The 60,948-nt window shown below is 54.9% G+C and overlaps 4 protein-coding genes across 4 annotated transcripts; 3 read left to right on the top strand and 1 right to left on the bottom strand.

Moving 5' to 3' along the window:
• Positions 1–1,684: 1,684 nt before the first annotated feature.
• Positions 1,685–15,545, top strand: Dnai2 (dynein axonemal intermediate chain 2). Its single transcript, XM_042670905.1, has 11 exons — positions 1,685–1,881; positions 2,709–2,870; positions 3,587–3,708; positions 5,290–5,432; positions 6,274–6,387; positions 8,869–9,008; positions 10,401–10,523; positions 11,613–11,836; positions 13,733–13,868; positions 14,268–14,414; positions 15,303–15,545. Exons 1-11 carry the CDS (start codon positions 1,699–1,701, stop codon positions 15,543–15,545), a joined length of 1,737 nt encoding a protein of 578 aa, XP_042526839.1. The 5' UTR covers positions 1,685–1,698.
• Positions 15,546–22,043: 6,498 nt separating this feature from the next.
• On the top strand, positions 22,044–47,306 carry Kif19 (kinesin family member 19). Its single transcript, XM_042673622.1, has 20 exons — positions 22,044–22,082; positions 23,617–23,697; positions 33,823–33,933; positions 34,666–34,753; positions 35,051–35,187; positions 35,928–36,053; positions 36,355–36,549; positions 38,335–38,481; positions 39,780–39,902; positions 41,147–41,312; positions 41,995–42,169; positions 42,307–42,505; positions 43,588–43,858; positions 43,959–44,080; positions 44,779–44,912; positions 45,125–45,230; positions 45,365–45,449; positions 46,241–46,638; positions 46,842–47,001; positions 47,182–47,306. Exons 1-20 carry the CDS (start codon positions 22,044–22,046, stop codon positions 47,304–47,306), a joined length of 2,988 nt encoding a protein of 995 aa, XP_042529556.1.
• Positions 47,307–48,297: 991 nt separating this feature from the next.
• Btbd17 (BTB domain containing 17) lies at positions 48,298–52,619 on the bottom strand. The gene is made up of 3 exons (XM_042673623.1): positions 52,493–52,619; positions 50,617–50,893; positions 48,298–49,379 (listed from the first exon to the last, which is right to left on the bottom strand). Exons 1-3 carry the CDS (start codon positions 52,575–52,577, stop codon positions 48,305–48,307), a joined length of 1,437 nt encoding a protein of 478 aa, XP_042529557.1. The 5' UTR covers positions 52,578–52,619; the 3' UTR covers positions 48,298–48,304.
• A 3,845-nt stretch (positions 52,620–56,464) lies between these two features.
• On the top strand, positions 56,465–59,746 carry Gpr142 (G protein-coupled receptor 142). Its single transcript, XM_042670904.1, has 3 exons — positions 56,465–56,504; positions 57,252–57,410; positions 58,815–59,746. Exons 1-3 carry the CDS (start codon positions 56,480–56,482, stop codon positions 59,744–59,746), a joined length of 1,116 nt encoding a protein of 371 aa, XP_042526838.1. The 5' UTR covers positions 56,465–56,479.
• Positions 59,747–60,948: the final 1,202 nt, after the last annotated feature.

Here is a 60,948-nt window from a genome sequence, read left to right as displayed (position 1 = left end):
GAGTTCAAACTCCAGTACTGGTGCATGCACACATGCACACACCCACACACCCACATACCCAACCCCCACACACACCTATACACACACAATGCTTTATCAGTGAATATAGTCTTTCTTGCAGCCCAAGATGATTGCAAAACTGACTGCAGTAGAGAATAGCTCTGATCTAAGGGCAAAAAGTTGGGGAGCTTTTAGTTAATTCGTAGGAGCTAGCAAAAGCATCTTTTAGGTCGGCTTAGACTCCCAAGGGCAGAGATTACAGGCACGCACCTCCACACCCACTGTGAATTTTATTTCGATAGTGAGTAAAGGTTCCAGTCTGACTCCCGGCCGGTAGCTCATCTGAGTGCTGTGCAGCCCTGTAGGCCTCCAGTTTCCCACAGAGGTCAGGCACCCTCTGAAAAGCCAGGCAGCAGTCAACACAACTGCTGCCCCTCTTTCCAGGCCTTCTGTTCAGCCCCTGCTGAACAGTATGGGGACATCTGCCTCATACTAATTGTCTCCCAAGAAAGGGGAGCCTCCCCTTCCACCCGCTTGGCTGACCTCTCTCACTATTCATCTTCATGCCTTGCTGGCGCTGGGGCGGTCTCCCATATTGGGGCCAGCCTCTGTCTGCCTCCAACCAAAACAAAGCCAGTGTTCTCCCTCAGGACTCCGCCTTGGGAGAGCAAAACTGTTAAAAATCTGATGGGGATGAAGAGGCTATTTTTGTCTTCCTGGAGTTTCCTCCTTCTCCCAAGCCTCTTTGTTGAAAGAGGGAGGAAAGAGGAGACAGGCAGACACACCGACAGACAAGGAAAAGACAGAGACAGCGAGGGAAAGAGGCTGAAGCAATGCTAGGTCCTGCAACCTTCCCTGGGAGGCACAGGGGAAGAATTTAATTAACTTTGCATGCTTTTTCCCCAAAGTCCTATCTTAGCGTAAAAGAAAGATATCAGGAACCAGGCACTGGTGGCTCAGACTTGTAATCCTAGCTACTCAGGAGGCTGAGATTTGAAGATCGCTGCTCTAAGCCAGCCTGGGCAGGAGAGCCCATAAGACTCTTATTTCCAATTAACCACCAGAAAACCAGAAGTGGTGCTGTGGCTGAAAGTGGTAGAGCTCTTAACCTTGAGCAAAAAGGCTCAGGGACTGCACCCAGGACTCGAGTTCAAGCCCCACAACTGACAAGAAAAAGACCTGAGGGCCCCCTGCTGCTGTGGGCGCCTCCCCTCACCCCTCTGTCACTGCTTCCACCCAGGAGAGAAGCTGCTAGAGTCTGACTCAAGTTGGTGCTAGAAGCAGTTTGCCATTATGCTGGGTTGGTTGGTTGGTTGGCTTTTGTTTTGTGCTGTGCCAGTACTGGGACTTGAATTCAGAGACTGGCACTTTTTTTTTTACTTGAGCCACACCTCCTCTTGCAGTTTTTTGCTGGTTGGAGATAAGAGTCTCACAGACTTAAGTTGGTTTCAAACCATGATCCTCACTTCTTTGCCTTCTGAGTAGCTAGGATTATAGGTGTGAGCCACCAGCACTGCAGCTCAGATGGGGTTTTAAAATACAAAGGTAGCTTCTGGGGGGGGGGGGGATCTCCCGTAGGGTCTCTGCCACCCTTTGGAAGCCAGATCACACCACTGGAGCTGCCCCAGGAGTAGGGGCAGGGGCAGGTGCAGCCCCATAGCCCTGTCTCCCCCTCTCCCCCCTGCAGCAGCTGTTGCCATGGAGATTGTGTACGTGTATCTCAAGAAGCGCAGTGAGTTTGGGAAGCAATGCAACTTCTCAGACCGCCAGGCCGAGCTCAACATCGACATCACGCCCAACCCGGACCTGGCCTTGCAGTTCGTGGAGCGCAACCCAGTGGACAAGGGCATCCAGTGCTCCGCCAGCATGTCAGAGCACGAGGTGGGTCCCGCTTCCCATGCCCCGGGCTGGGGGCCAGAGCAACCAGGTGTCCTGGCCCCCTGGGAGCCGGTGACAATAGCCTTGTACAGGTGCTAGAAGTGGGGAAGGCCAGCCTTGAGTCACTTTGGGCATTGGGTGTGGGGGAGGAATTCAGGGGATTCAGAGGAAAGAGAACCCATCTCTTAGGAGTAGGCCACAGGAAGTTCCAGCCAGGGTGCGTGGGGTTCTAGATGCTCTGGGGAGACCCAGAGAAGTCCCGCCCATGAACCAGGGGGCTAGGTCAGTAGCTGCTGAGAGAAAATTGGGCAGAATGAGATCACCCACTTTATCATGTCCCTAAACACCTGTGTGACAGCCATGCTCAACTGGACCAAAACACCTTCCATTTGGGTGTGGCTGGTCCCAGTGTAATTAGTTTAGATGAGCCTGGCACCCTTGGTTCATGCCTGTAATCCTAGCTACTCTGGAGGCTGAGATTTGAGGATCATGGTTCAAAGGCAGTCCAGGCAGGAAAGTCTATGAGACTCTTATCTCCAATAAACCACCAGAAAATGGAAGTGGCACTGTGGCTCAAGTGGTAGAGTGTTGGCCTTGAGCTGAAGAGCTGAGGGACAGAGCCCAAGCCCAGTGTTCAAGCCCCACGCAAAACAAAATAAGTAGCAACCCAAACCAGGCACAAATTAGAAAGTTCTCGCTAAGCAGCTTTAGCGAGGGCCCTTGGTAGTCCATCCTTGGTTGCTCAGGGTCCTGCAAGCCCAGGGTCATGGTTTGTAGAGGTGGCCAGTGTCTTCTCTCCTGTGGCGCTCACCTATTGGCTCTCTGTTCAGGCCAATACAGAGCGCTTCGAGATGGAGACCCGGGGGGTTAATCACGTCGAGGGGGGCTGGCCCAAGGACGTGAACCCCCTGGAGCTGGAGCAGACCATCCGATTCCGCAAGAAAGTGGAGAAGGATGAGAACTACATCAACGCCATCATGCAGCTGGGCTGCGTAAGCCTTCCCCCAGCTCCAGCCACGGGCCTCACCCCAACTTCAGTGTCCACCGGGCCTGCCATACCCCTGCCGTTCCTGACCTTCGTGGGCTTCTGTGTCTATCGAGGGGAGGGAGAATGACAATCCTTATACCGCTTTGCCCTCAAACATCCATCAATAAATACTGCCCCCGTCCATCCAAAATGCACAAACTGAGTCAGCCACTGGTGGCTCACACCTGTGATCACAGCTCTTCAGGAGGCTGAGAGCTATTTAAAGCCAACCCAGGGAGACAAAGTTCACTAGACTCTAGCTCCAAAAAATTACCAACAAAAAGCAGGTCTGGAGGTGGTGTGGCTCGAGTAGTAGCATGACAGCTGTGACCAAGCAAGGTGGGCAAGCAGGAGGTTCTGAATTCAAGTCTTGGTACACACACAAAAAAAGTGCCTCGTGCCAGTGGTACACGCCTGTAATCCTAGCTACTCAGGAGGCTGAGATCTGAGGATAGAAGTTCAAAGCCAACCCGGACAGGAAAGTCTGTGAGACTCTTTATCTCCAATAAACCACTAGAAAACTGGAAGTGGTGCTGTGACTCAAGTGGTAGAGCGCTCGCCTTGAGCTGAAGAGCTGAGGGACAGCGCTCAGGCCCAGAGTTCAAGTCCCACGACCGACCAAAAAAAAGCAGCAGCACAGAGAGAAGGATGGGCAAAGGACTCCCGGTATGTTCCCCCCAGATCATGGAGCACTGCATCAAGCAGAACAATGCCATCAACATTTACGAGGAGTATTTCGATGACGAGGAAGCTGTGGAGGTGACGGAGGAGGCCCCTTCAGCCAAAACACTCAATGTCTTCAGGTAGTTCCCCTGGAAGCAGGCTCTGGGCCACTGCCAGTCCCCCGGGTGGGCGCTCCATGCCCTGGGCATTATTCACTTCACCAGGGGCAGAGTGACAGGTGCCCAACAGAGATGTGCCTCGTGCCCCCTCCCCCACCCCACCCCCAGTGGGGAAGAGCATCAAGGATGTGCAGGCTGTGTACAGGTGGGGTTAGTTCCTGCCCTGGAGTCAGCCAGAAGCGCTGGACCTCACAGCATGGAGGGCAGAGAGGTCACTCGTCCTACGTTCCTGGGTGTCAACTCCAAGGACAGCAGTTTGACCACAGGTCTTAATCGGTGTTATGCGTGTGAAATCCCTGCATATAGGAATTCCTTGCAGCAGGAATGTGTGTGTGTGTGTGTGTGTGTGTGTGTGTGTGTGTGTGTGTGTATGTGTGTGTGTGTGTTGGCCAGAGCTGGAACAAGCTAAGTCCATCAGTACAGGCTGCCCAGCAACTCTGGTACACCTAGGGAATACTATGCAGCTGGTAAAACGAATGGGATCAACAGCCAGAGTCCATAGTTTATTGTTTTATTTTCTTTGGGGGGGGGTGTCTGATATTGGGGTTTGAACTCAGAGAGCTTCATTTTTAATCCATATAATTGCTTGGCTGGTGCTCTACCTCCTGAGCCACACTTCCATCCTGACATTACCATTAAGCGTAATTGGAGATAGATTCTCATGGACTTTTCTGACTGGGCTGCCTTTGAACTGTGATCCTCCAGATCTCAGCCTCCTGAATAGCTAGAATTACAGAAGTGATATTCTGGGATTCCTTGGGATTGGTCACATTCTGTGGGTTGTGACAAATGTCGAATGAGTGATGTTTCTACCATGACAGTATGCTACAGAATGGTTTCACTGTCCAGGGGAGTCCTCTAGCCGAAGGCTGCCCTGCCTGCCTCCTCCAACCCCTGGTCTTTTCATTATCTCTTGGTTTGGCGCTTTCCAGAATGTCATGTAGTTGAGTGGTGAACAATGTGGCCTTTCTTTTTTTCTGTCAGTCATGGGGGTTGAACTCAAGGCCTGGGTGCTGTCCCTGAGCTCTTTTGTTCAAGGCAAGCACTCTACCACTTTGAACCACAGCGCCACTTCCAGTTTTCTAGTGGTTCATTGGAGATAAGAGTCTCCCTGGGGCTGGGAAGGTGGCTCAGTGGTAGAGCGCTTGCCTTGCATGCATGAGGCCCTGGGTTCGATTCCTCAGCACCACATAAGAAAAAAGAAAAAAGCCGGAAGTGGCACTGTGGCTCGAGTGGTAGAGCACTAGCCTTGAGCTGAATCGCTGAGGGACAGAGCCCAGGCCCAGAGTTCAGGCCCCACGACCAGACCCCCCCCCCCCAAAAAAAAAAAGAGTGTCCCAGACTTGTCTGCCCAGGCTGGCTTGGATGGTTTTTCCATTTATGGGAGTTTTGACAACTTTATTTGTAAAATCAGTTGTATCTGAGTGAAGGAGATTTTGAAGGATATATTGGAGCTTTGTAAGGAAAAACAAATCTACTCAGTAAGGAATTGAGGGAGCCCCACCTTTCAGTCTTCTGCCCTCCTTGCTCCCCCCTCTGAAGGGACCCTCAAGAAATCAAGCGGACAGCCACGCACCTCTCCTGGCACCCAGATGGCAACAGGAAGTTGGCAGTGGCGTACTCGTGCCTGGATTTCCAGCGAGTGCCTGAGGACATGAGCTATGAATCCTATATCTGGGACCTGGGTGAGGAGAAGAGGGGGTTCCACCGGGAGGCCCCAGGGAGGACTAGGGAACCAGTCCAGAGGCTAGAAAGAGAGTCAAAGATACAGGCCTGAGGGAAGGCACTCTTCCGGTCCTGTTGTGTCCACTTCCTTTCCTGCCTGGGCTCAGGTGCTGTCCAGTCAGGAGCAGGAAATCCCTCTCAATTCCTGACTTTTTTGTGTCAATTTTTTTCTTCCAGTGCTAGAGATTGAACCTAGGCCCCTGCCTAGGCTCCATAGGTGCTCTACCTGGTGCCGGTGGCTCACACCTGTCCTTGAAGTTCCTCACGAGGCTGAGATCTGAGCTCAGTTTGAAGCCAGCCCAGGCAGGAAAGTCCTTGAGATTCTTTTTTTTATTTATTTTTGTCAATCATGAGACCTGAACTCTGGGCCTGGGCGCTGTTCCTCAGCAATTTAGCTCAAGGCGAGTGCTCTACCACTTGAGCCACAGCGCCCCTTCCAGTTTTTACTGCTTATGTGATACTGAGGAATCAAACCCAGGGCCTCATGCATGCAAGGCAAGCACTCTACCACTTGAGCCACCTTCCCAGCCCATCCTTGAGACTCTTATCTTCAGCAAAGAACCAGATCTAGAGCTGTGGCTCAAATGGTAGAGCACCAGCCTTGAGCCTGAGGCCCTGAGTTCAAGTCCTACTACAGGTAACCCCCCCTTGCCAAAAAGAGAGGGTAGGGGAGAGCCAAGAAGGTAGAAGAGGGGCATCCTGGCTCCTTTGCCACCCCCACCTGTAGAAGAGGTTAAACCAGTTGACCCTGTCTTTTCTGTTCCAGCCTGATGTGACTTTTTTTTTCTTCCCATTCTATAGAAAACCCCAATAGGCCTGAGATTGCCTTGAAGCCCTCCTCTCCGCTCGTCACCTTGGAGTACAACCCCAAAGACACCCACGTGCTCCTGGGGGGCTGTTACAATGGGCAGATAGGTAAGGAGGGACCCCGGCTCTCAGCCAATAATTAGCCATGGTGTGATCACTCTAAGTAAGTCTAATATTAGCACAAAATAAAAAGGCTTTTAACAACTATCAAGACTGGGTACTGAGCCTCAGGTCTATAATCCTAGCTGTTCGGAAGATGGGAGATGAGGAGGATCGAGGTTAGAGGCCATCCCAAGCCCCCGTCTCCACAGAAAAAGCTCAGAGTAACTTAATGAGGCTTGCCCTCCCTGCTACTTGGGGAGGGGGAGGGATGAGGGGGGATGGGGGGGGGGAAATGAGACTCTTATCTCAAACATAATCAGAGCTAGGGAAGGAAGGAGTGACGTTGTCCAAAAAGAAATGCACTCCTTACCTGACTTACAAAATAGTACATTTCTGTGCATCAATTTTGTAATAACCATGTAAAATAATAATAGTAATCAGAGCTGACGAGTGTGGTGCTGCACACCTGGAATCCTAGCTACTCAGAAGGCTGAGGTGCAGAGGATCATACTTCAAAGCCAATTCAGGCAGAAAAGCCTGCTAGACTCCATCTCCTAAAGAACCAGCAAAAAGCCAGGCTGGAGACATGGCTCAGGTGGTAGAGCACCAGTTGAGCAAACAAGTTGAACAAGTGCAAAGTTCAAATCCCCAGCGCAAAGAAAGAGTTGAGAAGGACATGACTCAAGCAGTAGAGTCCCTGCCCAGCTAGAATAAGGCCCTGAGTTCAAACCCCAGGAACATTTTTCTTCCCCAAATATACTAGGGACCAAGTCTAAGGGATAGTGGGAGCACTATGGAACCCCATCTTGGGAGATGCATGGGGAGACCTGGATGGTTTTGGACGTCAGAGAGGAGGGGAGGAGAGGAGCATATGCTCTGGGCCAGGCTGGGCAGGTCTTCTAAGGCCCTTGGCCTCCGCCTCAGAGCTGCAGCCTCCTCTCTGAGAAGCAGAGGCCGTGGATCAGACCAGGGCTCCTGTCAGTTTCCCTGCCAAATTATCTGGGTGCCGGAACTCCAGAAAGACCAGAGCAGAGCAGCGCTGCCATGATTTATTCAGGAGCCTGGCCTTACTCATTATTCATGTCCCACTCAGTGCTCAGTGCAGCCTAGGCTCTGGAGCTGTGCTGCTGGAGGAAGGGGCTGGGAGGGTATCTGAGGGCACAGGACCCCAAGGGGCTGCCATGCCCAAGCATGCCAAGCAAGAAAGCACAGGCCAGACCTGTGTGTGTGTGTGTGTGTGTGTGTGTGTGTGTGTGCTGGTCTTAGGGCTTGAACTCATGGTCTTGGCACTGTTCCTGAGCTTTATATGCTCAAGGCTGGCAATTTGCCCATTGAACCACAGCTCCGCCTCCAGCTTTTTGCTAGTTAGAGATAAGAGTCTCACAGACTTTCCTGCCCAGGCTGGCTTCGAACCTCCATCCTCAGATCTCAACCTCCTGAGTAGCTCGGATTACAGGAGTAAGCCACTGGTGCCTGACTAAGGCTTCTATCTTAAGGGCTCTTAAGTCAAAGTTTCTGATGCTTTTGATCTTCTGCAAAAGCAGAATGGGCAGAGTAAGAGGGCAGGTCCTGGGTGCACGCACACCCGTGTGCATGCGCAGGGAAATGAAAACCGAATCCATCCACGAGGACAGAAAGCAGACAGGCCTCGGCTTTGTGGGCAAAGCACCCTGCACAGTCACAGTAGAGACAGAGTTGCTCTCTGGAGGCAGCAAAGAAAGGTCTAGAAGCTCATATCAATTGTATTCTATTTGCCCACATCTTCTGACCAGGGCTTCTTGGTGTGCTTTTAGCCTAAGTAGAGCCTGTCTTTACTCCTCTACCTGGCCTGTTCCGCCGCAGGCCCGCCCTCCATCTTAGCTCCCTGTCAGTTCATGCCCAAGGCCTGCCGGAGCACCCTGTCCATTTCTTTCTACGGTAGCCATCAAGGTCTGGGCATCATGCAAGTCCCCTTCCACCTCCCCTGGGACTGGCCAGTCTATTCCCAGAGGCTTCCCCACCGTGGCAGGCCACACTCAGCACACAGTAGGGACACAGCACTCTGAGTAAGGCTTGCACTCCATGGATCTCTTCCAGAGATTCAGAAAACTCAAAGCTGATTGGAACTTAGCCTCTATTATGCCGGTATCTGGGGCTTGAACTCAAGGGCTCTCGATCTCCCTTAGTTTTTCCACTCAAGGCTGGTGCTACAACCACTTAAGCCACACCTTTACTTCCAGCTTTTTGCTGGTGAATTGGAAATAAGAATCTCACAGATTTTACTGCCAAGGCTGGCTTTGAACTATAATCTTCAGATCTCAGCCTCCTGAGTAGCTAGGATTACAAGTGTGAGCCACTAGCATCCAGCAGGACCTAGCTTTGGTTTGGGGGGGGGGGGGAAATCCACATACTTGCCAAAACTAGAGAGGCCAGCCATGCAGCCCTGCTCTCCCCCTGAGGGAGGGAAGCCTGCATCTCCCTCACCTCCGCTTGCTTCCCTCTCACCAGCCTTCTGGGACACACGCAAGGGCAGCCTGGTGGCAGAGCTGTCCACCATCGAGTTTAGCCACCGAGATCCTGTGTACGGCAGTATCTGGCTGCAGTCGAAGACAGGCACTGAATGTTTCTCGGCTTCCACAGATGGGCAGGTACCAGCCGGCCAGGCCCGGGGAAGAGGGCAGGGCTCACACACATGGTTCCCTGCTGTCCCTCAGAATCACCCAGGGGCCTGGGGATGTAAGCACTGGCCTAGCATGTGCAAGGCCCTGGGTTCAGTCTTCAGCACTGAGCACTGTGCAAGGCCCTGAGTTCAATCTTCAGCACTGAGCATGTGCAAGGCTCAGCACTGTGCACGTGCAAGGTTCTGGGTTCAATCTTTAGCACTGAGCACTGTGCATGTGCAAGGTCCTGGGTTCAAGCCTCAGCACTGAGCATGTGCATGGCCCTGGGTTCAATCTTCAGCACTGAGCATGTGCAAGGCTCAACACTGTGCACGTGCAAGGCCCTGGGTTCAATCTTCAGCACTGAGCACTGTGCATGTGCAAGGCCCTGGGTTCAATCTTCAGCACTGAGCATGTGCATGGCCCTGGGTTCAATCCTCAGCAGTGCATTAAAAAGAAATAATCCATCCAGGCATCAGAGGCTAGTGCCTGTAATCTAGCTACTCAGGAGGCCGAGATCTGAAGATACTGGTTTAGAGCCAGCCAGGGCAAGAAAGTCCATGAGACTTACTTCCAATTATACACAGAGACACACATACAGACACAGACAGACAGACAGACAGACAGACACACACACACACACACACACACACACACACACATCATCCAGAGGATGTTTCTTTGTATCTTATTTTATTTTGCAGTTCTGGAAATCAAACTTAAGGCTTCAATCATGCTAGGCAAGCACTCCTACCTCTGAGCTATACCAACTTCCTCCAGCCCTTTAGCCTAATAGCATAATAATGTGCACACAAACCAAACCTCAAACAGACAAAAAGACAGTCCAGGAAATCCTGCTCCCGTCTTGTGTCCACAACCCCCAGCCCCTCCCCAGGGCGCTAGTTTCCAGCTCTGCCTTTGGAGTTGGTCTCACACGTCATAAACCGCTGCCCCCTGCCTCCAGGGTCAGGAGGGTCCAGCTATCTCGTAATTTATTTAAGCGGATCTTACATTTTGTGGTTATGGGAAAATGCATAGCAGAAGAATATGTCGATAGCTGGAGTTTCGTACACAGGCGCAGATTTTTCTGCAGCATTCATTACCGAGTCACATCCTAAGTCTGCTTTTTGTCACGCTGCATGTGAGGAGCCCTGAAGAATGCAGATTCTTGGGCCCACACCTGGCAAGGCTGGGGTGAGGCCACGGCATCGGGATTTTTCTTTTTGCAGCTAGTCATTGTTACTGATGGTCTGGGACCTGTGGCCCACAGCAGCGGGTCTCAGAGGGTTGTTTGCTCATGGTACCCACATCCTTTGTGCCCTGGGAAGTCAGACAGGGGGCAAAGAGACCTCGAGGCCTCAGAGTTGGCCTCCTTGCCAGGTCATGTGGTGGGACATCCGAAAGATAAGTGAGCCCACCGAGGTTGTGATCATGGACATCACCAGAAAGGAGAATCTGGAAAATGCCTTGGGTGCCATCTCCCTGGAGTTCGAGTCTACGTTGGTGAGTGTTTCTTGTTCTGCCTTCCTCTATTCCCTTTGTCTGGATACCTGTTCCCCACCTACACTCTGCCTCAGCCAGGCCCTCAAAGGGCCTTCATGGCTGAGTCCCTCCTCTGTGGGCTTTATAACAACCTTCCAGTAGGGGGCAGCAGAGCTTCTTGAGGAAGGCCACCATTCTCCCAGTGGAACAGAGGATAGTCTTAAACTGAACAGGATCTATCTATCTATCTATCTATCTATCTATCTATCTATCTATCTATCTATCTATCTTTCAGTTGTGAGGCTTGAACTCAGGGCCTGAGTGCTCTCCCTGAGCTTTTTTGCTTTACCACTTTGAGCCACAGTGCTACTTCCCATTTTCTGGTGATTAATTGGTGACAGGAGTCTCTCTGACTTTCCTGGCCCGGATTGCTTGAACTGCGATCCTCAGATCTCAGCCTCCGGAGTCATTAGGACTACAGGTGCAAGCCACCAGCAACTGGCTCTATTAATTTGTGTGCCAATTCTAGGGCTTGAAGTCCTAGGGCCTGGGCACTGTCCCTTAACTTCTCTACTCACAGCTAGCACTCTACCACTTGAGCTATAACTCCACTTCTGGCTTTTTACTGGTTAATTGAAAATAAGAGTCCTATGGACTTTCCTAACAAGGCTGGCTTTGAATCTTGGTCCTCAGATCGGAATCTCCTGAATAGCTAGGATTATAGGCATGAGTCACCAGCACTTGGCTTCTGACTATCTCTGAGTGATCAGGGCCCCCCCCCCCCACCTCCCCCGCACTCCACTCTGGGCCTTCTTTCTTCTATCTGCACACATTCCAGGATCCTTCTGGCTAATTACTTAATGGACACTAGCTAGTCTCTGGGGACAGGAAGAGCCAGGGAGGGCTTCATTAAGCATAGGATCATCAAGCAGGTTCCCCAGAGGGAGATCTAAGGAGGCTGGGAAGGGCAGGGACAGCTTCTAGGAGCAGAACACCTGCCTGAGCAGACCTGAGACCCAGGGTCCTGGGAATAGTGGCAGAGCCCTGGTACCAGCCCCGCCCTGAGTTCATGTCTCATGGCACCTTCCATGTGCATCACCCTTTCCACAGCCAACCAAGTTCATGGTGGGCACTGAGCAGGGGATCGTCATTTCCTGCAACCGCAAGGCCAAGACCCCCGCGGAAAAGATTGTATGTACCTTCTCCGGCCACCATGGCCCCATCTACGCCCTCCAGAGGAACCCCTTCTACCCCAAGAACTTCCTGACCGTCGGTGACTGGACAGCCCGAATCTGGTCCGAAGATAGCCGGGAGTCATCCATTATGTGGACCAAGTGAGTAGGGGTGGGGTGCCAGGGACGGGATAGGGTGTAGTGAGGGGAGGGGACCAAGGGGCCACTTCAGAGACCTGTCTGCTGATAGCATTTAGCATATAAAGCCAGAAGCTGGTGGCTCACACCTGTAATCCTAACTACTCAGGCAACAGATCTGAGGATTGTGGTTCAAAGCCAGCCCTGGCAGGAAAGTCTGTGAGACTCTTATCTCCAATTAAATCACAGTAAAAGCTGGAAATGGCACTGTGACTCAAGTGGTAGAGTGCCTAGCCTTGCTCTGAGACAGTGCCCAGGACCAGAGTTCAAGGCTTGGGAAATAAAATGAGGAAATAAAAAAGACAGAAGCTGGGTGTTGGTGGCTCACACCTATAATCCTAACTACTCAGGAGGTTAGGATCTGAGAATCAGGGTTCAAAGCCAGTCCAGGCAGAAAAGTCTGTGAGCCTCTTATCTCCAATGAGCCACTAGAAAACTGGAAGTGGAGCTGTGACTCCAAATGGTAGGTAGCCTTGAGCAAAAGAGCTCAGAAACAGTGCCTAGGCCCTGAGTTCAAGCCCCAGGTCTGTCACAAAAATCCAACAAGCAACAACAAAACCAAACCAGAATTCCAGTGAGGTTTAAATGTCAGTAAAAACAATGAATCATTTTTTTTTTTAAAGTTTAAACATGTCCCCTGAAACATTTGGAATATATTTGCCCTCACAATTATTCATTGCAAGGGGCTGGGAAGGTGGCTCAGTGGTAGAGCGCTTGCCTTGCATGCATGAGGCCCTGGGTTCGATTCCTCAGCACCACATAAGCAAAAAGAAAAAAGCCGGGAGTGGCGCTGTGGCTCAAGTGGTAGAGCGCTAGCCTTGAGCTGAAGAGCTGAGGGACAGCGCCCAGGCCCAGAGTTCAGGCCCCACGACCGGACCCAAAAAAAAAAAAAAAAAAAAAAAAAAACAATTATTCATTGCTTGTCAGAAATCTCCAGTGTTTCTTTTATCCTGATCATTTTTAGCTGTAGCCTGGTTGTTTGCACACCACTGCACACATGGCTCGGAAATGAAGTCTCAGCCATGGTCAACACGACACAGCTGGAGTTGTAACACTGTGCAGGAAGGGAGAATGGGGTTGAGTGGAAGACTTGAACTCTACCGTGTGTGCACATATGTGTAAATATATGTACATGTGTGTATGTGGAGGATTTATTTTGTTTTAAAGTTTATTTTTGTTTTTACTTTGTGTGTATGTGTGTGTGCGTGTGTGCATGTGTGCCAATTCTAGGTCTTGAACTCAAGCCTGGTGCTATCCCTAAATTTTTTCACTCAAGGCTGGCTCTCTACCATTGAGACATACCTCTACTTGCAGCTTTTTGCTGGTTAATTGGACATAAGAATCTCATGGACTTTCCTGCCTGGGCTGAGCTTTGAACCATGATCCTCAGATCTTAGCCTCCTCAGTGTGAGCCACCAGCCCGGCTGGTTTTCTTTATTTAAGTTCTATGTTCACTAATAAGAGTTGAGGAAATCCAAAGCAAGTAGATAGGAAGTATAGCCTTCCTGGGATCTCAGAATTGTGACTTCCTTCCTGCCCTTTCTCTGACCACACCTATGTATGGCTCCATGACAGGGTTCAGGTACAGCTGTACAGATGTGCCTGTGGCCTTGTTATCTGAGAAGGATCCACACCTGACCATCCCCATAGCCCTGTCAGGAGCAGCCTGTGAGCTGTGGATTTGAAAGACTTTCATGCTACAAGTTAGACCCGAGGAAGAACTTCCAGCCCAGAAAAGACTCTGAGGCCTTGGAGCCCAAGAGGGCCTGGGGTGAAGGGAGCTGTATGTAGCTCCGAGTAGGCTCTCCATCCCTCCCCATGACAGACCCTGACTCATGGCACTATCTCCCCTTCCCCCAGATACCACATGGCTTACCTCACCGATGGAGCCTGGAGCCCTGTGAGGCCGGCAGTTTTTTTCACTACCAAGATGGATGGGACCCTGGACATCTGGGACATTGTGTTCAAGCAGTGTGACCCTGCCCTCAGCCTGAAGGTCATGTGCACACACCCCCCCCCCCCCATCCTTCTTGGATTTAATTCTTTTGCACTAGGCTGGTGCTCTCCCATTGGAGCCATGGCCCCGCTTCCTGATTTTTGGGGGTACTTCATTGGAGATAAGAGTCTCACAGGCTTTCCTGCCTGGACTGGCTTTGAACCCTGATCCTCAGATCTCAGCCTCCTGAGTAGCTAGGATTACAGGCGTGAGCCACCTGTGCCCAGCAGAGACCATAGATCTTGACAGTCTCCCAACAAATGTCACCGCATCAGGCAGTGGGGGTCACCATGGGTGCTGCGTGGAGTGGAAGGTGAAGCTCCCCGGAGCCAGGTAACCACGCAGAGGGGTTCGTGCTCCTCCTCCTCCTCTTCCTGACCCGCGCTGTCCTCCCAGCAGGTGTGTGACGAGGCCCTCTTCTGCCTCCGGGTGCAGGACAATGGGTGTCTCATTGCCTGTGGCTCCCAGCTGGGGACAACCACCCTTCTGGAAGTTTCCAGCGGACTCTCCACCCTCCAGAGGAATGAGAAGAACATAGCTTCCTCCGTAAGTGCCAGGCGCCCAGGTGAGGGCCCTGTGTGAGCAGTGCCCAGACCCGGCACCTAGAACAGCAATGAGGAAGATGTGTCCCCACCTCCCTCCTCCAGGGGGCAGCATGGGGTCCACCTGGCCTGCCTCAGCCCCTGTGTGGCTCTGGGGCCCAGGCCAAAGCCTTTGCCTCCCAGGGCCTCCATTTCCTGGTCGTAAATCAAAGTCCTTTTGACTGGGTCCATGTGGCTAATTCCAAACAATAGAAGGTTTTGACAGCAGGGCCATTCAATACAGAAGACAGATGGAAGTAACCTCAGGGACACTGCATCCATGACTGCTTCTCCCAACCCTGAGTGCACTCCCCAGCAGCAGGGATGCAGGCCTGGTCCTGGGAGAGCATCCTGGTTCTGCTGGAGACAGGGGTCTTACCACTGTGCTGGGTCTCCATAGGGCTCAGGGTCCAGAGGACGGTCTTTACCTTGTAACCTATGTACCCCATGCTCCCTGAAAGCGAATAACTATATCCCTGCTCCAGTCCTCCAGGACCAGTGTTTAGTCAGCCTCCTCTCCTCTCCTCTCCTCTGTCTGTCTGTCTGTCTGTCTGTCTGGGAGTATCAGGGCTTGAACTTAAGGTCTGGGCACTGTCCATTTGCCCTTTCCACCCAAGGCTAGTACTCTATCACTTGAGCCACAGCTCCACTTCAGGCTTTCCTGCCAAGGCTGGCTTGGAACCATGATCCTTAGACCTCATCCTCCTAAGTAGCTGAGGTTACAGGTGTGAGCCACCAGCACCCAACTAGCCCTGTGTCCTTGGCTTTAACCCTGTGTGCAGACATCTGGCCCTGAGCTGGCATTGCCAGCTGCCTACCCTTTCCTACCAGACTCTGTCCTTGTGTGTCCCAGATATTTGAGCGGGAGACCCGGCGAGAGAAGATTCTGGAAGCCAGGCAACGAGAGATGCGGCTGAAGGAGAAAGGCAAAGCCGAGAGCAAGGATGATGACCACAAGGATGAAGAGATGGGCATAAACTTGGATGAACTGGTCATCACGGCTGAAGAGGAGTTCCTCAGTGTCATCCAGTCAGAGATGAAGAGGAAGGAGGTGGAGGCCATGAAGAAGAAGGCAAGGGCTGGGAATTTGGCTTAGTGGTAGAGTGTTTGCCTAGCATGCATGAAGTCCTGGGTTTGACTCCTCAGTACCGCATAAACAGAAAAGGCTGGAAGTAGTGCTGAGGCTTAAGTGCTAGAGCACTAGCCTTGAGCACAAAGAGGCTCAAGGACAGTGTTCAGACCCTGAATTCAAGCCCCAGGACTATCCAAAGAAGAAGAAGAAGGCAAAGCTTGTAAGGGCCTCCACTAGGGCCTAGGTGGGGGAGGCAGGACCTGAGTCACGCCTGCTTGCTGTTCCTTCCTGATTGGACCTTCATTTGTCCATCGGACAAGTGGGAGGACTTCCCGCCTCCTGAGGAACAGTTTCTCCAATCAGACCAGGGCAGGAGCCTTGCTTTGTACCTCCTGGCCTACTCCCTCCCCACCATGGAGGATGCACCTTGAACATGGGTGCTGAGCTACCTAGGATCCATGAGTTATCCAAGGAGCTGGAGCCTTGAGTCCCGTGGAGGAAAGGGCTGCCATTCTTTCTTTCTTTTTTTTTTTTTTTTTGGTCGGTCGTGGGGCTTGAACTCTGGGCTTGGGCGCTGTCCCTGCACTCTTCAGCTCAAGGCGAGCGCTCTACCGCCTGAGCCACAGCACCACTTCCGGTTTTCTAGTGGTTTATTGGAGATAAGAATCTCACGGACTTTCCTGCCCAGGTTGGCTTTGAACCGCAATCCTTAGATCTCAGCCTCCTGAGTAGCTAGGTTATGGGCATGAGCCACCAGCGCCCAGCAAGGGCTGCCATTCTTATTGGGTGTGCTGGTCTGGTGTCAGAAGCTTGAATTGTGCCTTTGCCCTCTGCTCCAGCTCTAAAACACTTTTTTTTTTCCTCTGTTGCCTGAGCTAATTGCTTTACTTCCTGGTCCCTTAGTTTCCATCTGGGAAAATGAGGAGATTGAGCTGTAAAGATGGCATCTGGCTGGGCATCTAAGTACTCAGGAGGCTGAGAGCTGAGGATCAAGGTTCAAAACCAACCTGGGCAGGAAAGGCTGTGAGACTCTTATCTTAAGTAGAGCAGTGGCTCAAGTGGTAGAGCACTAGCCTTGAGCAAAAAGTAGCTCAGGGACAGTACCCAGGTCCTGAGTTCAAGCCCTAGGACCAGAGCACACACACACAGACACACACACACACACAGTTTCACACTTTTCCTGCTCAGGCTGGCTTTGAATCATGATCCTCAGCTCTCAGCCTCCTGAGTAGCTAGGATTACAGGCGTGAACCACTGGTGCCCAGCTTCCTCCTCTCTTGCTTAGTCTCAGCAGTTGGCTCAAAATTCTGAGGTCAGAGAGCGTCTCCCAGGACTGAGGCCTTGCTCTCTGTGCTGGCTTCTCACGCCCTGTGTCTGATGCTAGCCCAGGCCTTCAGGGTGCCAGGTCCACATTACAGATGATGGTGCCAAGGTACCCAGGAGGAACAGGCTCCAGACTGCTCAAGCTGTACATGACAGAAGGGAGCCTCCTGGCAGATTCTCCTGGCCCTGCCCACCTCCTCCACACCCCTTACAAGTTGGCTGCTTTTGACTCTTTCCAACTTTCCTCTGCTCTTTCCTCAGAAGCCACTAATCTTGGAGACAGAAGAAGAGGTGGTAGAGGAGGAAGCAGGGGAGGAAGTTAAGAGCAACGAAGAGTCCCCAGCCTAGGTAGCCACCGCAGCGCCGCCCGCAGGGTCCACTCCTCACCCCCTTCTTGGCATTTCCCTGGTCTTACAGTGGGGAGCTGAGCATCTCCCTTAAAGCATCATAGTGGGGGTGCACTGGGGCCCTGAACACCCCTTTGTAGGGAGGAAAGACACAGACCCACAGGGCTTGTTCCTAGGCCAGCTCTTCTGCCTCGGCCGCCCTAACGCTCACTCCATGTTAGGGTGCACAGCCTCAGGTCTGGTCCAAGGTATTTCCTTAGAGTCTGTTTCTCATCTGTTCCCCAACAATCATCTACCTTCAGAAGTGTGCAAGCTCCGATGGACTGGCACCAGCCATGGCCAGCTCTCAGAAACTCCTGCAGAGGGGGAAGAAGGGTTCCTCCTCCCTGCTTTCGATTCCCCTCCATCTACCTGCTGACCAGGAAAACTGCCCATGTCTATAGAGGCCTTTCTAAGCAACCCTCTCAGCATTTTGGCTCACCACCGTATCAGAGGTCCCCTGTGGAATGTGTGGGAGTAGGAGGGGCGGGGGCTGAACGACCTCATACACGCGCATGTTTTATTACCTTACTTCTTGTAAAAACTAAATCAATAATCACCATGTCAACAGTGCTGGTTACGTGTCCTGCCCTGAATGCTTTTTGAAGGTGCTCGTGTAATTCTTTCGAATCTTCTGGAAGGTTCTTGCTACAACTGTCTTTATTCTGCAGAGAAGAAAATGGGAGGCTGCAGGCGAGGTGCAGAGACTGGCCCTCAGCCACAGGGCTAGTGAGGAGCAGACTGGATGGGAGCCCAGGAGTTGACTCCCCACCCCGGGAGGCAGTTGCTCAGGGCTGCTGAGACTCCAGGTAGACAATGGGTGGACAGCCATGGGCATGCCCTCAAGCCACACTCAGTAGAGCAGTAGGTAGGGTGAAGGCATCTCAGAGTCAATATTGTGCCTGGTGAAGTCCCCGACTGTCATTAATTCTGTGGTGGTCAGCGGACCTTGGCAAAGATCCAGAGCACTCTTTAAAAATAGCTGTAATCTGGCCGGGAAGATGGCTCAGTGGCAGAGTGCTTGCCTTGCATGCATGAGGCCCTGGGTTCGATTCCTCAGCACCACATAAACAGAAAAAGCCAGAAGTGACGCTGTGGCTCAAGTGGTAGAGTGCTATCCTTGAGCTGAAGAGCTGAGAGACAGTGCCCAGACCCAGAGTTCAAGTCCCACAACCAACGAAAGAACGATAGAAAGAAAGAAAGAGAAAAAAGAAGAAAATAGCTGTAATTGGGCTGGGAATGTGGTTTAGTGGTAGAATGCTTGCTTAGCATATATAGAGCCTGGGTTCAGTTCCTCAGTACCACATACACAGAAAAAGCCAAAAGTAGAGCTGTGGTTCAAGTGGTAGAATGCTAGTCTTGAGCAAAAGAAGCTCAAGGACAGTGCCTAGGCCCTGAGTTCAGTCCCTAGGACTGGCAAAAATAAAAATAGCTATAACGGCTGAGCATCAGTGGCTCACGCCCGAAATCCTAGCTACTCAGGAGGCTGAGATCTGAGGATCCCAGTTTGAAGTCAGCTCGTGCAGCAAAGCTCAAGAGACTTATCATCAATTAACTACCAAAAATACTAGAAGTAGAGCTGTGGCTCAAGTAGTAGAGCCTTGAGCAAAAAATAGCAAAAGGACAATGCCTAGACCCTAAGTTCAAGCCCCAGGATTGGCACAAAAAATAAAAATAAAAATAGCTGTAATGGCCAGGCACCAGTGGCTCATGCCTATAACCATGTCTGTTCAGAAAGCTGAGATGTAAGGATTGAGGTTCAAAACCAGACTGGTCAGAATAATCTGTGAGATTCTTAACTCTAATTAACCACCAAAAAGCCAGAAGTGGAGCTTGTGGCTCAAGTGGTAGAGTACTAGCCTTGCACAAAAAAGCCAAGCAAAGGTGAGAATCTCTAAGTTCAAGCCCCAGTACCAGCACACACACACACACAGGCGCGTATGTGGTGGCACATGCCTGTAATCCTAGCATATCCTAGCATATATGGAACCAAGGCAGGGCTACACATAACAAGATCTTGTCTCAAGAAAAAAAGGTATTAGGAAGAACCCAGGCTATTATCCCTGGTGTCCTAAGAGTGGGGGACACATTGAGTTACTTTGACTAGACTTGCACGCAAGAGGGATCTCCAGGACAGAGCGGCAGGAACTTGCCTAAAGGACAGCTATGGCTGAGCCTGACCACAGCAGAGGTGGGGGATGGGAGGCTGGAAGGGGGACGGGGGGGGGGGGGGCATGATGAAGCAGGGGAGGTCCAGATGCTAGGTAAAGGGGAGACTCCATTTTGGAAGGCAATGGGGAGCCACCGTAGGATTTCCAGGGAGGTTACAGTAGTGCTGCCTTTAGAACAGAAAGGCTATGGCAAGTGATGGGAAGAGAGAAAAGGAGATAGAGAGGCCCAGCAAGCTGCTGGCGTCATTGAGAAGTGAGACTGAAGTCACAGCCTGAAGGCAGTGCAGTGGGGACAGAGAGGAGGGACAGAAGCAAAGGGGCAGGCTGAGTGAGCACATTCCAGAGCACGTGTGTGGGCAGCGTGTACCCAGCGCCCAGCGCTTGTGTGTCTCCCTCGGAAAGTGGATGGCCCTGGAAGAGTGTAAGCAGTTTTATGGAGGAGGAGAGGAGGGTCTGACATGGAGAATGGAAAGAAACGAGACAGAAGTAAGTTAGAGACAACAGGGAAGAAGGCTTCATGAAACCACCAAAAAAGCCAGAAGTGGAGCTGTGTATCTCAAGGGGTAGAGTGACAACCATGAGTGAAAAAGTTCAAGGACACTGCCCAGGCCTTGAGTTCAAGCCTCAGCACCAACACACACACACACACACACACACACACACACACACACATTCTCTCTCCCTCTCTCTCACATACACAATGATTAAAAATATACTACAAAAAGCTGTGGAGAAAGAGCAGCTCAAGTAATAAAACTCTAGCAATCTTTCCTTAAAAGCTGCTTATACTACCCATTAATCTTCCTAGCATATTCTGGGTAGGATTTATGCACATGGAGGAATTTTTTTTATAAAGGAAAATAAATATTACCAATAAAACCACTTGACCAGGGGCTTCCATGACTTATCCAAATAGAGTCAATTCAGGGATCTAGAACTGAAGCATGAGGCTGGCGATGGCAACTCACATCTATAATCTTACCTACTCAGGAGGCTCAGCTCTGAGGATCCTAATTAAAAACTAGCCTGGGCAGAACAATCTGTAACACTTTTATCTCCAATTAGCTACACACACACACACACACACAAACCCAAAAGCAAAAACAAAAGAACAGAAGTGGAGGTGTCAAGGGGCTCACAGAGTGCCAGCTTTCAGCAAAAAAGCCAAGTTAGAGCACAGACTGAGTTCACATGCCAGTACTGGCACCAAAAACAAAACACATAAAAGCATGGCACACTTGTAACTATACCTAGTTCCTGGGGTAGCATGCCCCTTTGAAATCTGCCAGCGCCAGACAGCAGCCTGAACCAGAGAATAGCAGAAAGTCTGGTGACTCCTGGTCCCCCAAGCAGGGTTCTGTTTCTACAGATCCTTTTAGTTGGTCTATGTATTTCTCAAACCTGAGGCCACCAGCTGCTTCCTGCTTCTGTTTATTAATAGCTATCCTAACACAGGTTCCTCAGGGGCAGCCCAGGAAGCCAGTCCCAGGGCCCAGGCTGGCACTACACTCTGCCTCTGGGTGCGAGCGGGGCATCTGAGACAGCCCCGAGGGATGTGATCGCTACCTTTCCCAGCTCTTTCTCTGGGAAATGACACCGTCCCCCAATCAAGACCTCCTCTCTGGTCTGTGCAGGGGCTTCTGGGCTCTGCTTCAGTGAGGGACAGATGACACCCAAGACCAACCACCAGTATCAGAGAACCCCCTCCCCCTGCCCGCCCCACCACATCATCTAGGAAATGGGCCAGGAGGCGGCAGGAAAGCAAAGCTCCCAGAGGCCGAGGGCTGGGGCTGCAATCCTGTTTTCCTGGGGCCTCCTGAGGCCAGGAAGCTTTTCCACTGTGCGCCCTGAGTGTGTGTCATCGTTGCCATTGTCACCAGGAATGGAGCACGCTGCGTCTGACTTCCTTGCCCGGGGTTGGACTCCTCCAGTAGGCAGGAAGCCAGGCGAGGGCCAGGTCCCGGCCTGTCCACCTAAGGCCTGAAGGCCTGGCCTCTGGGTGTGAGCCTGAGGCTTTGTGCCACAGTGGGGAGCACCGAGGGGCGGAGCCAGCGCTGCCCCCGTGGGCAGGGACAGCCCTTCGCCCGGCCTGCCCACCTCCCCTGCGCCTGGAGCGGGGCACGGGCCACCCCCGCGATGCCCGCGGCGCGCATGGAGACGGGAGGCGCCAGCCGCGCCCTGGAGGCAGCAAACAGCGGCCTGAGGGGCGGGGGCCGCGAGGTGGGCCCAAGGACGCCCAGGTGCTTAGCCCGGGGCCCGGGGAGCGTGAGCAGGAGCTCAGGGGCTAAGCAAACGGACGCCAGGAGGCGGATTCAATAGACTTGGGGCCCTGGGCCTGCGCACCACCAGGCTCAGCGAGCATTCGGGGCGGGGTCTCGCGGGTAGGGGACCGGGCTTTCGCTCACACAAGGGCGTGGCCTCGCTGGGTCCGGGGCGGGGTCTCGCCGCTCGGGGCGTGGCCTCGCGGGGCGCGGGGGCGGGGCCCCGCCTCCTGGTCAGCTCCCCGGGCCGCGGGCGCGTTGTTGGTTTCGGGTTGTCAGGCAGCAGCAGCAGCCGCCAAGAGCGACCCAGTCAGACCGAGGTGGGGGTACGGCTGGGCCATGCCCTCTGTCCCGGCCTGAGCCCCGCCACCCTCCGCAAGCATGAAGGACGGTGGGGACTCCAAGGACCAGCAACTCATGGTGAGACTCCCTTAATCTCGCTCCTCCTTACCTCCACCATCCCTGAACCCAGCCAGACCCCCACACATACAGGCAGTGTCCCCTAAGGGACGAGGGACAGGAGCTGGGACTGCGCAGGGCAACTTTGCCCAAGTCCTAGAGAACAGGTGTCTAGGAGGTTATGGTGTCCTCCTGAGTCTAGAAAGTCAGCCTGGCCTCCCTCCAACATTCCCCCTCGGTCTCCACTGGGGCAGACAGCTCCCCCATCCAAGACAGATCTGCCTCACTGCCTGAGAAGGGAAGCAGGGGTCTCCTGATGGGTCCGTCAGAAGGAATCCCAGCCTTGTGAGATCTGTTATCCGGGAGCCCAGGGTGTGCCCTGGGCTCTGGAGTGGGTTAATCCATGGCAGGCAAAGTCAGGACCAATACCTCAGAGTAGCACTGGATGCAACCTCCATGGCCCCCAGAGCCCAGGGAGCCTGGGAATTGAATGGGGAGGTGGGAGGGAGGGTGGACAGGTAGAGACTGAAGGCCAAGATTCCAGGTCATCAGGGATACCAGGATGGAAGGATGAGGGGGAGACCCCTCCACAAGATGTGGGTAGATATGGGAGTCTTTCTTTCCAAGCCCTATCCCCAGGCCTCATTTGCACCTACAGGCTAATGTTATCCCTGATACCCCACTTCTGCAGGGCAGCCTTAACTCCTGCAAAGGGAAGCTTTGGTGGGAGCCACAGGCAAGATCCAGGCTGTGAAGCATCCTCTCTAGCAGTGGAAAAGGGCTTGTTTGAAACAGCCCTGTGTACTGTGCACTGGCCAGGCACGGACCAGGGCCTTGCCCCCCTCCTCTCCCCTTCCCTCCTTTCCTTCTCCCTTTCTTTCCCCCTCCTCTCCCCATTGGAGTCCTCCCGGGAGGCTGATAAATATGATCTGCTAGGCAGTGCAGCTGCCTCTAAAGTGAGGAGAGGGCTCCTTAGTTCCACCCCCACGCCAGCAGCTGTTTCTCTTGGAGCAGCACAACCCCATCCCCCACGCCATTCTTTGGGAGACCCATGCACTTGATGAAGACCTATTGTCTTTTATTGGCTAGAGAGTAGAGATGGTGCCATTCCCCTTGGGAGCAATCAGGATGTGGTCACAGGTCATTGGCGTGAGGGGGAAGACCATCATGCTATCCTAATCCTAACCCCCGTCATCCCCAAGCATCCACAGAGGCGCCAGCAGCCTGGGAAGGCTCCAGGGTCAAGCCCAAGGGAGCTCCAGGTGTTTAATTCGGGTGTGTGACTGATGCAGCCTGGGCACAGTTCCCTCCCTCGAGGCTTTCCCTGCAACTTGGGCTCAGACACAGCCTGACATCTTGTGAACCTGCTGCCCTCTGACCTGGACAGTGAACTTGACTTTCAGAGTTTTCCTTGGGACATGTGGTCCCAAGGAGAACCCAGAGGCTTGCTTTGGGGAGAGAATCCTGAGGCCCGCTCACCCTTCCCTGTGTAGCCTAGTCTGGGACATCTATCTAACCCCAGGCCCCTGGTCTCTCCCCCCCCACCCATCCCCAGGTGGCTCTCAGGGTTCGACCCATCAGTGTGGCGGAGCTGGAGGAAGGAGCCACCCTCATTGCCCACAAGGTGGATGAGCAGGTATGCAGGGCTCACAGCCAGGACTGCAGGAGGGGAGACCTGCTCAGATGGTTGGTGCACCTGCTAGGGGCAGAAAGGGCTCTTGGCTCAGGGCACTGCCTCTCTCTGTTCCCTGAACTCTGGCTGGGCCATTGCGGGCAGTGTTGAGGAAGCCAAGGGCTCTTCTGCCTTTTTAGATTTCTTAGATTGGTCCAAGGAAGGCTGAGAGGAGTCCTGGCCTAGGTGCCAGGTACCCATGGCTTCTCTGCTGCTCCCTGGGCATACATTTCCTTATGATCAGAGCATCTTCAAGGTGTTTGTGTTTGCTTAAGCCCGCAATGGCTGTTTTCTCTGTCTCTCTCTGTCTCTCTGTCTCTCTCTGCCTCTTTGTCTCTCTGTGCCAGTCCTGGGGCTTGAACTCAGGGCCTGGACCTTGTCCCTGAACTTCTTTTGCTCACTTGCGCCACTGCACCACTTCAGGCTTTTTCTGTGTATGTGTTACAGAGGAATCAAACCCAGGGCCTCATGCATGCTAGGCAAGCACTCTACCACCAAGCCACATTCCCAGCCTATGATAGCTGTTCTCTTGCTCCTTATGTCACTGTGATGCAGGAAGGCACGGCACATGAGATCAGAAGTGTTTATCAAGGTGCTAGAAACTACTGTGAATAGGAATGAGCCTTCCCTCCCTCTGTTAGTGATAGTCCAGTGTGGGGCAATGAGGCACTCATCAAAGAATTGAAACAAGTGAGGGTTTGCAGCTGAGGGCAGCAAGAACAAAAATATGAAGTGCCAGGAAAGTAAGTGGGTGAGGTGACCTAGTCCTGGAGGCTGAGGAGGGCTCCCTTAAGACATGGTACTTGAATTGGGCATGGCGGTGCACATCTATAATCCCAGCACTCAGGAAACTGAGGCAGGAGGATTTTGAATTTGAGGCTAGTCTGGTCTACAGGTGTAATAGAAGAAACCTGCAGGTATAAAGACCCATGTGGAGCTGTGGTGAGAGGGATTATGTACAATTGCATAACAGGAAAGACCAGTGTGGCTCAAGCAGGAAAGGGGGGGAGGAGGAAGAGAAGAGAGGTAAGATGTTGATGCATGAGATGATAGCCAGGTGCCAGTGCTCACCCTTGTAGTCCTAGCAACTCAGGAGGCTGAGATCTGAGGGTTGTAATTTGAAGCCAGCCTGGGTAGGAAAGTCCAGAGACTCTTTTCTCCAATTAACCACCAAAAACCTGGAAGTAGAGCTGTGGCTCAAATGGAAGAGTGCCAGCCTTGAGTGAAAAAGCTAAGCGACAGTGCTCAGACCTTGAGTTCAAGTCCCAGTACTGACTGATACAAAATAAAAAAAAATTTTAAAGGTGTGAGTTGAAACTGGACGTGAGTTAGGTCTTACTGTGGAGACATGGCTGGGATGTTTTCTTGTGCAGACAGTTGAAGACTCAGGTGCTGTGGTGGTCACAGTGCGGGGGCAGCAGGTACAGGCTGGATGCCCTGGTGGCATAGGCCTGACAGTGGCCCCTTTTGGCACTGTGGCTGGCTTCTCCGGGAATGCCAGGGCGGTGGGTGGAGCTGGAGGATCCAAGGTTGAAATGGTATCCTATGATTCAGAGAAAGGTATGCACACACCTGAGGAACCTGGGCCAAGGTCCCTGGGGCTGGACTGTCATCCAAAGCACAGCCTCCTTGGGGTTCCCCAGCAGGTACCTTCCCCACCTCGTCTCTTCCTTCAGCTGAGATAGCTGATTTGTCCCCCTCTCTCCTTATTAATTTTTTATCCATCGTGGAGCTTGAGCTCTGGGCCTGCACACTGTCCCTCAGCTCTTCAACTCAAGGCAAGTGCTCTAGCTGGGTGCCAGTGGCTCATGCCTGTAATCCTAGCTACTCAGGAGGCTGGGATCTGAGGATTGCAGTTCAAAACCAGCCCAAGCAGGAAAGTCTGTGAGAGCCTTATCTCCAATCAACCAACACAAACTGGAAGTGGCACTGTGGCTCAACTGGTAGAGTGGTTGCCCTTTTTTTTTTTGTCAGTTGTGGGGCTTGAACTCTGTGCCTGGTGCTGTCCCTTAACTCTTCAGCTCAAAGTACCTGCTCTACCCCTTGAACCATAGAGCCACTTCCATTTTCTGGTGGTTGATTGGAGATAAAAGTCTCACAGATTTTCCTGCCTGGGCTGGCTTTGAACCGTGGTCCTCAGACCTCAGCCTCTTGAGTAGCTAGGATTACAGACATGAGCCACTGGTGCCTAGCCCCTCTCTCCTTCAAAGACCTCCAGATAAGAAGGGGTGTCTGGGGGAGATCCAGGCCAAGCCCAGCAGAGCAGTGTGTGCATGTGCAGTACAAAATGGGTTGTGCTTGGGCTAGGAAGGTGGCTCAGTGGTAGAGCGCTTGCCTTGCATGCCTGAAGCCCTGGGTTCAATTCCTCAGCACCACATAAGCAGAAAAAAAAAAGCTGGAAGTGGCGCTGTGGCTCAAGTGGTAGAGTGCTAGCCTTGAGCTGAAGAGTTGAAGGACAGCGTCCAGGCCCAGAGTTCAGGCCCTACAACCGGACCCTCCCCCCAAAAAAAAAGAATGGGTTGTGCTGTTTGCCATCTGGGTGGCTTTGGGTGGGAGTTATTTGTTTGCCGGCGCCGCCCTTGCCCCTTCTTTGAATGGGGCCAACAGTCATGATGCTTTTTCTAAAGACCTTGCTGGCCATACAGTATGCTCACCCACCCAATCAATGCCTGGCACTTAAAGACAGCTTTAAAAAAGAATCATTACTGAAGCTTGAACTCAGGGCTTCACACTCTTGTGTTTGCTTTTTTGGCTGGCACTCTACCACTTGAGCCAGGCCTCCAGCTCTGCTTTTTTTGCTGGTTATTTTGGAGATGGAGTGTAAAGGACATTGCTTGAACTGGTCTCAAACTATAAAAAAATCCTGTGGATCTCAGCCTCCTAAGTAGCAGGAGGGAGCCACTCTGCTAGGGAGAGTCCTTTGATGTTGACCCATGGTCACCTGTCAGAGTCCCCAACACTGTTGGGTCACACCCCTCCCCTCTGCCCCCCCCCTCTCCTCACCCCACTTGACAAGCTGGAGAGCTCAGGAGAAGAAAAAAAAAGCCTCATAGTCCAGGTCTCTCCCTGGGTTGTCCAGCTTGTCCCCAAGGATATCAAGTCTTCAGGGTTGGGACAATGATGTCTCTTGGCTGCTGCTGGTTTCCAGCCAGCACGGGGACCCGTTAATATGAACCAGAACACTCCCCGTGAAGGGGCAGCCCATTGTGCGCCAGCCCCGTAAACACTGGCTCCATTCTGCTTCTGCCAAGCAGGGCAGGGACTCCCTCTAGTTCTGGCCTGGTCCAGCTGGGGCACCCCACCCACCAGGCCTGAGCTGGGCAGCCCTGATGGGGCTGCAGAGAGACTCAGGGCAGGCTGAGCAATGTGGGCACCGAGCTCGTCCCACCGGCCCTGGGGACTTCCATCCCCAGGGTGATCAGCAGGGAGAGGCCACTGCCACGGCCCACCCACCAGTGGGTCCTCAGTGGGAAGAGGTGAAGGGGACTCAGTCACCTACTGGCTTGGGCCACTGAAAGGGGTCTGGCAACAGCCTTCCTTAGGCTCAGCACCATTCTCCTGGGGACATTTGGAGCTGGAAGGCCATCACCATGAGGCTTGCCAGAGGTGGGCATTCCCATAGGCCAAGTATCCTCAGAGCAAGAGTGAGGGTAAGCCAGGTGCCAGTAGCTCGCCCCTGTAATCCTAAATACCTTGGAGGCTGGGATTAGAGGATCAAAGTCTGAAGCCAGCCCAGGCAGGAAAGTCTGTGAGACTCTTATCTCCAATCAACCACCAAAAAGCCAGATGTGAAGCTGTGGTTCACAAAAGCCTAAGGGGTAGCACCTGGGCCCTGGCCCTGAGTGGAAAGAAAAGAAGGAAGGAAGGAAGGAAGGAAGGAAGGAAGGAAGGAAGGAAGGAAGGAAGGAAGGAAGGAAGGAAGGAAGGAAGGAAGACAGACAGGGAGGGAAGGAAGGAAGACAGGGAGGGAGGGAGGAGGAAGAGAGAGAAAAAGGAAGAAAGAAAGAAAGAAAGGCAAGGCAGGCAGGCAGGCAGGCAGGCAGGAAGGCAGGAAGGAAGGAAGGAAGGAAGGAAGGAAGGAAGGAAGAGTAGAGAAAGAAATAAAGGGAGCAGGGAGGAAGGGAAGAAGAAAAAGAAAAAAAGAGCAAGAAGCTGGGTGCCTTTAATCATGCCTTTAATCCTAGCTACTCAGGAGGCTAAGATCTGAGGGGTTCAGAGCCAGCCAGGGCAGGGAAGTCCATGAGACTCTTCTTTCCATTAACCAACAGAAAATTGGAAGTGTAGCTGTGGCTCAAAGTGCTAGAGCACTAGTCTTGAGCAGAAGCTCAGGGATAGTACCCAGGCCTGAGTTCAAGCCCCACAACTGACGAGAGGGGGGGGAGGGGAGGGAGACAGAGAGAGAGCAAAAGTACTGGGTTCTGGGAATCTGGAATTAAGGCTTGGATTTTTAAAGGGGTAATTTCAGAGGCCTGGCAGGCCTGGGGTCCCAGGGCCCTGGCTCTGTTCGGGATGGTAGTCATTACACCTACATTAGAGGGTCCTTCTTGGAGGGCTCTGTATGAACAGTGTGTAACACTTTGCCAGCCTCATGCTCAGAGGTAGTAAATGACCATTTATCTTAAGGGCTGAGCTGTGGGAAGGAAGGTTGCAAGCCCCAGAGTTAGGAAAACCTACCTCCTTCTACATCCCATCCCAGGGCTCATGAGTGCCCCATTCCCCATTCCTAGATACTATCATCACTAAAGCTGGAACCCTAGGAAGGCTGAGGAATGAAGGGGCGTGTGAGTGTGTGTGTGTGTGTGTGTGTGTGTGTGTGTGTGTGTGTGTGTGTGTGTGTGTGTGTACTAGGGCTTGAACTCAGGGCCTGAGTGTTGTGCCTGGACTTTTTCACTCAAGGCTGGCCCTTTCTACTTCCTACATGTTGCTGGTTAATTGGAGATAAGATTCTCAGGGATTTTTTTTCCCTGCCAGAGCTAGTTGTAACTGTGATCCTCAGATCTCAGCCTGCAGAGTAGCTAGGATTATGGGCATAAGCCACCAGTGCCTAGCACCAGAGGGAGGGGCAGGGCTGAGGGAGAAGCTCCTGGACACAGAGCCACCTTCTCCCTCCTGCTTGCCCCCACCCCACCCTACCTGCTGGCCTTCCAGTGTTTACCTGCAGGATTTAAGTCAACTGACAAGGACTGTAATCTCATAATTAGCATTTATCTGCTTGCAGCCCAACTGCCATTCCCTGCTTCTGGAGTTCAGCAGAGCCAGGCCCCCCAGGAGGCGCAGCCACAGCACTAGGGCCTGAAGGAGGGTGTGACATGGGAGCAGAAAAAAAAGAGAGCATCAGAATAGAGCCCCAGCTCAACTATGGATTTCAGAGGACACAGCCCTGCCATGTCCTGGCTGGATGCCCATGAGCTCCCCCCACCCCCCACCCCAGTTTCCTCATTAAAGGAGAATATGAAGCACTTCTACCCTCCTCAGGAAAGGAGAGGATTAAAGGGGATGTGAGCTGCAGCCACAAATTCAAGGCTGTTGTAATAGGTAAATAAGGTGTAGGTGACAGGTGCCAAGGGCTGGTACTGTAGCAGCCTCTGCCTACTCTACTCACTTGCCCAGGACAAAGTGGAGGTGGGGCTGAGCATAGGTAAAAACATCCCCTTACTGTAATGTTTGCAAGGTTTATTCCTATTTTAATTTATAGTAGGACTTTGTCTCTTTTCATGGCTAAATAATATTCCGTGTCATGGAGATGCTGCATTTTGTTTGCTGGTCCTGAGGCTTGAACTCAGGGCCTGGGCTTTTATGCTCAAGGCTAGTATTCTACCACTTGAGCCACTTGAGGGGGAGATGCCTCATTGGAGATAAGAGTCTCATGGGCCTTCCTGCTTAGTCTGGCTTCGAAACACGATCCTCACATCTTAGCCTCCTGAGTAGCCAGAATTACATGTGTGAGCTACTGGTGCTTGGCTAGGGTTTCATTTATTTTACTCTGCTGTGAGCCTGGCTCCCTGGACTTAGGGTGAAGCCAGAGCCAGCCCAAGCCCTCCTGAGTCAGAGACAGAAGAGTTGGCGTGGCTTCCTTTCTGGTGACTACGGTCTTGTCCTTCTTGATCTCTATCTGGGCCAAACTTGAAGCCTAGGAAGTGATGCTTTTGGCTTGAGGTCACACAGCAATGTCGCCCCCGAGGCCCGTTTGTGCTGCTGCCCTCCCTCGGGGTTCTTCACTGCCAGCCTGGGAGCTGAAGAAGAATCTAGGTGATTGATTTTCATCCAGAGGCCATTTTTCCCTCTGGGGGATGTCCATCAGGATCACAGCTGGGGAAGGGTGTCCCTGGGACAGAGGTGCGCAGGTGCGGCCAGGCAGGTGTGCCCCTGCCAGGCAAGTGTGCAGACATACACCATGCAAGCTTGTGCAGACTTTCACAAATGGGGAAAGCTCCGAGAAGCAGAGCTCCCTGTCTTCCCTCTCCTGGCCCTGCCTTCTGCCCTCTAGCCAGTACCATGGGGCACAGCACAAGGAGAGATTTCCTGACAGGGATCCTAGCTGGGTGGTGCGTTCCTTTGCAAGCCCTGAATGTCAGCCTTGGGCCTGGTGGCTCGAAGAAAAGAAGTTCAGTATCTCACAGTCCTGGCAGTCCAAGGTATGGAGTCAGGGTGGCAGCAGGGAGGTCATGGTGAATCTTCATCTTATGTGGCTAATGACCCCCCCTAGCATCGTATTTCCAAAGAAGCTCATAATCAAAGGACCTGGGGTTAGCACTTCCGCCTATGAACTTAGGGAGAGAGTGCGGGTGGGGCACAATTCAACCCCTAAGAGCCAGGCAGCAGTCTGTCCATTGGTTCTCTCAGGCAGCAGGTTTGGGTGAGCTGGTATGAGGGAGCTTCTGCACGGAACTGAATTGCATTCAGTCTAACTGTGGACTTTGCATAGAGCTTGGGCGACAATCCTGACCCATAATAAGAATGCCTACTCCCAAGTTTCAGAAAGGGCATGTGGGGGGCTCTTAGCACAGTGCCTGGCACACCCACAGCTCCCCTTCAAAGGCAGTTTTATTCTGCAAGTGTTCGCAGGGTGTGTGCTGTGTGCAGACATAGGCTGACATTCACAGGAAGCTTCGGAGAGAGGGTGTGGGGGGCCAGGGTGTGGGCAGGCCTGCGCTCACAGGGGCATGCACTCCGGGGAGCCCTTTGATGGTGCCTATGAATCAGAAATCTGTACTGCACAGTCGCCTGGAGGAGAGGACAGGAGGCAAACCCCAGGCTTTTCTTTCTAACTCTTTCTCCCAGAAGTCTGTGAGATGCTTCAGTTAACCAGCAAAAAAGCTGGACGTGGAGCTGTGGCTCAAGTGGTAGAGTGCTAGCTAGCCTTTAGCAAAACCAAAAGCTCAGGGACAGCGCCTAGGCTCTGAGTTCAAGGACCAGTACTGGCACAAGAAAAGAAACAAATCCGATGGCAGGGCTGCCTCTTCCGGGAAGCCTTCCTGTCCTGGTTAGATTTGGGGTCTCCTCTCTGTGCTAGCATTCACCTGGTTATTAAAGCTACCAGGGAATGTCAGAGAGCAAGACAGAAAGCAGGACGTCTGGCCTCACTTCTGTCATCCTGGACCCTTCCTGGCTCAAGGCTTGGCAGGCGGACAGTGCTCCAAAAATGAGTTGGACTGGCTCAAATGCCACAGGCTGGTCTCCTTGGCAGCCTGGGTGCCCCCTCCCCACCCCTTGCCAGTTCAGCTGTGGTTCACCTGGTCCAGGGGGTACAAGGGCTCCATTGTGTGCCAGTGTGGACAGGAATGGGGGCGATGCCCGGGAGGGCAGATCCCAGACAAAGCCTTCTTTAAAGAAGCCACAGCAGCATGCTGACAGACAACGAACCCAGAAACATTCCAGGTATCAAAAGAACCAGAGGCCCAGGTGAACTTGGCCAAGGTCAGGTGAAAGTCAGCGATGGGGGATGGCCGCCAGTGCCTGCAGCTGTCCTCTCCGCCCTCAGCCCCCCAGCTGACGATGCCAGAGGGCCCTGCCCCCCGTCTACAAGGTGAGAGCTGGCAGAGATGGCGGGGCTCCCATTGCATCCCAGGGGACCGATGCCAGGGGGACTCAGAGCCAGCGTTGATCTTCAGCTACACCTGAAACTTGAGCAGGGCCCAAGTTGCTGGCAGGCATGGGCCAGGGAACCAGCTCCTGGAAAAGAGGTTCCTGGCTCAGAGACCCTGAAGACATGGCCAGTGACTGAGGACAGAGGGGTCCTCCAGGGAACAGCGCAGGCCCACATGCCCTGTGTTCTACTTACAGTGGCCGCCCGGCCATTGGCCAGCTGGGAGGGGCCTTCTCTGTGCATAGCAGCTGCCCAGCCTGCCTGCAGCAATCCCTTCTAGCCTGCTTGCCTAGAATCCCGCTGATGGGATTGGACTTCTGCCTCCTGGAACACTTTCCCTTCCCCTTCCCTCCTCCCCAGAGCCCCATAGAAGGCCCAGGCCTGTTTGGATGCCACAAGCACAGGTGCATGTCTGCTGGAGGGAGGGAAAGGACATAGAAAGTGGACAAGAGTGACAATTCCCAAAGTTATTGTCCTTCTGGGACTGTGCCCCTAACTCCTCAGGCTTGACAAAGGGACCCAGAGGGACCTACCATGGATCTCCTAGGCCCCTGAACTCAGTTTTGCTCCCAGCATGCCCCTCCTGTCAGTTTCTCTCTGTCCCTTCTACAAGGGCTGTTCACAAGGCCTTTGGGACTGTCACCAGCCTTGGTTCTCCTGCTCATCCAGCCACTGTCTCTGACCCCTCAGGGTGGTACTAAAATAGGTCTGTCTCCCCTCCAAGCCTTGCCTGTGTTAGGACTCAGTTGACATCTTTTGATAGTTGTCCAGGGCCCAGTGAGCATCGTGAGCCATGTGTGGGCCTCAGTCAGATTATGCTGATGGTTGAGGGACCCCCAACCCACACAGCTCTCTGTGGAAGCAGAGGAGGCAGGGAGGGGTGAAAAGATGCTCAGAGGACAGACACGTACCAACCCAAGAGCTGGCCTGCCAGGGCCCTGGCTGCCATTTCCTACCAAGGATGCTTTGTGCTATGATTTCCTCCACTGAGAGTAATCAGCATGATTTCACGTTAAAGGATGGTGTAAGATTAGCTGTTGCTCGAATTCCTGGGGTGGTGAGGGCACCTCTCTGCCCTCCCTCCGGTGCTTCTCTTCTCCCCTTAGTAGCAGAGGGCCTATGAGGCGTCCATGCTGACTGAAACCACTGTCTGGCCCTCCATCCATCTGTGCAGCTCCCCTGGGCCTAGGGAACAGGCGCTGCCTCATTAGGCAGAGAGCACTGGGTGGTTTAACTCCCCTGGCTGTCTGGCAGAGCCAGGGCATCAGGGAGTCCAGGTGTTGTTCCCAGAGCACAGGGCCGTGCATAGAGGTGCCAGCCAACCCATAGGGGCACCTGCATGGTGCCGTAGGGTGGGGGACTCAAGATGAGCCCTTTACTTGCTTGGCAAGGATGGGGTCCCCAATTTTGAATGTGTGTGCTTGCATGCTTGAACTCGGGACACTGTTCTTTAGCTCTGTTCACTCAAGGCTGACACTCTATCACTTGAGCCACAGCTCGACTTCTGGCCTTTTGGTGGTTCATTGGAGATAAAGAGTCTTTGGGACTTTCCTGCCCTGAATTGGGAATCCTCAGATCTCAGCCTCCTAAGTAGCTAGGAATACAGGCGTGAGCCACTGGCTTGACTTTTCTTGTAGAATTTTGGTGTTGTTTTTTCATTGTTACCTCTCTAGATTTCATGGCACAGTCAGGGAGGAGGGGAAGGGTAACCTCCTTCACCCCTTCCCTCCCCCACCTTCCTCTTCACAGTGCCCTAAAGTGGGGCGGGGGTGGGGCATGGAGCACTTAGCCTGTGTTCACACAGCTGTCTCAGGCTCTGTGCGGCTGCAGGGCTGCAGTGAGGGGAACAGGTCTGAATCAGGGACCTGCTGTGGGGTGGGGCACCCCCGGGGTGCTCCCTGCTTCTCTGGGATGGTGCCCATCTTGCAAGGTCACGGGGGGGGGGGGGGTCAAATGGATCTGGGGCGGGGGTGACCGCGGCCTCCCCGCCGGGCCCTTTGCAGATGGTGGTTCTCATGGACCCCTTGGAGGACCCCGACGACATCCTGCGGGCGCACCGCTCCAGGGAGAAGTCTTACCTGTTCGACGTGGCCTTCGACTTCACCGCCACCCAGGTGAGGGTGCACCGGAGCCCCTTCCCGCCCCTCACCACTTGAGAGGGGCCCTCAGGGGACCTAGTCCCTGACCCTCACAGGTCCTCCCCACTTGCTCAAGGGTCCACCTTCTGGAGCTTTCCCCATCTGTGAATGTCCGTACACACCTGTGTGATGTTCACCTGTCCATATATGCACCTGATAGACACTAACCTCCGTGCCTGCACACCTACACACTTGCTCAGTGCACACAGGCACCCGCACGCTGCACACCTGGCCTTCCACGAGCATGCTTGGGTGAACACCCGCACCCACCCTGCACAGGTGGTCTCTTCGAACCCCCCACGGTTGGGCTACATGGGGTGGGGCAGGGGGAGCAGGAGGAGGGAGCCGAAGGCCATCTGTTGCAGGCTGGGCAGATGGAGGATTGTCTCCAGGAAGCCGACACCCTCCTAGGGACCCCTACACCCTCCTAGGGACCCCATCTCACTATCTTCCGGATGTTCCTCCTGGGAGCAGATACTCTGTGTCCTCCGAGCCAGGGGCTGGGAGCCAGCTGTGGAAGGAGCCGGCTCAGGTGTCCTGAGCTCTGCTGCAGGCTGGCGTTCCTCCTCCCCCCCTGCCCCAAGGTGTAAGCAGAGACATCCCTTCCTCTCCTTCCCACCCCCTCCTCCCTCCCACATACCCCGGGGGCATCTGTGCTGTGCCCTGTCTGGGTCCCAGGCCCCTGACAAGGTTTCTTGTCCTTTGCAGGAGATGGTGTATCAGGCCACCACCAAGAGCCTCATCGATGGCGTCATTTCCGGCTACAATGCCACAGTGTTTGCCTATGGCCCTACAGGTGTGGGAGGGGCGTGAGCACACCCCTGGGGAGGCGAGCCCCCTCGCCCCACACCCCTGCAGAGACCGCCCAGGCCTGGCTAGGGCAGCAATCAGGATAGGACGCATCCAACCCCACCTAGGGCCCTCCATTCCAGGGACCCCATCTTCAGCCAGGGCTGTAATCCTTCCTGCCCTGCCCCCTGCCTTCACCCCTTCACCTCCCTGGCCATCGGGGAGGGCCTCGCTCAAAGACAGACCAGGCTCACAAATTGTCTCTGCTCAGTGAGGTCTCACCCCTAGTCCCTGCTCTGCCCAGGCTGTGGGAAAACCTACACGATGCTGGGTACTGATCACGAGCCTGGTATCTATGTCCGGACACTCAACGACCTCTTCCGTGCCATTGAGGAAACCAGCAACGACATGGAATATGAGGTGTCTATGTCCTACTTAGAGGTGAGTACCCCCAGGCTTGGGTAAGAGACACACAGGACCAAGCTGCCCCACCTCCTAGAGCCAGTGACCAGCAGTTTCCTGGGGTGCCCATCACGGCAGCTCTCCCACCTCTGTATTATTAGCCCCACCTTATAAAACTTGAGGACCAAAGAGGTAACTTATTCACAATCAGTGGGAGGGGGTGGGATTCGAACTCGGGACCCTGTGACTCCAAAACCAGGTCTACCCCCATTGTGCCACACTCCCCAGCAGCCTTGTCAGTGAACAGAGTTCAGACACACTCCCTGACTGTTCCCTTCCTCACCACTGTACCAGGAGGCTGGCCTCCATCTGGCAGCTTCTGCTGGTGACAGCTCAGGAGGGGTGGTGAAGGTAGCTGCCAGCAGGTGTGGAATCAGCCAGCTAGGCTCACCTTGTTGGACAGCGCCCAGAGGTGGCTGATGGTTGCCTGGCAACAAGCAGGGCTCCCTGATCTACTAGGATAGCCTGGCCCTTGGTCAGGTCCATGCAGTCCTGCTTGGCTCTGAGTCTGCCTGCAATGTTGGTTGGCGCTGAGACCCAGCTGCCTGTGGGTGCTGAATCACCTACATTCAGTTCACCATAGGAAGGCAGGGAAACTTCCCAGGCCAGAGACTCACAGGAGCCTGGGGCCAGAAAGTGGGAGCTTCCTGTCCCCTCCTTGTCTGGGAGTCATGCCCTTAGATTCCCTCCTCAGGTCTCTTCCTCACCTGTCCCACCAGATCTATAATGAGATGATCCGGGACTTGCTGAACCCCTCCCTGGGGTACCTGGAGCTGAGGGAGGACTCCAAAGGTGTGATCCAGGTGGCTGGAATCACTGAGGTGTCCACCATCAATGCCAAAGAGGTGAGTCTCGTGTGGCCAGACTGGGGCCACGAGGAAGGTGCCCGAGAGAGCACAGGGCAGGAGCGCGGAGATGGAGCTGGGCTGGGCCCCACACAGTGTTGCGTGGCAGCAAGATGCACGCTCACTCTCCTCCGCCATCAGGTCCCAACCACCCCGTCCTGGGGAGTGACAAAGTCACAGGGCCTCACACAGCCTCTCAGAGGCAGGACCTCCCCCGCCAGGCCTCCTCTCTGCAGGCATCTCAGGGGCTCTGCTGGGAACTGCCTCTCTCTCATTCCCTCCTTCGCTCCCTTCCTCCCAGATCATGCAGCTGCTGATGAAGGGGAACCGGCAGAGGACCCAGGAGCCCACGGCCGCCAACCAGACGTCCTCCCGCTCCCACGCCGTGCTGCAGGTGGCCGTGCGCCAGCGCAGCCGTATCAAGAACATCCTGCAGGAAGTGAGACAGGGCCGGCTCTTCATGATTGACCTGGCGGGCTCCGAGCGAGCCTCCCAGGTAAGGCCGGCTCTTGGAGTCTGGAGAAGAGGCTATCTGGATGGTGGGGGGGTGCAGTCCAGAGCACCCCAGAGAAGTAGACAGAGGAGTGAATCCCTCAGGGTGAAGGACTGAAGAAAGTTCCAGAAAGTTCAGGATGGGCCCAGGCAACCTGAAGAGCCAAAGGACTATTGTTGGGGTGGGGCAGGGGTGAGGTAGGATGACAAAGAACAAAAACAAGCACCTGACACCTGACTCAGCAGAACATGGAGGGACCTGGAAGAGGGCCTAGCACATCAAGGACATCACTTATGACACCCAATGTCGCTGTCCTTATCACTCAGCCAAGTTGGCTTGCCTGACTCAGTGGCCCAGCCCCTCTGGCAGGACAGCTTGGGGTGTCAGGGTCACCTGGGCAGGGGCGCTGGGTGATGTCACCATAGCAAAACTGAAGCCAAGATAAGAGAGAAAAGCCAGGCATCATTGATGGCTTACACCTGGAATTATGGCCACCCAGGAGGCTGAGATCTGAGAATCACAGTTCAAAGCTAGCCTGGAAAGCATGAGACTTACCTCCACTGAAATACAAAAAAAGCCAGAAGTAGAGCTACGGCTCAAGTGACAGAGCACTATCCTTGAGCAAAAAAAACTCAGGGAAGCCAGGCACTAGTGGCTCAGGCCTGTAATCCTAGCTACTCTGGAGGCTGAGATCTGAGCATTTCGGTTCAAAGCCAGCCCAGGCAGGAAAGTCCGTGAGACTCTTATCTCCAATAAACCATTAGAAAACTGGAAGTGGCGCTGTGGCTCAAGTGGTAGAGAGCTCACCTTGAGCTGAAGAGCTGAGGGACAGCGCCCAAGCCCAGAGTTCAGGCCCCACGACTGACAAAAAAAGAAAAAGAAGAAGAAGAAGCAGGTTAGGGATAGTGCCCAGGCCCTGAGTTCAAACCCCAGGACTGGCGGGGAAAGAAAGAAAGAAGGAAGGAAGGAAAGAAAGAGAAAGAGAGAGAGGAAGGAAAGAAGGAAGGAAGGAAGGGAGGGAGGGAGGGAGGGTGTGAGGGAAAGAAGGAAGGAAGGAAGAGAGAGGGAGGGAGGGAAGAAGGAGGAAGGAAGGAAGGAAGGAAAGAAAGAAACAGGCTCACAGCCTTGTCTGAACACACAAGGCTGGATTGCAACAAGGTGGGCGTTCACAAATTCATCCCTGAGTTCCAGAAAAGCCTCCAGGCCTCCTTAAGGGGACATGGGGAGCAGCCTGGAGGAAAGGGGTACCCTCTGGTAACTGGAGCTGTCTAATGCCAGCTCTGCCGGGATGGGCAGCAATGGCTCCCCTGTGCCATGAGGAGAGGAGCCCGCCCCTGCATCACGCACCCGTGCGTGTGTGCATGCACACACGGCCCTCCTAGCTCTGTGACGCTCCTGGTGCCTTTTAAGGCCTGGGGTCACACTAAGTGGCCCAGGAGGCCATCTTGTGGCCTGCCATTCAGGACACTATGGGACAAGTCTGGCCACTGCCATAGTGCCTGCCCCAAGGGAACAGAACCAGCTTGGCTCGGCATTCTCCAGAGTCCTCAGTCTAGAAGCTTCCTGGTCATACCTTTCCTCGTGCACCCCTAGGAGGAGGTGGCAGGACCAAGCCATCTGGTGACCTGTGCTCCCTACATTTCCAGAGCGTACCCACTCCCCCCCCCAGGTTGGGGTGTGTATCTAGGATCAGCAGGGTGCTGATGGGTGGCTGATGGATGGAGCCTCCGCCTTGGGCCCTCACAAGGCCACAGTTTTATCCTCTACCTCCCCCTCTCCCCCCCTCAGACCCAGAACCGGGGACAGCGCATGAAGGAGGGAGCTCACATCAACCGCTCCCTGCTCGCGTTGGGCAACTGCATCAATGCGCTGAGCGACAAGGGCAGCAACAAGTACATCAACTACCGCGACAGCAAGCTCACCCGGCTCCTGAAGGTACCAGGGTCCCCTGAGCTCTGTGTCCTGCCTTCACCTCCCACAAACCTTTTAAGTTTGCTTTTGTGCTGGGACTTGAACTTAAGGCCTCACACTCCCATTTGGACTTTTCACTCAGAGCTGGCACTCTACCACTCAAGCCACAGAGCTACTTCTGCCTTTTATTTATTTATTTGCCAGCCCTGGGGCTTGAACTCAGGGTCTGGACACTGTCCCTAAGCTTCTTTTGCTCAAGGTTAGCGCTCTACCACGTGAGCCACTTCCAGCTTTTTCTGTTTATGTGGTACTGAGGAATTGAACCCAGGGCTTCATGCATGCTAGGCAAGCACTGTACCACAAAGCTACATTCCCAGCCTCATCTTTTCTTTTCAGGTTAACTGGAAATAAGAATCTTACAAATGTTGGGCTGGGAAAGTGGCTCAGTGGTAGAGTGCTTGCCTTGCATTCCTGAGGCCCTGGGTTCGATTCCTCAGCACCACATAAGCAAAAAGAAAAAAGCCGGAAGTGGTGCTGTGGCTCAAGTGGTAGAGTGCTAGCCTTGAGCTGAAGAGCTGAGGGACAGCGCCCAGGCCCAGAGTTCAGGCCTCACGACCGGACCCAAAAAAAGAATCTTACAAATGTTTCTGTCTGGCTGGCTTTGAGCCTCCTGAGTAGCTAAGATTACAGGCATGTACCACCAGCGCCTGGTCCCACAAACTCTTTAGTCTTGTCTGTGGCTTTGTGAGTTAGGGAGAGTTACTTGTGCTGCTAGGGAAATTGAGGCCTGGAAAGGCCAAGGAATTTTCTCCAAGGGTTGGTACTAGTCAGTGCTGGAAATAGGTATATGGTCCCCACAGACCCTTCTGTCAGCTTGCCACCACAACTATACCCACAAGGTAGGTGGGGATTCAAGAAGGCTGAGGGGGCTGGGAATGTGGCTTAGTGGTAGAGTGCTTGCCTAGCATGCATGAAATCCTGGGTTCAATTCCTCAGTACCACATACACAGAAAAGGCCAGAAGTGGCTCAAGTGGAAGAGCACTAGCCTTGAGCAAAAGAAGCTCAGGGACAGTGCTCAGGCCCTGAGTTCAAGCCCCAGGACTGGCAAAAAAGAAAAAAAAGAAGGCTGAGGGTTAGTGGCGGAGAAGCAGTAGAGTCTCCCCATTATGCTCAGCAGCCAGGCTTTTTGTATGGAAGGGGGGAGGGAGAAAGGAGAAGGGAGGGGGAGGGGGAGAGGGCACACATACAGACTGGCAGGAGGAGGCTCTGGGGGAGGGGCCTCCACTGACCACCACCCCCCCGCCCCGCCACCTCCATCCAGGACTCCTTGGGGGGGAACAGCCGCACGGTGATGATTGCCCATATCAGCCCAGCCAGCACCGCCTTCGAGGAGTCTCGGAACACCCTGACCTATGCTGGCCGGGCCAAGAACATTAAGACCAGGGTGAGGGTCCCTAGACTGCCCCCCCCCAGAACACACCCCTGGACCACGATTTGAACCACTTGGACTGACCCCTACCACCTCCACCCTTGGTGGAGCCAGCCACCACTGCACCTCCTTATTAACCCGGAAGTCCTCCGCTGGCTCCCAGGTCGCTCTTCTTCTCATTCCCCAGTCCCCCTACCTTCTTCTTCCTCTTCAGAGGCTAATTCTGGACTCTAGGCCTCTAGGTGGTCGGTCAGACCACCTAGGTATTTGTGTTACCCACGGGGTGAGGGGGGGCTTTCCTGAACCCCAACTCTCAGCTATCTAATACACAGATCTCCTCCCAGTCCCAAACCAAGCAGGGCCAGGTGCTGGTAGTTGACCTCCTGTAGTCCTAGCTACTCAGGAGGCTGAGCTCTGAGGATTGGGGTTCAAAGCCAGCCCAGGCAGGACAGTCTATGAGACTCTTATCACCAATTAGTCAACAAAACCCAAAAAGCAAAATGGAGTTGTGGCTCAAATGGTAGAGCACTAGCTTTGAGCAAAAAAGCTAAGGGACAGGGCCTAGGCCCTGTGCCAGTACCAACACACACACACACACACACACACACACACACACACACACACACACACACACCCCAGGTGTTCGCATCCCTGCCATGACAACAGAGGACAGTGCGGATTCAGACTGTGAGTAACTGCCCAACACATGATGGAGCAGAGACGGGCGCTGGGCCTGGATGGTTTTCAAGTTCACGTCCTCTGGTAGAACCTGCGGGGCCCCTGCTGCCTGGTGCACCTGCCTCGGCTCCTGTGTTGGTAGAGGGGGGATGGCTAAGCAAGTAGCATCTGCCCAAGAGTGCCCTGGGTGCTTGAAGTTGCTACCTCCAGAGCTTTGGGGGAGGGGGCGGAGGATGGTGGAAAGGGAGACGCCTTCTGAGTAGTTCATTTGTTAGTTCAGATCATTGTCAGTGGCCAGTACATGCCAATAGCAGCTGCTGAGACCAGCTGGGGAAGGGGATGGAGGAACTGGTGCCCCTCCCTCTCCCCCACTCCCACAGGAGGGGAAGGAGCACTTCAGGAAGATCCAATCTAGCTGAGCCATGTCATGTGACAGCAGGCCATGGGTTTGGGTCCACAAATGCTGCTACTGTCACCCAGGAAGGCTGGAGGGGTGGGGGGGGGGGAGGACAGGAAGGTTTAGCAGGTAAGCAGGTGGAGGCAGAGCTGTCCCTTGCTCCCCCATCCCGTGCTCCCCGCAGGTGAAGCAGAACCTGTTCAACGTCTCCTACCACATCGCCCAGTACACCAGCATCATCGCCGACCTGCGGGGTGAGATCCAGAGGCTCAAGTGCAAGATGGACCAGCAGGCGGGGCGGGGCCAGGCCCGAGGGCGGCTGGAGCGGCCTGACAGCCAGCATGCTCGAGGTGCGCACGTGAGCAGTTCTGTGGGAGCCTGTCTCCGCAGCGCCCCCTCCTGGAGCTGCTTCCCCTCATTGAACTTCCCTGAGCCAGCCTTCAAGCTCTGTGCCTTGCTTCCTAAAGGCAGAGGTTGCTGGGCGCCAGAGGCTCACGCCTGTAATTCTAGCTACTCAGGAGGCTGAGATCGGAGAATCATGGTTCAAAGCAGGCCAGGGGCAGGAAAGACCATGAGATTCTTATCTCCAATGAACCACCAGAAAACTGGAAGTGGTGCGCTAGCCCTGAGCTGAAGAGCTGAGGGACAGCGCCCAGGCCCACAGTTCAAGACCCACGACCAAAAAAACACAAAAAACAAGGCAGAGGCTAGCCCACAGGAGTGAGGGAGCCTGTAAGACTGGAGGCCCAACTCCTCAGATAGGTGGGTTCTGCTATGATGTGGGGGCAGCTTTTTATAGTTGTGAGTTCATGGTGTCCCCGTTCACACAGAGGAACTGAGCGTCAACTTTGTGTGTAGCCCTAGGCTAAACTGTGGGAGTGGGGCATGGGAAGAGAGCGTAATCTAGGAGGTCTTCCTGGAGGAAGTGGCTGGAAAGGCAGTTGGGAGTCGTGGCTGGCTTGGAAAGAAAGTTGGGAGAGGATCTCAGTGGGCTTGAGCCAGCCACCACTGCTGCCCTTGCGCCCTCCACAGCCGAGGTTCAGCTGCACGGCCGGCAGGGAGAGCAGGCCGAGCTGGAGCAGGTCCGCGAGCAGCTCGTCAGCACCTTCCAAGAGCAGATGGACCTGCGCCGGCGCCTGCTGGAGCTGGAGAACCATGGCATGGAGGTCCAGATCGACACTTCCTGCCACCTGCTCACCATTGCTGGGTGTGCACCCCTGCCCGGGGACCCTCCCGGCCTGCAGGGATTGGGGATGGAGTTGCTGGGGACCTGGGTGATGCCCTGCCCTTTCCTGGGGCCTGAAGCCCTCGTCTCCTGTCTCCCCGGGGGTGGGCCCCCGACAGCTGGGAGCATGAGAAGTCACGCAGGGCCCTCAAGTGGCGGGAGGAGCGGAGGAAGGAGTCCTACTCGAAGGATGACAGTGAGAAGGACTCGGACACAGGTGACGACCAGCCAGACACCCTGGAGCCGCCCGAGGTGGCCGCCGCCCGGGACAGCATCGCCGCCCTGGTGGGGGAACAGAGGAAGCTGCGCAAGGAGAAGGTGCCCAGGGCTTGGGGTGGGCCAGGGGTGGTGGGTCCTAGAGAAGGTGGAGGGGCTGGCGGCTCAGGCCACCAGTCCTTGGTGATCTTGCTAAGTTCCTGCACCTCTCTGAGCCTCAGTTTCCCCACCTGTAAAGCGGGAGATGTCCTGGTGTTGTCCTCACAAGTCACTGGAGATATTAATGCTTGCCCCAATCCAAAGATCCCAGACAGGGCGCCCAATAGAATCACCGGAGCTTTCTGGGCCACTGGTCATTACCTTCTAGGATGGGGCATATCCAAACGGGAGCAGGGTGCTTCAGAGTAGCCCTGAGGGCATCACAGGGCTAGGGTGAAACAGATACCCACGAAGCCCATTCCAGGGTAGGTAGTGGCCAGAACAGCAAGAAACAGCACAGGCTGGGTGCCAGTGCTCCTAGGAAGGGAGGAGGAAGGGAAAAGAGAGGAAGGAAAGAGGAAGGAAGGGTGGGAGGGAAGGAAGGAAGGAAGGAAGGAAGGAAGGAAGGAAGGAAGGAAGGAAGGAAGGAAAGAAGGAAGGAAAGAAGGAAGGAAGGGAGGGAGGGAGGGAGGGAGGGAGGGAGGGAGGGAGGGAGGGAGGGAGGGAGGGAAAAGATAGGAAGGAAAGAGAAAAGTAGGGAGGAAGGGAAGGACAGAGGAAGAGAAAGGAAGGGCAGGAGGGAGGGAAGGAAGGTGGAAGGGGGAGGGAGGGAGGAAGGGAAGGAAGGAAGAGAAAAGAGGAAGGAAGGAAAGAGAAAGGGAGGAAGGGAAGGAGGGGGAAGAGAAAGGAAGGGAGGGTGGGCAGGATAGATGGATGGATGGATGGATGGATGGATGGATGGATGGATGGATGGACGGACGGACGGACGGACGGACGGACGGACGGACGGATGGATGGATGGATGGATGGATGGATGGATGGATAGGCCACCTTGGAGCTGCCCTGGTTGCAGGGCACCGGCTCTCGGAGCCTAGGGGCTGGGGAGGCTGCGGGCGGGCGCGGGCGGGCGCGGGCGGGCACGGGCCGGCACGGGCGGGCGGGCACGGGCGGGCCTGCCAGGCGCTGAGCCCCGTCTGCGCGCGCAGCTGGCCCTGGAGCAGCGCTGCCGGGAGCTGCGCGCGCGGGGCCGGCGCCTGGAGGAGACGCTGCCGCGGCGCCTGGGCTCGGAGGAGCAGCGCCAGGTGCTCGGCCTGCTGTGCCGCGTGCACGAGCTGGAGGTGGAGGTCACCGAGATGCAGTCGCACGCGCTGCTCCGAGACGGCGCCTGGCGCCACCGCCGCGAAGCCGTGCGCCGCCTGGAGCAGCACCGGAGCCTCTGCGAGGAGATCATCCAGGGCCAGCGGCAGATCATCGAGGGTAGGACCCGCGCCCCGGACGGGGGGCACGGAGTGGGGCAGGGGGGGAGGGCGAGGCGATCCCAGGCCCGCGCTGAGCCCTCCCCGCGCCCCTCCCGCAGACTACAACCTGGCGGTACCCCCGCACCTGGAGGCCCTCTATGAAGTGTACCTGCGCGAGCTGGAGGACGGCAGCCTCGAGCGGGCCGCCATCGTGGACCGCGTGGCCTCCAGGGCCCTGCAGGTGGGCGCCGGGGCAGGCCCAGACACCCGCGCTGTGCCCACGGAAGGGCCCCCACGCAAGGCACAGCCTGCCTGCAGGTGGCTGCTGCCACCCTGGACCAAGCTGGTTCCCTTGGAACCCCAGGGAGCTGATTCCAGCCCCTCCTTGCCACGCCCTAAACCATGCCACGCCCAGCAAGGTGTCCCACCCGCACCCCCACACTCCTCTCAAAACACTTGGCTCTGTCTGTCCAAGATCAGAGGGTTCAGGGGAGGCCGTCTGAGAAGGCCCCTCACCAGCTCAGCGGAGCGTGCCTGTAATCTCAGCACTTGGAAGGCTGAAGCAAGAGACATGCAAGTTCAAGGCTAGCCTGAGTTATCCTGTTTATTTTTGTGCCCTGCTGGGGCTTGAACTCAGGGCCTCAGTGCTGTCCTTGAGTGTTTTCAGGGCGGACACTCAACCACCTTTTGACTGGTTAATTGGAGGTAAGCATCTCATGGACGTTCCCACCCAGGCTGGCTTTGAACTGGGTCCTCAGATCTCAGCCTCCTGAGTAGCTAGGATTACAGGCCTGAGCCACCAGCACCCAGCAACCTTGTTTTAACTGGATAAATAGAATACCAAGAAAACAATGGCCCCAGGTCATTGTTACCCCATGTGGGTGCTGTTATGGGCTCCAGGATCAAGTCTTCTGACTCCCCCTCTCCCCCTCCCCCCAGGACAGTTCTTTGCCCAAAATTACCCCAGCAGGAGCTACACTGACCCCAGACTCTGATCTGGAGAGCGTAAAGACAATAAGCTCCGAAGCCCAGCGCCCACAGAACAGCACCCTCCCACCTCTCTGCACGGACAGGTGAGCCAATTCCTGCTGGGCCCTGACCTGGGATTGCCAGTCCAGATACCGGCCAGGCAGGAAGGCTGGAGCCAGGACAGGGAGAGGGTGGCTGGGGGGCTAGAGAAGGATTCTTTGGTACGCTCTCTGGTGGCTCCCTCTGCTGGTGGTGGCAGGGAACCTCAGCGTGACCAGTCTGGTCAACAGCCCTCCTTCCTCCCTGCCATCCTCAGTGAAGCCCACCACATATTCAAGGCCAATTCTCGAGCCTGGCAGGTGAAAGGCTATTCTGTGCCCACCCCACCACCCATCCAGATTGGCAGCCTAGTGGCCCAGGAGGTGAGCTCTGGATACCACCTGGGGCTGGGCAGTCACCCAGCATTTGGGATGAACCCTGTCCCATCTTTGTTGACTGGGGTGCAGGGATCCTTGCTGTGTTCAAGCCCTTCTTCTTCCCAAATACTACACTCCAGCCCCCTCTGGACAGCCTGGGCAGCCGGATCAACTCTTCTCCAGATAGCAGCGAGAATCTGTCGGAGATTCCCTTATCCCACAAAGGTACAAGTGCGCACCTGCCTGATCTAAAGGCTCAGATCAGTCCAGCCAAAGCCCTTTTCTGCCCTGAGCCTGGCTGAATGCACAAGTGTCCCGAATACTTTCTAACCTAGAGAGCCATCAGCGCCCCCAGAGGACTGGCTGTGTATCAGCAGTTAGTATCTGCACCTGCTCAAGGGCAGAGATGGGGTTACAATCAGAAATCACATTGGAAGCATCTGACTGGTTGCTGGTGGCTCACACCTGTAATCCTAGCTACTCAGGAAGTTGAAACTTGAGAATCAAGGTTCAAAGCCAGCTCATGCAGGAAAGTCTGTGTGACTCTTATTTCCAATTAACCACTAAAAAAAGATCAAAAGCAGAGTTGTGGCTTAAGTGGTAGTATTGCTAGCTTTGAGAAGAATGAAAAACAACCCTCAGGGACAGCACCCAGTTCCCAAGTTCAAGCCCCAGGATCTGCACAAAAATAAATACATAAATAAAATAGAATGGAAGCACTTAGGGCCACACACCTCCTTCTACCGAGTAATTAATTGCAATAACAAATGTTAATTGAATCTTGCTCCCTGAGATAAGATTGACTAAACCCATTGGTCAGCCTTAATAACACCAGGGAATTAGTTGTGGCATCTTCAGTTTAGAGATGGAAGGTGACAGTGTGCCCCAAGTGGCAAGCAAGTAGGGGTGTTAGGGATGAAACCAAGGTGCCCTGGCTACTGCTTATTTCTGCCATGGTAAAGGAGGGGTGGTGGGAGATGGCCTTGATCTCCAAGTGAAACTCTTGTCTGCTGTAGAGAGGAAAGAGATCCTGTCCAACACCAAGTGCATCTCAGTGAAGGCTGCCGGCCGTCGCTCGCGGGCCCTGGGCGTAGAAGGGCGCCACCTGCTGGCACCTGCCACAGAGTGCAGCAGCCTGTCCCTGCACTCTCTGAGCGAGGCTGATGATGCCCGGCCACCAGGCCCACAAGCCTGCAAACGACCCCCCAGCCCCACGCTTCAGCATGCTGCCAGCGAGGACAACCTGTCCAGCAGCACAGGAGAGGCCCCTTCCAGGGCCAGAGGGCATCGAGGTGAAGGCCCTGGGCCCTGGCTGCGAGGCCAGAAGAAAAACCCGGGCAAGAAAAGGGAGGAGTCACTGGAGGCCAAAAGGAGGAAGCGGAGGTCCCTGTCTTTTGAGGTCACAGGCCATGGGGTAAGGCAAGGGGCAGAGGCGAGGTGTCTGGATCCCTTTCTTGTGGGTGGGGGGCCTGAGGGCCAGATTCCTCCAGAAGCCCCAGCGTACTTCAGCCTTGCACAACAGCAAGAAGCTCCACCTCAGCAGGGTGGCAGGGGCAGAGCTTGTAGTAGAGCCCTACACAGCTCTCAGCCTCACCTCCCTATTCTTCAACCACACAGCTCTCTCGCTCCAAGACGCATCTCCTCAGGGCCCGTCCCTTGGAGGACATCTTAGACCACAAGATGCCAGTGTGTGGGCACCCAGCCCCTGGTATCAGGCATCTGGGAAAAGTCACCATGCCTTTGGCCCAAGTCAAACTCTCTCCAAGCCAGAACCCAGGTTAGTACGAGCACGGGAGGCAGTGGGAAAGGAGAGGTCTTAGCCAGCCCAGGGAGGAGACCATGATTCTCTAGCATACTTGGAGGATCGGGCCCTCAGGGAGTTTGAGGCCACTGGGTGATGGGGGGTGGGGGGAATGGGCTGAGAGGCATTCCTGATCATGACCTTTCCCCTTTGCAGGATCTGGGGATGCTTCCTCCCTTGCTGGTCCCCCCAACCCAGCTGGCATTTCCCGGAGAGGAGCCGCTCGCGGGCCCAGCCTGCCCCATGGCTCAAGAAAAGATGGACACTTCCGGCATAACTGAGGGAACTTACAAGAACCAGCTACTGCCTCCCAGCCCCCGGGCAGAATGGGGCACAGCAGGAAATAGGGGAGGCTGTGAAGGCAGGAGCGCAGAGGCTGTGACTCCTAAGACTCAAGAGCTGTGAAGGTGTCAGCTCAGCCCTTCTGGGTTTTCAGTGTCAAGGGATAGGGAGGATGCTGGGGTGCCGGACCCCTGGCCTCCAGTCCTGGCCAGAACACGGTTGCCAAAACCCTGCACAAATGAGGGCATCTGCATGGGTGGGGAAGGGGCAGCCAGTATGGTGCCTCAAGGCAGCTGAAGGTTGGGAGTGAATCTAGTTTTGTTACGTGGTAGTGGCTTTTATTCACCTTCCTTTTTAACAATAAAGTCCCATTTGGGTTTTGACGGCTGTGTGGGAAACTAGACCTTGTCTGATGTGGGTGGGATATTTGGCTATTTACCCAGCTTATCCCTTCAGTCTTCATATGTGCCCAGGTCCTCCCAGGAGAGAGATAAGAGGCTTGGCTTGTACTGCAGAAAACCCCAGAGTGACTGTCCTGCGATGTCAGGGCTCAGAAACTGTCCAGCTCGACTCCTTAGCTTCAAGATGAGAAAACTGCCTGGCCCAGGGGCCATTTGGATGTTCTTGCTGATCTTGATGCATTCTGGGGACAGGCCTTAGGGAAGAGCTCAGTGAAGGGTGGAGGAACCTCAGACTGGTGGAACCCTTGGGAGGGTGGCTTTTTACCAGGGACTGGTGGCCCGATCATCCTGGCTTCTCTATGATCATTGGTTTAAGAGCACCCCCTTCAGGTTTAATAGGAAATGAGTGCCTGAGACCAGGCATCTGGTCTACCATGGCTCTACTGGATTTCCTGCTAGCGGCCATGGGCTGGTACTGACCGTCCCCCTCCCACCCCCGGGGGTGGGGACGAGGCGGGGAGATGACATAGGATGGTCGATAATTCCATGCTGTCATTTCCCCATCCCCAAGCCCTAATGCCACCTCGCCCAGGCCTTTATTTCCCAGTCCGGATGAGAGTGTGGTAGACGGGCTTGACAATGAGGTGCAGGTGCAGCGCGTTCTCCACCAGGAACTCGGAGTTGCGCCTCTGCAGGTCGGCGTGCGCCAGGAAGTCGCCGGCCTCCTCGCTACTCTGATGGAAACTGTAGGTGTGGCGGACGAGCAGGCGCCCCTGCTGGCGCGCCCCGACCAGCACGGTCTTCTGGAAGCTCACGCCGGCCGCGTCGCCGCCGCTGCTGGCCGGGGTGACCACGAGGCGCGGCCGGCCGTCCTCGGGGCGCGCGGCGGGCAGCGCGGTGCCCGCGGCGTCGGCGTAGACGGGCCGCAGGCTGACGGGCAGCCAGCGCGGGGAGAAGAGCACGTTCCAGGTGATGCGGCGGCCGGCGTCGTGGCCGCTGGGCCCCAGCTGCGTCTGGAAGCTGGTGCTGCGATCGTCCCGGGCCGGGTTGTTGATGACCCACGGGGCGCCCCAGGCGGGCGAGAGGTAATTGCGGGGCAGGAAGGCGCTGCCGTTGACGTCGAAGAACTTGGCATAGTGCAGGGGCGAGGCGGCGTGGAACTGGTAGGCCTGCAGCAGGAGGTCGGCCACGGCGGGCCCGTGGCGCGCCAGCGCGGCCGAGCGCGCCTGCAGCTGGAACAGCTGGGCGGGCGGGATCATGGGGTAGCGGATGGCGCGCAGCGCGCGCTCGGCCACGGCGGCCGGCGGCCGCGCGCGCCCCAGCCAGGCCTCCAGCGCCTGGAACAGCTCCAGCTCGTCCTGCAGCACCAGGTCCGAGCGCGGCAGCAGCGCCGCCAGCAGCTCGGGGCTCACGGCGCCCCACTCGGCGCTCCCCGCCACGGCCGACAGGTTCCAGGCCAGGAACTGCAGGCAGCTCTCCCGCAGGGCCTCGTCCCCCGTGCTCACCGCGTAGTGGTACCAGCCCACCGCCGGGCCCGCGCCCCCCGCCAGGTGCGCGCGCATGTAGTCGGCCACGCCCCGCTGCAGCGACGACACCCCGTACTTGGTGGCCAGCCGGTGCAGCGGGATGGCCTGCGCCAGCAGCACCACCAGCTCCCCGCAGTACAGGTACCTGCCAGAGAAAGGGGCGGGGGGACGGTTAGGATGAAGTCACTGTACCCCCCTCTAGTTTCTCTCTCTCCTCTCCCTCTCTACCCCAACCCCTCCCAATCTCTCTCCCTTTCTTCTCTCTAAGTGCAGATATGCCAGTCCTGGGGCTCTCAGGCTCTTCCTGTGCTCTACCTCTTGAGCCACAGCTCCACCTCCAGCCTTTTGCTCATTAACTGGAGATAAGAGTCTCATGGGTTTTCCTTTCTGGGCTGGTTTCAAACCCAGATGGTGAGATCTCAGCCTCCTGCGTAATTAGGATTACAGGTGAGCCACCAGCTCCATCTTTCCTTCCTGAGGAGGCCCTGCCTGGCTGTTTCTACTTCACAGGATCTCTTCTTCTGGTTAATGGGAGTGGTGTGGAAGTCACCCTTCCTGCCAATGGGTGCCCTACCTGGCTCTGGGAGCCCTTCTGTATGCTCCCCCTTCCTGCTGCCTGGGATTTGGAAGTGATATCTAGAACTCTGCAGCCATCTTGCCCCATTAGAATGAGGCTACCTTCTTAGACTGCAGTGTATCTCTTCCTTACTAAGCACATTGGCAGGAAGAATGGAAGTGAGGAAGAGAACCAGTTAACCTTTCGGCTCCCTATCCCTAGGAGGCCTTAAAATCAAAATAGATTCCTCCCAACTCCTAGATCTGAGGTCAATCACCCAGTGTGGGACCCTGGAATCTATAGAGCTCTATCTACAAGCTCTCCTGGTCAAGTTTGAAAACACAGAAGCCATCTGGCTTCAGATGCTGGTGGCTCATGCTATAATCCTAGCTACTCAGGAAGTGGAGATCTAAGAATCAAGGTGTGACACTACTCAGGGCAGGAAATTTCTAAGAATCTTTTCTTTTCTCACTAAGCTAAGGGACAGCAGTGCTCAGACTCTGAGTTCAAGCCTCAGTACCAGCAAAGAAAGAAAGGAAAGAAAGAGGAAGGAAGGAAAAAAGGGAGAGAAGACAAAGAAGAGGAGGAAGAGGAAGAAGGAAGGAAGAGGAAGAAGGAAGGAGGAGGAAGAGGAAGAAGGAAGGAGGAGGAAGAGGAAGAAGAGGAGGAGGAGGAAGAAGAAGAAGAAAGAAGACACTATGGAGCATGTTGCAGGTGTGGAGAGCAACACGGACCCACACAGTGTACAGGCCAGGGCAGGGATTACCCTCACAGAGTTATGTGGACATAACGAGCACCAAGGCCCAGGCTTCTTCCCTCGGCTCACCTGATGAACTTGTCAAAGACGGCGGCACAGTCTCGGGGCTCCTGCAGCACCACCTCGCTCTGGTTGCTCAGCAGCTCCTGGAACAGCTCGCTATGCAAGCCCAGCAGTAGGCGGTGGGCATGGAAGACGCGGACCTCGTCAGTGCCCGCGGCCTGCACGCGCAGAGTCACGTCGCTGGCATTGCCCTGCCGCAACAGCTCCTGCATGCGCTGGAGCAGCACCTGCGAGTGGTTGATGGAGGTGGCCGCTGCCTCCCCGCCCATGTCTGCTCTCTGGGCTGCAGCAGGAAGGAACAGCGCAGGCTGAGAAAGCACTTGAGCCAGGGCCCCAATCTAAGGATGCAGGGCAATCTGCAGGAGGGAGCCCTGAATACATGGAACATCTGAGATCCTCAGATCTCAGCCTCCTGAGTAGCTGGGATTGCATGAGGGGGCTGTGTGTGCACACCTGTTTTGCCAGTGAGGCCCATGCATGCCCATAGACATATTGTAGATGGACAGGTCATGGCTGTGAGCACCTGAGAGGATGTCCTAGAAAAGGAGTGTCCCAGACAGGGACATGGGCCAGAAGAAGACATGGGCCAGCTATGCTCCCCATGGAATGGCGACCACAATACCAAAACCACCCCCCTCAGACAAGGGTTGAAGAAATCCTTATTCCCCTGCTTCGCTCATTGGCAAACAGTCTCCTACCCAGCCCCTCAAGAAATCTGTGTCTGCACTAGCAAATACTTATAGGGCACCTCACCAAACCTAAGTGCTTGTTCTTGGAATATGACAGTGACCCAAGCAAACCTAGTATTTACTCTCCCCAAAGCATGAAAGAGCATAACAGATGCATAGTAAGCATGCAGAGGAGCCCACCTTTCTCCACAATCTGAACAAGGGGTGAGGGGTTGAGATGGGTTTGGGGATAGAGACGGGGCTAGAGGGGCTCTTCACTCACTCACTGAAGCAGCTGCTGTGTTTCACTCTCCAGCCTCCCCTGATTTATTTGTGTGTGTGTGTACATGAGGACCCAGCACCACGAAGGGCCTTGATGAGGGTGGATTTGTAGCAGTCAGGATCAGGGAGGAGAGCAGGAGGCAGGGAAGTAAGCTGTTTTCCAGGCCCTGCCCCCTTGGGTTCTCGATCTGTGAGACAGATCAGAGACAGCCCCAAAAGTGAGCAGGTGCTGGAGTAGCTGAGCATCGAGGCTGGCATCCGCTTTCCAGGCTGGCCAGGCAGTCCACCTTTCATGCTTCCAAGGAGGCCATGGATGGCCAGAGGAGAATGCACACTCAGTTACAGAAAACCCATTCATAGAAAATGGTAGACAGCGCCCCCTAGTGGAAGGTGGTGCAGGCCTCCGGCAGAGGGAGCAAGGAGGTTGTCTGTGTCTGAGGGTGGCAGATGGACACCCGCCTGTCTCACACATGAACGCGTGCATGAGCGCACGTGCGTGCACGCACACACACACACAGAGGATGTGTGGAGGGAAGGCCCACACAATAGCGAGGCAGGGAGGCCCAGGGAAAAAAAGAAAGAAGGCGGGTCGTGGATTTCCCAGCACCGCCTCCCCAGCTGTCCCTTTGAAAGCCTGCATGCTGATGGCGTCCCCATTAGGCCTGGGCCCAGTTGCCTCAGACAATAGACAATGGAGGAGTCTTCTTGTAGTTGAAGACCCCTGCCTGCCGCTCAGCCCCCTTCCTCCTCCCCCCAGAGACAGCCTGCCCTCCTCCTTTCTGGAAAAGGTGTCGGAAAGCTAAGGGAACCACTAAGGTGCTCTCCAGGGCTGGTTGGACAGCGCCCTCTCCTGGTCATGTATAGCTCTACCCACTGCTGCCCCCTGCTCTCTGCCTCCTGCCCTGCCAACCTACCCACCACTGCCCACTCACCTGCACGAGTGGCCAGGCCCACCAAGGTCAGGATGGCCCAGAAGCTGCCCCAGGACCCAGGCTTGCAGTGGTCTATCCTAAGCATCGTTGTGTTCTGGCCCCCCCCTTAGCCCACCAGAGGGACAGTGACGCTAAGCCACATGGGTCCCATCCCATCCCTCCTCCTTATATAGGATCCAGCACAGGGACAGCTCCCCCTTCCTGCTCAGCCTCCCTCCCCCCCCCCAGCCTCTGCTGTGGATTGGTGGAAGCTGGCCCCTGCTGTTGCCTAGGCAACCACTTAAGCCAGAGAGTGGCAGCCCCAGGGGCTATTGTGCTGCCCTGGGCCCCCAAGGGGAGCAGATCCGGCACCCTCCTCCCCTGACTCTCCTTAGGAGACCCAGCAAGGCTAGTTCTTCCTCTCCTGGGAAGTTTTAGGCTCTCTGAAGGACAAACTTAAAAGCTCCAAGATCACTGGAAATCACAGGCCCCAGGGTCCCTAGGCCCCTCTCCCAGCCCCCCAGGCCAGGCGTCAGCCCTGGCACAGAACACACTTGGCAGTGTCCACGGTGAGCCAGCTGCAAAGGAAGGGCCTGGAAGAAGCAAGGAAGAGATGGCTCCAACTCCCATCCCTCCCCCACTTCCATTTTGGGGTGAGCTGGCTGTCCAGAGAAGAGGATAAGGATCTTGAATAGGACCCCACAGGGGGTAGCTGGGGTTATTTTGTGTCCTGTGTTGAAGGAAATTCCTAGCACGTTCTGGAGAGGGTAACAGACTTTTAGGAAAGCTCCACGGGGGCTATGACAACACACACACACACACACACACACACACACGCCCAACCCCTCAAGGTGAGCCCATGGTATGGACAGGCTACCTTCCAGGGCAGTTGGCCCTCACTATTGGTAGGCAGCCTGCCATCTTGCCTGAATCTAGGCAGGGACCTGAGCCTTTGAGGCTAAGCTCCCATTTGCCCTTCCGCTTCCTTCCTCTTTTTTCTTTTCTTTTCCTTCTTTTATTCTTGTGCTGGTCCTGGGGCTTGAACTTTTGCTCAAGGCTTGCACTCTGCCATATGAGCCACAGCTCCACTTCTGGCTTTTTGGTGTTTAATTGGAGAGAAGAGTCTCATGGACTTTCTTGCTTGGGCTGGCTTTGACCTCTGATCCTCAGCTCTGAGAAACTATGATTACAGGCATGAGCTACAGGCACCTGGCTGCTTCCTTCCTTGTTTACATCTATCTCTAGATGTGGCACCTGGTCTCTATCGATTCCCCTTCTTGGAATATTTCTGTCTAATTTCAACCTTTTTCCTTCCCAAAGTCCAAGGAGACATGCAGCAGACCTTGTACCCCAGTCTACCCATAGGGAAACTGAGGCAGGGTGCTAGGTTATAGCCTCAGTTGGGTGATGCAGAGGAGGGCTTCAGAAACAAAGACAATGGTGAGGCCTGGAATACAGTGGTAGGTGAGCAGCATGGGCACAGGTGGGTGCCATCCAGGCCTAGCTCTTACATGGAGGCACCTGGATTTTCTCCAGCCCCTTGTGGGAGAGGCGCCTTTAAGTCTGATGAGACCTGGCTCTGAGTTTCTCTGAGGCTGGATTGGGGGGTGGGGGGGTAGTGCCTTTTACATCTCAGGGCCCAGCTCAACAAATTGGTTTCTGCCCCTCTCTAGTGCACAGAGACCCAAACAGCCCCACCTCTCTGTGGAGCCTGGGGGAGGGAGGGAGGGAGGGATAAATTGGGTCTGGCACCAGCCTCTTCCGGTGGCAGAGCTAGAGCTGTCGGATCAGTGGCTTTGCCTCCCAGCTGACCCAACTCTCATGCCTGGTTCTCCCTCAGCCTCATCTACTACCCCTTGCCCACTGGCTGCACGCCTGCCCTTCCTGGGAGCCACACTGTGTCTCAACCCAGCAAGTCAGAGCCTCCGTGCAGCCGGATGGCCCGGGTTCCAGCACTGGTGCACCAAGTTCATCCAGAGGAGCGTGACCCGTCAGAGAACCCCTGGCACAGAAGATTTGTCTGGTGGTTGTATTTCTTCACTCCTCAAAACTACAAGGAGAGTTCTGCTTGACTTTGCTTCCCACCCTACCTGCCCACCACCCCCGTGAGGGTCTTTTCTGGGAACTATCTCCATTGGATAAGGTATCTCAAGAACTGTAAAAAGCAATTGGAAACTACCAAGCTTGGGGCAGAAGGAAGGATGCGCGCGCTCTCTCTCTTCCCCCTCCCTCCCCCTCCCTTCCCTATCCCCCTCCCTCCCCTTCTTCTCCCTCCTCTCTCTCCCCTCTCCTCTCTCCTCTCTCCATTGAGACTTGAATTTATGGCTTCATCCTTGCTTGTCTGATGCTCTCCCATTTGAGCCATGCCTCCAATCCAGCTTTTGGTTGGCTATTTTGAAAATAGAGTCTCAAGGACTTTTCAAACCTTGATCCTCTGGATCTCTGCCTTCTTAGTAGCTAGGATTACGGTGGGGGTAGGGGCACTCAGCAATTTTTTTTTTTGTCTTGTCATGTCATGCTACTGAGAAGCATATTTCTGAAGGGGACCCTGGGAGCATTTTGGCGGGTGAATCTGACTCTCCTAACAGGCCCTTCACAGGAAGGGAGTCATGGGAAGAGGTGAGGCCTGAGCTGTGAAAGTAGCTGAGGCACATCACAGGAAAGGTTGGTTCTCAAGCAAATAAAGCTGCCCTGGTCCATTGCCCTCCCGATCTTAAAGGCCTCATTGAAGATATTCTTTTCTGACTGAAGTGTTTAAACATTCTAATAAAATATATCCCTCAAAAACAATCACACACAAAAAACCTGTCAGACAGGGTAGGAAGCCCCCCTCGGACATGGCTGGCTTTCCCCCCAGCTCCTCAAAAGCAGCCAGGCCTCTCATTGTCATCGTGCAGAGAGGCGGCAGCAGAGTGTGTGTGTGTGTGTGTGTGTGTGTGTGTGTGTGTGTGTGTGTGTGTGTGTGTGTGTGTGTGTGTGTGTGTGTGTGTGTGTGTGTGTGTGTGTGTGTGTGTGTGTGTGTGTGTGTGTGTGTCCTGCTCTGAGGAGATAGCCCCACGGGGCCCACATGCTGCTTCCCCAGCTCTAGCCCCCTTTCCAGCCACCGAAGGCCTTTCAGAGCCTGTCATGCTTTCCTCCAGGGCGTGGCCACCCCATGGGAGAGGCCCGCATGTGGGGTGTCCTGAGCATCCTGTCCAGCTATGCTCCCCATGGAATGGCGACCACAATACCTCATGTACACACACACACAAATAAATCAGGGGAGGCTGGAGAGTGAAACACAGCAGCTGCTTCAGTGAGTGAGTGAAGAGCCCCTCTAGCCCCGTCTCTATCCCCAAACCCATCTCAACCCCTCACCCCTTGTTCAGATTGTGGAGAAAGGTGGGCTCCTCTGCATGCTTACTATGCATCTGTTATGCTCTTTCATGCTTTGGGGAGAGTAAATACTAGGTTTGCTTGGGTCACTGTCATATTCCAAGAACAAGCACTTAGGTTTGGTGAGGTGCCCTATAAGTATTTGCTAGTGCAGACACAGATTTCTTGAGGGGCTGGGTAGGAGACTGTTTGCCAATGAGCGAAGCAGGGGAATAAGGATTTCTTCAACCCTTGTCTGAGGGGGGTGGTTTTGGTATTGTGGTCTCCCTGCTTGCCTCACTCTCCCTTCCCTAAGCCACACACAGATCCCTTAGCCAGGCCCCAGCCTCAGTCTTTCTCTTCTGAACCCCCCCACCCACCCCCTTGCCTGCCTGTGCACCTAGGAGACCCTGCTCTGTTCCCAAGCAATCCACCAAGCCTCCGCCCCTGTGCATTTGCCCCTCCCTCTCCTTCCCCCTCCTTCCTCCCCCACCCCCACTTTCTGCACAAACAAGCTCAGTACCGCTGGAAGAATTGTGGGGGTAAACAGAGCTTGGAGAGCGGAGGTGAGGGGCACAGCTGGTCCTGCCGAGAGCGAGCTGTGGAAATCCCCAGGAGAAACCGCTGGTGACCTGGGGCTCAGGACCCAGGAGCATGGGGCTGGAAGGACCAGAGACAGGTAAATGAGATGCCGGGCGTGGGGATGGAAGTCAGAGGGACGGAAGGAGCAAGAGACAGGTGAGGCCTGTAGACACACATGGGAGGAGGCTGAAGCAGGAAATGAATAGGAGAACTGGGCTTCGGCGTGGGGGAGGGGGGAAGCAAGGGGGGGGGTCTCCCATCTTTAGCAGGAAATCAGAGGCAAGAAATGAAAATCTAAAGACACTGAAAGGATGAGTCAGGGGGTTGGGGCCCAAGCAGGTAGAGGGTCCTCACCCTAGATCCACCACAAGCCAGTGGAGTCACCTGGCCCTAGGGACTCAATTTCCCGATCTGAATATTGGGGCCACGCAGCTGCAGCGGTGAGGTCCATGAAGAAAGTTGTTCTGGCTTAGGAAAGAGAGGAGCTTAGTGGCAGGCCCTCCCACAAGAGGGGGTAGCTGTTATGTGGAGCTGAGCAGCTGCTGGGAGACCCGTTGGCTCCAACTCACCCAGCACACTTGTTAAAGGTGCAGTTGTTCAAGCCCTACGCCGGTCCCTGTGTGTCCGCAATGATGAAGACCCATGCGAGCAATGCAGCCCCCACCAAGATCTTCTTCCCACCGTGTGGGCCAGTGGGGTGGGCTGGGGGTGAGATTTCCACGGCCACAGAGACTGTCCTGAGTTACCCCACAGAGCGGGGTTGAGCACAAAGACTGCAGTTAGGTAGGAGCTGCTGCTGGGCCTGGTTAAGAACAACTTTAACCCAGCCCTTGGATCTTCCTAGTTGGCCAGCCACCAGTGACTCTGCTGCCCGCACCCAATGGGAGTGGCCCGGGCCAAGAGTTTGCAGGCCCCTGGTTGGAGATCCCGGAGCGGTCACCGTGTGTAGCTGGCATCGCCCCTGTGATCTACTACAGCGTCCTCCTGAGCCTGGGGCTGCCCGGTGAGTGGGAGCTGGAGGCGGTGATCGGAGGCTCAGCCAGACACCGGACCCTTCTCCTCAGGAGACCCCGATCCTCAGTGGTGCCCCTCTCAGAGACTCGGGATCATAGGTTCCAGGTCTCCCTTGGCCTTTACAGGGTATTCTGGCTCACTGGGGGAAGTAAAGTCTAGGGGAATAAATGTGAGAGGCTAGGATTTGAGGTCCTCAAAGCTAAACACAAGGTTAGCCCCCCCCCCACCTTTCTCTGCAGCAGTGAGGTTTTGGATGGCTGAGTTCACATACAGTCATGCATAGATCCATGCAGTGGATCCATCCCTAAGTGGCCCCACTGCCTTCTGGGAGCAGGATTTGGGTGGGACAGGGGTTCAGGTAAGGTGGTCCAACTTAGAGATCTCCTCCAAACTGGCAAATAAGCTTGTGCCTGTGTCCAGAAGGGCCTGTGTCCTGCGGGTCATGGAATACCCGGAAAGGACAGAGAAGTCCCCAGCAGGAAGATACTGATGTGTGAACTGACCCGGGTGGCCAGCCTGGCTCACGGCCTGGCGTGTGGATAGACAGGACAGGGCTGAGCTGGTTGGCCAGATGGGCAAAAGAGATATTTTGTTTTAGTTTTAGCAGTCCTGGTGTGAAACCCAGGGCCTCAGGCATACTGGCAAGTGCTTTACCACTGAGCCCCAAGTTGTAGTACTGTATGTATGGGGAGGTGGGTGTGGGTATAGTGAGGCTTGAACTTGAGGCCTGGGTGCTGTCCCTTAGTTTTTTCACTCAAAGCTAGTGCTCTACCACTTGAGCCACAGCGCCACTTCCGGTTTTCTGGTGGTTTATTGGAGGTAAGAGTCTCACAGACTGGCTTCAAACCATGATCCTCAGATTTCAGCCTCCCGAGTCATTAGGCTTACAGGTGGGAGCCACCAACGCCCAGCTCCAAGGTGGGTATTAAGAAGGATCTGGAAGCCAGGTGCCGGTGGCTTACACCTGTAATCCTAGCTACTCAGGAGGCTGAGATCTGAGGATTGTGGTTCAAAGCCAGCCTGGGTAGGAAAATCCCCACCAGAAAACCAGATGACACTGTGGTTCAAGTGGTAGAGCACTAGCCTTGAACTGAAAAGCTAAAGGACAGGCCCAGGCCCAGAGTTCAAGCCCCATGACAGAAAAAAAGAAAAGGAAGGAAAAGAAAAAAGAAAGAAAGAAGGAAGGAAGGAAAGAAAGAAAGAGAAAAGGAAAGAAGGAAAAGAAGGATCCAGAAAGAGAAGTCATCAACACTGGGTTTTAAGAAGGATCTAGAAAGAGAAGTCAGCACTGTCCCCCACCCCCACCCCAACCCAGCCTGGGCAACTGTGGGGAGGAGAATCTAGCGTTTACCTGTCTCTGACCTCTCCCCTCCTTGTCTCTGGTCGCCATCAGTCAATCTCCTGACCACAGTGGCCTTGGCCCGTCTTGCTGCCAGGACCAGGAAGCCCTCCTACTACTACCTTCTGGCACTCACGGCCTCAGACATCGTCACGCAGGTGGTCATCGTATTTGTGGGCTTCCTCCTTCAAGGAGCCGTGCTGGCACGCCAGGTACCCCAAGCTGTGGTGCGCACAGCTAACATCCTGGAGTTTGCCGCCAACCATGCCTCGGTGTGGATCGCTGTCCTGCTCACGGTCGATCGCTACCATGCCCTGTGCCAGCCCCTGCACCATCGGGCCACCTCGTCCCCAGGCCGGACCTACAGGGCCATAGCCACAGTCTTCAGTGCTGCCCTCCTGACTGGCATCCCCTTCTACTGGTGGCTGGACGTGTGGAGGGACGCAGACCCCCCCAGCACCATGGATGAGCTCCTCAAGTGGGCTCACTGTCTCATCGTCTATTTCGTGCCCTGTGGGGTTTTCCTGGTTACCAACTCAGCCATTGTCCTCCGACTCAGGAAGAGAGGCCAGCGTGGGGCACAAGCCTGGAGGAGCAAGAGCACCGCCATCCTCCTGGGGGTCACCTCGCTCTTCGCCATCCTTTGGGCACCCCGGATCTTCGTCATGCTCTACCATTTGTACGTGGCCCCCGTCCACCGGGACTGGAGGGTCCACCTGGCCTTGGATGTGGCCAATATGGTGGCCATGCTCAACACGGCAGTCAACTTCGGCCTCTACTGTTTTGTCAGCAAGACTTTTCGGGCCACCGTCCGACAGGTCATCCATGATGCGCACCTGCCCTGCACTCTGGGGGCACGGCCAGAGGACATGGGAGTGGAGCCTGTGCTGAAGCAAGTAGGACTCCCCCAAAGAGACAGCAATGTAGAAGAGGGGCTCCAGCCGGGGGGCCTGGAGAGCTCAGGACCACATGTACGGGCACTTTAGTAGTGGTACCCAACAAAACGTCACCTAACCCCTCCTTTGCAACCTGGGGGAGAGGGAGAGACTCCCCATTTGGACGTGGCTCCCTGGCAGAAAGAACAACGTAGCTGGCTCTTAGATTAGCTTCACCTTGATTTCTGTTTCCTGGTTGGGGGCGGGGGGGAGAGTTACAAGCTCTGCGGGCACAAGCTGGTTGAGACGGGGGGGTGTCTCTTGTTTGAGGGGTGTTTCCCCTGGCACATGATGAATATTAATGTTGGTTGAAGTAATGAATTAATGAATGAAATGGTTGGTGGGTGGATGGAAACCATTTCCAGTCCAGTCCCTTTCTTGAGCTTACCTTTTAGTCTCCAATTTAGTGTCTTCTCTGGCTCCCAGTGGCAAAGTGGGAAGCCAAAAAGACAAACATCTGCAGGTTTAGAGGCCCTTCCTAGGCCAGGGAGCCAGCATGTTTGACTGAGCAGTGGGAGACGGCTCACTGGGTGGAGCAGAAGCCCCCAGGACAAAAGGGAAGCAATTGTCTCAACACAGACTGGATGTGCCCAGTCCTGTTTGGCCATCCTCAGGGAGACACACCCCCCTTAGTGTTAGCCATGCTGGTTGGATTCTGCCTTGCCTCCTGCTATGGAGTCATACCTAGTTCCTGGAGTCCGCCACAGAGTCTGGGGTTGCAGACTCTGGGCTGCCATTGAGGTGAAGAGGTGGAATCAGCCTGGAACACCGGCGGCGAGGACTTGGTTGAGGGCAACCCCTGAACCTCCAGTCCACCCGCCAGACACACACTTTCCTTTGTGATGGGGGAGGAGATGGCTACCTGGGCTGTCTCTCCTCAGCCTCTCTAGGCCCTTCCTTGCCCTGGCCTGGGGACACAGCTGGGAGAGCTTAGCAAATGGAGCTCCCACCTGCTCCAGGTCTTGGGTAAACACATTAGCTGGAGAGCTGGGGCCCCTTTCTGCTTCGCAGTCCAGGTGAGCTGACCTTTTTCCTGAATGGCAGGTTCAGGCCCAGCCCCCAGCCCCACTGGGTGGGAAAACCCAGGCCAAAGAGCTCATGTGCACTGGGCACACAGCTGGAGCAGAATAAATGCTCAGCTTGCTCCACTTTTCACGCATCCTGACAGAGGGTTTCAGCTACTGCTCAGAAGATAACATGAATCCCCAGCTTCTAAGCCACAACTCTCCAAAAGCAAAAATATTGTTCCCAAG

The sequence above is a fragment of the Dipodomys spectabilis genome, unplaced genomic scaffold, assembly GCF_019054845.1.
Source record: "Dipodomys spectabilis isolate Male_0828 unplaced genomic scaffold, ASM1905484v1 ptg000018l, whole genome shotgun sequence".
NCBI lineage: Eukaryota > Metazoa > Chordata > Mammalia > Rodentia > Heteromyidae > Dipodomys > Dipodomys spectabilis.
The sequence above is the reverse complement of the archived record's forward strand: the minus strand, read 5'-3'. Positions and strand labels throughout refer to the sequence as shown.

Excerpts from the sequence above, each read along its gene's own strand:
- Btbd17 (XM_042673623.1), bottom strand. The coding sequence starts at position 52,577 with ATGCTTAGGATAGACCACTGCAAGCCTGGGTCCTGGGGCAGCTTCTGG. Across the intron at positions 50,894-52,492 it reads GGGCCTGGCCACTCGTGCAG|CCCAGAGAGCAGACATGGGC; the intron begins GTGAGTGGGCAG and ends TTCCTGCTGCAG. Across the intron at positions 49,380-50,616 it reads GTCTTTGACAAGTTCATCAG|GTACCTGTACTGCGGGGAGC; the intron begins GTGAGCCGAGGG and ends TTTCTCTGGCAG.
- Dnai2 (XM_042670905.1), top strand. The coding sequence starts at position 1,699 with ATGGAGATTGTGTACGTGTATCTCAAGAAGCGCAGTGAGTTTGGGAAG. Across the intron at positions 10,524-11,612 it reads TGGAGTTCGAGTCTACGTTG|CCAACCAAGTTCATGGTGGG; the intron begins GTGAGTGTTTCT and ends CCCTTTCCACAG. Across the intron at positions 11,837-13,732 it reads TCATCCATTATGTGGACCAA|ATACCACATGGCTTACCTCA; the intron begins GTGAGTAGGGGT and ends CCCTTCCCCCAG.
- Kif19 (XM_042673622.1), top strand. The coding sequence starts at position 22,044 with ATGAAGGACGGTGGGGACTCCAAGGACCAGCAACTCATG. Across the intron at positions 36,550-38,334 it reads GCTCCGAGCGAGCCTCCCAG|ACCCAGAACCGGGGACAGCG; the intron begins GTAAGGCCGGCT and ends TCCCCCCCTCAG. Across the intron at positions 42,170-42,306 it reads CACCTGCTCACCATTGCTGG|CTGGGAGCATGAGAAGTCAC; the intron begins GTGTGCACCCCT and ends GGCCCCCGACAG.
- Gpr142 (XM_042670904.1), top strand. The coding sequence starts at position 56,480 with ATGGGGCTGGAAGGACCAGAGACAG. Across the intron at positions 56,505-57,251 it reads GCTGGAAGGACCAGAGACAG|TTGGCCAGCCACCAGTGACT; the intron begins GTAAATGAGATG and ends GGATCTTCCTAG. Across the intron at positions 57,411-58,814 it reads CCTGAGCCTGGGGCTGCCCG|TCAATCTCCTGACCACAGTG; the intron begins GTGAGTGGGAGC and ends GGTCGCCATCAG.